This window comes from Zingiber officinale, chromosome 9B (genome assembly GCF_018446385.1).
Source record: "Zingiber officinale cultivar Zhangliang chromosome 9B, Zo_v1.1, whole genome shotgun sequence".
NCBI lineage: Eukaryota > Viridiplantae > Streptophyta > Magnoliopsida > Zingiberales > Zingiberaceae > Zingiber > Zingiber officinale.
The window spans coordinates 116,680,120-116,752,208 of record NC_056003.1 but is presented as its reverse complement, the minus strand read 5'-3'; the positions used below and the strand labels follow the sequence as shown (position 1 = coordinate 116,752,208).

The window sequence follows — 72,089 nt, the reverse complement described above, 5'->3', positions numbered from 1 at the left end:
CGACGCGCAGGTCGCGAATATAATACAACACTCGCAAACACATAACGGCACGCAGGCCGTATTATGAATTACAACACAACCAATCATATTGGGCTTTGGGCCATGACTATCACAAATTAATATATAATTCAAAATTATATATTTTTTTTCATAATTTTCTATAATTTTAAAATAATTTTTACAATTTTTATGAATAAAATTTCCCGGCGGTCCCGTTTAGTGGTTTCGGGCGCAATCGCGGAACGGATCCCCTTGCGGGGCCCAGGGGCAGCGCCCCTACCCGCGATCTAACCATCGTGAGGGTTCCATTGCGATCCAACAGCGCCTAAACCCGCTGTCCCAAAACGATTTGGGTCGAGACATTGCCGTTTCGGAAAAATCTTCCCGGCGGGTTCATTTTTAGCGATTTCGGGTGCAATCGCGAAGCAAATTCCCTTGCGGGGTTAGGGGCTATGCCCCTACCCACGATCTAACCATCGTGAGTTGCTCCTTTGCGATCTAATGGCACCCGATCCCGCTGTCCCAAACGGATTTGGGGCAAAACGAAGCCGTTTAAAAGAAAACTTTCCGGTAGCCGAAGCCTACAACTTGTGCTTCGCTTCTACGGAAAAATTACTCATAAAAACTCTAAAAACTCAATTTTTACAGAAAATTACAGAAGGTTTATTTTTCATAAAAATATAAATGAACTCGTACAAGTCTTTGCATGTGGCTCTGATACTACTGTTGGGTTCGTCGGGCCGCGAAAACCGCTTTTTCGCGATCCGTGCAAAGATTCGTAAACAAAACTTTTCGAAAACCCTTTTCTTGTACGAGTTTGTAAAACTTTAGATCTACACTAAAGTTAAGATTATACCTTTGATGCGCGCCCCACGCGAATCCCGCTCGTCCAAATGATGCCGGATCTCAAGACCGTCAAGTGTCGGTCCTCTAGAAGTATCCACACGGACACACTAGATGGAGGTGACCAAAAACCAAGGTGTGCTAGCACCTATGTGGTTCGGCCAAGGAAGGAGGAGAGGGAGAGGGAGAGCTTGAGAGGAAGAAGGAGGAAGAAAAACCACACTTGAATGAAAATGAATTCACACCCATTCACAAAGTGGCCGGCCACTTTCATCTAGAGTAACTCCCCATTAATTGCAATTAATGTGAAGTTAATAAGAAAATGGCTTTGTAACTTCCATGAGGTGGCATCCATGATGATGTAGAATATCATCATTGGTCCACCTAATGCCAACTCACCAATGAGGTGGCAAAAGGTCAAGTCAAAATTGACCTTTGGTCTTCCATCTCTAGTCAAGTCAAACTTGACCCAATCTCTACCATGGTTGATCTAATCCAACCATTTGATTCGAGCCAACTTAATATAATGTATCTAATTCATTAAATTAAATTGATTTAATAAGTCATAATCTAAATTAGACTCATTAAATACATGAATCAACTTGAGTCGAACTCAAGTTAGCCCAATTAGGATTACTCTTAATCCAATTTGATTCATCAAATGAATCTAATCCTCTTGGTTCATCATATGAACCTAATCTCCATCTAATTGTCCTAAGTGTGTGACCCTATAGGTTCTTGTAACGTTGACAATGCCCTAAACACATTTAGGAGCATAAGTAATGAGCGGTATCTAGCAACACATCATTACTACCCAAGTTACAAGAATGTCGAGATCCGACATCACCTTGTGACTACCAATTGTGACTACTCACAAAATAATGACAAGTGTCCTTCTATCCTAGACATCTAGATTGATCAATATGAGGCATAGACCGTGTCATCCTCTAATCAATCTAAATCTTGAACTCCAAGTAGACTCACTCGATCAAATGAGCTCAACATCTAATGTTGACTCATTTGGGCATGGCCATGCACTTAGTGGTCTAACTCTATCAAGAATACCGATGTCGCTCCCGTCATATGGAAGGAATAGATCCCATCTACATCACTCACATCCCTCTACATAATTCGTTATATACCCAGTAATCGCCTTTATAGTCCACCCAGTTACGGGTGACGTTTGACGAAATTAAAGTACATAACTCCTTATGTAGGGATCCATGGTGACTTCAGGTCTAAGGACTAATAGTCATACTAATAGCCACATGAGAAAGTATATGACACTCATATAACGATCCATGATACTTTCTCATGGCGGGTCATTCAGTATGCATTCTCCAATATATACCCATGTGTCAGCTTGATATCTCTATATCCATGACTTGTGAGATCAAGTCATCGAGCTGACCTACATGCTAGTCTTATTATATTAACATTGTCCCTGAATGCTAATACTCGACTAGGAATGATTTAGAGTAGTGTTCCCTATATCATCTCACTATCGATTCAACTAATCGATTGATATAGGTATGAACCTTCTACTCAAGGATGCTATTATACTTAGTCTATTTGGCACTAATATAAATAAGTATAATAACCAAACAAATGCCTTTATTAATATACAAGAATATGATATACATGAGTCCATACAATCATCAAATGATTGGCTCTAGGGCTCTAACTAACAGTCGGGTTGTTTGTATTACCATGCTGATTGTGCATATGACGTGCCTTGCACGTAGGTTGGTATATGTTATAGGAGTCATCATGTTGACCGTACATTTGCATGCTGTATGTACACACGTGTTGGTTGTGTACTTTTGGAGGAGTTGTGTTGATTATATTTTTGTTGTATATACACGTGACTGATGTGTTTTTACTGGAGGATACACGTTGATTGTACCGATGTTCTGTGTACCTGTGTCTAGAGGGATTATTGGAGATTTTTGGATGATTATACATGTATAGTGGTGTACATGTGATTGGTTGGATATGTGGATGTATCATTACGATTATATTCATGTTGTGGGGTACTTATGTGGATTTGGGGGTTGCATGGATGATGACGTTGTCTGTATCATGATTATATATATCATGTTCATCATTTATTGCATTGCTGACGACTATTGTCTCCCTTGTGGTTGAGAGAGTTGTCAGTCGTTTATAGCTGTCCTTTCGACCACTGATGGAGAGTGGTAGCTAGGAGTGGAGCTAGTCCTGTCGCGCTTACTCAGCCGCTCAGTGTTCTGTCAGTCTCGACCACTTTGGAGTAGTGAGTTTTGAGGGTACAGTAGTCAGAGGGCTAGAGATGTGAGTGGTCAGGGACCCTTAGCTATGTAGTTAGATAACTACTTAGATAACCGTCCGCTTCGGCCGCCTATAGCGGTGCATGTACTGCTAGTACGGTTTGTCACAGACCCAAGCCTCTCGGCCATACAGGGGTCGTGGTGTCTAGAGAGGTGGCAGGGGTGACCATGGAGCATGCATATGCATATGATACGCGGTGCATCTTTGGAGATATATTTGCATACATGCCTAGTAGATACTAGATTCATGTGATTATGGTTGTTGCACTTGTTTGAGATATGCTTGTTGCATATGGTTGTCATGCTGCATACATGTCATTTATTTTATATGTATATGTAATTGTATTTATATTGCACAGGTGTCATGAGTGGGTTTGTTGCAGATCCGGTGAGTCTACTGATCCTTGTACCATGTGTCGTTTCCAGATTGGGTATGTGTTTATCATTTTGTCGGTTGTAGTATGTGCAGTTTTTATATGTCAGATATGATCGTTATACCATGTGAGATAGACTGGTACTGGTAGTTGTGTTTATTGGATATGTTAGTATGATCATGTTCTTTATTCTCTACTGAGACTGTATACTTTGATCTCCATGTTTATTTATAGACCATGCACTATCCTGTCTATTACTTGCTGAGTTACCTATACTCACCACCACATATATATTTTATGTTTTCAGGTAGCAGATAGGTGGTTGGTGTGTCTCTTGGAGTATCCTGCCTGTCGGGTCCTTCGTCACATCCGAAGACCGTTTCGGGTTCTGTATATGTTTATTTGTATTTGGTATTTGCTGTATTTGGTGTGTTGTTGTATTTATTGTTGTGGTTGTTGTATAAAGCCTAGCCGGCTAGCAGTGTGTTGTTTTGTTTTGTATTGGGCTTTTTGTTATCGTTTTTCCGCTGCGTTGGTTTTTAATACAACCGAGTGGGTTGTTTATTATATATATATATATAACTGCATGGTTATGTTTTATTATGTACAACCGAGTGGGCTGAATATAAACTGCGTGGTTGTGTATATATTCCAACCGTATGTGGCTGATGTATTTTTGTGTGTATGTATGCTTCAGATTATCACCGGTACAGGGGAGATGTTGTCGAAATTTTTCGGTATGGACTCCTTTGGGGCGTGACAACTATTCTGAGGGACCTCAATGGAAAGAGGCAATTATATATGAAATTATCTCTATCTTACAAAACCACACATGGGAACTTGTGGCTCTTCCTATGGAAAATAAACCCACTTAGTTGAAAGTAGATTTTCAAGAAGAAATGGAAATTAGATGACACGATTGATAAATACAAGGCTAAATTGGCAATTAAAGGTTATCGACAATAAGAAGACCTTGATCACTTTGATACGTGTTCTTCGGTATCAAGAATAACCTCCATTAAAGTATTGTTGGCTATCACCGTTCTATGAAATTTAGATATACATCAAATGGATGTAAAAATCACTTTTTTAAATGGAGATTTAGAAAAGAAAATGTATATGGAGCAACCTGAAGAGTTTTTCATGTCAGGGCAAAAAAATAAGATTTGTAGATTAGTCAAGTCATTATACGGCTTGAAATAAACTCCGAAGCAATGATATGAAAAGTTTGATAATGTTATGAAGGAAGGTGGATTTCAAATCAATGAATGTGATAAATGTATCTACATAAAAATTATAGAAAATAACTATGTCGTGTTATGTCTATACACTACAAGAAAAAAGCTAATAGACAACGCTTTTAAAGCGTTGTCTTTGTGCCTGAAAAAGCGTTGTTAAATTCACTGTTGTTAAAAGTCTGCTCAATGACAACGCTTTTAAAGCGTTGTCGTTTGTAGCAAAGACAACGTTTTTACAACTCTTTAAAAGCGTTGTGTATTTTTTGCAAAAACATCATTATTACAACGCTTTAAAAGCGTTGTTGTTTTTGGCAAAGACAATACTTGTGCAACGCTTTAAAAGCGTTGTCTTTTAAAAAAAATTTTAAAAAAATCTATTTACAAAATCATTTTTTTATATTTACAAAACTATTAATTTTCTTTTACCATGTCCAAATTCGAATTTGACATATAAAATAACATTAATTAGCTTAGCTAATGATTTCAAACTCATACCAAACAATAGAATTCAACTACAAAGTATTAGTATTTATAGGAGAATTCAACTATACACAAAGAATGAATATTTCTGTTTCAAAGTAGTTAGTGACATTCAAATTTAAAACAAAAAAAAGCACAAATCCACCAGACTCAGCATCCCTTGTTTGGTTCCTGTTTTTGGTGATCCTGGTTGCCGTCTCAAACTCAATAGCCACCAACCTCATCTTTCCCATTGAATATGTATTCCTAATGGAACTGAGAAGCTTGAAACCTCCTGATGCAGCTATATACTGCTGGAGGATGTACTGTGCTGAAGAAGTCTCCTGCCACAACAAGTTAAAGAACAAATGCTAGAAAGCATGGTCTGTGTTGAAGCTGCTGCGCTCATTGTATCCTGTCTGAATACATCGGGAGGAGCACAATTTCGGCAATTTCATTCAGCAGAACTTCTTCTGTGATGTTATCTTTAATGTTGCGCATGACCTGTCGCATTGACAGAAATGGAAATCACATCAGATGAACAAACAAAGGTAGGAACAGAAAAGGCACTAGGATTCACTAGATATACAAAGTATTTTTCAACCCAATAGTTTTGTTACTTCTACTTTGAGGACTAGCCAAGCTTTCCTTTCTGTATGTGTTAATATCATTTGGTGTAGATTTATCTGTTCTTATGCGCATGCATGACCAACAGCCTTCTTCTGAATCCCTAGAGCACTCAATAATCTTGCCTGACAGGCTGGGGATATCCTCCACACCTGTGTACAAGTTTTAGGAATGGTTCTCAACAAAGATGATATTTACAGGTATAAAATAAGCATACTGATATGATGTTATTCAATGAAAAACAAGACGAGTAAGGATCATTCTACAACGAGCAATAAATTGTGGGACTTCTTCCCTTTTCTGCAATAATAAATAGCACAAGAAATAATTTACTTTCTATCCAAAATTCCAACTTACTATTTGATCCTGCAAAATTGAAATGACAGAGATCAAGACACATGACAAATTGGGAATATCTTCAATTCACAAAGTAACTCCTGTTCCTTGATAACGAAAGCAAAGTTTAAAACATAAAGAAAATTGTAGACATTCACATCAGAATCCTTCTCTTTGTTGTGAATGAATTAAGCTAGAGTATAAGCCCTTATGTCATTTGTAGAGAAACTATAGAATCTGATCTTGAGTGTGTGCATATGCACAATTATGTGACAATATCAATAGGAGATAAAAAAGAATAAATGCAGTTAAATCCATGTACGATGGGAATATTGAACTTATGTCATATTTTCCAATGTATGAATAAATTGAATACAAAAAACTACGGTAAATTGATTAATAATCACCAGTATATCTAAAAATTCTCTAGTATATTAGTTTGTGTTAAAACATATTTGAAATGGAGACGACCAAGTAAATAATATCCTTTATGAATATGACATGCTCTTACATTGCCACAAAATGCTGAGAATGAATAAATATAGTTGCTACAAGAAACATAAACCAAAAGAATGTTGAATTATATTGGGAAGTTATGAAAATTAATACAGGCATATAATGGCCAGATGCATGCATATGCATTTTCACTGTCAATTTAATAATCTTCAATAGAGGAGGAAATATAATTAGCAGGCAGAAGATAATCGGCTGCATAAAAATGAATAAGCATTTCCCTGCTAACCTGATTATCTTAACAGTGATCATGCAATTCAATAATGAAGGCACATTATATTTTACTCCCCCGATCTTCTTGTTTGGTCAAAACCAATACCATGTTGTGTTAGCTTTCAACATGTAGATAGTCTAATTCACAACTATTTTAGGTCAGCGCATGGATCTTTCCCATAAATTGAGCTCTATGCAAGACAACTTGTAACATTCAAATCAATTAGACGTTTTTATTATATTAACTTGAATTTTCATTGGTCTGACTCTACCTCTTCCACCTTTAATTCTAATTGATTCAACTTGTCCAATTCCATGATTCTTGGTGGTAATTGAATATGTCCATACCATGTCAATCTTTTTATCCCAAAATTGTGAATTGAAGAACTATCAAAGATATTCAAACAGACACATGTTTCAACATCTTTCTTTTTTGTTTTAGCAGCATTCATGCACATGGTAACATTTCAAGAATTTTTTTCCTTTTTATTTCAACCATGCTTAAGAAGACAGCCGAGATGTTACCTGAAGAAGATCATTGAATTCCAAGTATTCCTGATCATGAGCGTCAACAACATCATCATCATCCTCAGCATCGGGTTTGTACAGTCCTAAATTGTGTTGGCTCTCTGTTTTTTTTTTCATTTCTAAATACAGTAAAATTGCTTACCTGAATCATCATCAAGGTATTGGCAGGACTGGTCTCGAGTTCGGTGTAGGGTAGGATGTCGTTCTGCTCGAGCATCATGGGGCCAGCGCCTCGCAGATGACCTCGGCGGGGTTCTGGCCATGCTTGTAAATGTGGAGGGAGTCGACGAGGCCGCGGTGGGTCGGGTATCGTCCGATCCAGTCGAGCGTCAGCGATCCCGGAGGCGTCGGCTCCGCCGGCCGGACATAGCCCTCGGAAGTCTTTGTGATGGTGAAGGTCATGTGCTCTGCCGCGGGCTCTCCGACCTCGGCCTTCCTCGCGACCGTGATGGAGAAAGCCCCCTCGCAACCTCCTCCCTTAGCACCGAGAAGAATCCTTGCTTCTTCTCCCCACGACCGTGATTAGGGCATTTGCGTGAAGGAATTCAGAGGAGAGGAGGTTCGTGGAGAGGAGTTCGCCGGAGAGGGGTTTGCTGGAGAGGATGTGAGAGGAGGAGTTGGAAGGAGAGGGCGTTCGCGGAGAGGAGTTTGCCGGAGAGGAGTTGGATGGAGAAGGTCGCGTGAGATGAGGAGTTGGGAGAAGGGTTCGGGATAAAAACGATCGGAAGATAGAAGTTGGGAGAAGGGTTCGGGTTTTCTACTTCTTACCTAGATCCAACGATTTGTATTAATCAAGATTTAGATCCAACGGTTTGTATTAATCAAAATTTAGATGAGATTTTAAACATAGACAACACTTTTTATAAAACGTTGTCGTAGACACTAAAAATCAGTCTAATAGACAACGCTTTTTACGAAGCGTTGTCTTTGACCCGTAAAAATCACTAATACACAATGGTTTTTAGAAAAGTGATGTCTATTAATAAGAAAATAATGAAATAGACAATGCTTTTCACTAAAAGCGTTGTTAAAAAAAAATAGACAACGCTTTTTATAAAAAGCGTTGTCGTTTAAGTGTTGTAGAATCCCAATTTTCTTGTAGTGATATGTAGATGACATCCTTATTATTTGGAGTAATGATAAGATAATCAACTCCATTAAAATTATATTAAACTCAAGATTTGATATAAAAGATATGGATCTAACTGATGTAATTCTAGGAATTTAAATTCTTAGAACAGTAGAAGGACTTGTTCTCAGTCAGTTCCATTATGTGGACAAGTTTCTTGAGAAATTCAACTGGAGTGATACTGCGTTGGGATTGACTTCGATAGATATGAGTCAACATCTATAAAAAAATCACGATTAGAGTATCTCTTAGCTAGAGTACTCTAGAGTGATTAGAAGTCTAATGTATTTAATGAGTTGTACATGACTAGATTTAGCTTATGCCGTAAGCAAGCTAAGTAGATATACGAGTCATCTTGGTGTTGAACTCTGGAAACGGATAACAAGAGTGCTTAAGTACTTACAGTATACTCATGATTATAAACTGCACTACACAAGATATCCTACTGTGATTGAAGGATACAGTGATGCAAATTGGATATTGGAAATGAAAAACTCTAAGTCTACAAGTGGATATGTATTCACTTTGGGAAGTGTAACCATTCCATGAAAATCTTTTAAGCAAACAATAATAACTAGATCCACAATGGAGTCTGAGTTTGTAGCCCTTGATAAATGTGGTGAAGAGGTTGAATGGTTGCAACAATTTTTAGAAGATGTTCCGAGATGGTTGAAACCTGTGCCGACAATTTGTATACATTGCGATAGTTAATCGACAATTTGTCGGACATTTAGTCATCTATATAATGATAAGTTTTGACATATACGTCATAGATACAATACTATCAGGCGACTACTCTCATAGGAAATTATCATTATTGATTATGTATAGTCAAAGGATAATTTAACGGATCTGCTAACTAAAGGGTTAGATAGAGAGTTAGTTGCTAGTCCATCACGAGAAATGAACTTGATGTAAGTGCGAAAACTCAACATATGCTAGCTGGAGATCACAAGAACTAGGTTCAAAGGGACAACCTAATTGTACTAAAAGACAATCACTTTGAGAGAATAACCCAATGAATCAGTGATCAAATGAAGGGTAAGCATTCTTACTTTAATGATCGCAGTGGTAAGGGAAAACTACTCTCGAGATCAACTATGTGAGAAAGAAGTGATACCGCTTCGAAAAAAATTGGAGCCACAATTCTTAGCGCTTCTCACAGAACCAGGTATATTCATGGTCAATAACAAACACACTCATGATACCTGAGCTATATCAATGAGAGTCCTGGGTGAGATCTGTTCATGCTTATACAAACGGAAGAACAGTTCAAAGACATTACATCTACTGATTAACCAGTGAGTAAACATATTGTCACAAGGGAAAGTTCAATAGGTAACATTTACCTATTTTATATATGACTCAATTGCTGAAGACTATCACATATCTTGTTTCCATTCATATGAGAGATTATGGAAAAATATGTATGGAATCATGACTTGTGGATATTAATCTTACATCGATTAATTAACATTACGACAGATCGATAGTATATAAGAGGGTGTGAGCCTAGGATTTAAGATTACACTAACCTAAGAATTCTGATGTGAACATTACTGCACCTGGCTTGAATGCCATGTGTTGGCCATGCAAAGCATGCATGCCACCACTCAAGCTGCTCGTTTCAATGCATGCATGTGGCTTGTTGTTGCTTTGCATGTTATTTTATATGCTTTCAAACACGTAGCTGGCCATATGTCTTTGTCTCAAGTTGAGAACGCTAAGGGATGTCTTCAGCAAAGGAGAAGAATCGGAGAAGCAATTGGTACACCAAAGAAGCTCCTCTTCGTGAGGAGAAAGTAAGAGCATACACTGAGTCAAAGAAAGAAAATAAAAAAGCGTGATTCCCTCGTTACTTTTTCTGTTCTCCCGTATAATTCTTTACTCCGGTGTAATTCTTTACTCGGTAGATATTTATGAGAGTATTTAGGTATATATTCAGTTTGTCATGTCAATCTGTGCTAAGTTGTGTTGTGATTTTATCATTTTAGCTTAGAAAAAAGACGTTGATGCATGACCTCTTAATACCGTCGGAGGGGACGAATTTATTTTAAGAAAACTACCTCACCGCAGGACTCGATGTCTTTATTCTTCTAGAGCGACACTCCTCACGTAACTCGGACACAGGTTCCATATTTGTTCGATGTCTATCTCGATCGACAGCATAATTTAAGATTATCAGCTTAAGCTATCTGATATATCAGTAAGTACGGGTCATCTGATAACTTGTGGATAAATATCCAGTATATCTGACTAAGAATAAACAATTATGTATGGTTCTGCAAAGAGATTTCATGATACGTGCAATATGACATTTAAATAGAGTTGTATAAAATATTCAAACGAAACTTAAAGAAAGATTCAAGCAATGACTTACCGGCAAACTGTAGAGAAGCGACTCCAAAAGCCAATACAATAAACGATTCAGTAGAGCTTGGCCTCCAAAGTTTCCTGCCACAAACATGGTGGGTTAACAAGAAGGATTGAACTCTTGGCTTACACTAATAAAATGATAAAAAAAATTCAGAATAATAAGACTTGAAACTATTAATCAGCTGTTTTTTAACCCTGAATTAGGTTGATTGGCATACTTGAGATACTAACCAAAGCACCTTTCTGAAACTCTAACTAACTTAAAGAGTATCGAACAACAAATACCTTGACCAACTTCATAGCAAACAAGATAACCCTTAAAAGAACAGAACTTATACCAGTGATGGCCGCTGCGTCGCTGAGCCACCACCCGGCTTCCCTCCCACTTTAACGATCGGTTCTTTAGAGTGCTCGACCGTCAATAGATCGTGACTCCAACTTGGCCACCCCTTTAGAGTTGATCTCTGCATCGGCAAACTTACACTTGCCACTTAACAACGCTCTGTTCATGATTTGATCTGACAAAAAGATAGAGAAATCAATTAGATTCAAACATGACATGAAGAAAAATGACGTACCGAGAGGGATAGGCAGTCGTGTTCGGATAGGGCTTACCCCGAATACATACAAGACTCCTTCCAAAAGCAGCCTGTGTATGTGATATTTCTGATCGGCTAGACTCGCAGTTGCTTGGAGATAAGTCGACTGGCCTCGGTATCTCCCGAGAGGAGAAGGTTCTGACAATTCTATCTGCTAGCCCGTCAGAAAGGTAGGTCAGGTGGGAAGGCGAGTAAAAAAATAGTGCTATTTCTAGTGCTTATTTGAGGAGGACGTTTTATTAAAATAAACGGCTCCCACTCGGGCTTGAAAAATGAAAGTACTCGGCTCGGATAGTTTCAGATAGTAAAAGTAATGAAACACCCTGGGTACCAAGGGAATCCCGTAGAGATGGAATAGTACAACAACTCTGCACAGCAGTCTAAAGGAATTAAGCACTAATTGATGCAGTTGAATGTGAAAATATCTACAAACTTCCAAGAAAAAGGGATGGATGGGAAAGCGTAGGCCGACAAAGAACTGGTCTTTGAAGAAGGAAAGAAAACCGTTGGGAGACGTATAAGGGCAAGCATAGGCAGAAGGAATGATGATTTGGTAATCGTCGGAAAAATGATAGGTTAGTTTCATTTGATTGACCTCATCACCATTAAACTTGGATTCGGTGGAAGTATACCACAGCTTGGGGACAACCGGGGATGGGGAAGGAGAGACTGCCATGGAACGAAGATCGAAAATCGATGATCAAAAGGGGAAAAGAAGAATGAGCTTACTTGAGAAGGATCGCCGTCGACGAGCAAATTAAAAGTAGAAAGTGAGAAGACGAAGGCGGCACAATGAATCAAAAGGAGAACGAAGGGTTTACAAACCTCGGGGATGACTACCCTAAGCCATTCGATTCAAGGCTTTGGAAATCCAAATAGTTGCCTGTCACATCACTCATGCAGTGGTAGGGAGAAGCGACACGTGATATTCGATTACAGACGACATTAATGAGGGAGGAGAACGTATGATTAAAGGGCATGACTAATCGTGCTTTGCATTAACAGGTAAGGATTTGAACAGTTTTCGAGAAATTATGGTGACGTCAATAGTAATTAAAAGACACTACGTGAGGGTGTGCCGTCGGAGCTGTAGAGATCATAAGGAAGTTAAAAAATGACTAAGTGTTGGCCATGATAGATCCAAATGACATCAGTCCTGGCGAATGAATAGTCGATCGGGATATTGATCAAAAGAAGTTCAAAGATAGTTAAAGCACATGACATAGCCGAGCGGCGGCTCTAAACCCTAACATCTCTGGTCGGGGAAAAGTTAGCTTCTTATCAAACGGAATGAGTAGTAAACGTCATAACCGAGCGGTGACTCTAAACCCTTGAGCACCTAGTCGGGAAGAAGAGTTCCAAAATATACTATTTGTTGAGTCAGTCAGACTTGCAGCCTCGTTCGACTAAATTTTAGAGGAAGGCTTATGATACGGTGATAAAAAAGGGGCCCAACCAAATATGGGTCAAAGTAGGGAAGAGCGGCTGGCGTGGAGGTCAAAGTCAAAGAGACATGGTCCATAGATTAGGCATGTTAGTACCTCCAAGGTAGTTTTAATGTGATCAACCCAGTCAGGTTAGGTCCTATTAGTTTTTAACCCCTATGTCTAAGTGCGCAGGAACTTAGGAGCATAGGAAATCGAGCGAAAGACACAGCTAGCAAGAAGGACTACATGGGAGAGAGCAGACGAGCTCGGTGCATCCGAGGGACGAGATGCTGTAAAAGAGTACGCTAGCGGACGAGAAGGAGGCATGCAGCATTTTTCGAGGAACAAAAAGCCGGAGCAGAAGACTACTCGAAGGTCGAAAAATGGGTTCAAGTGAGCCCTATTCCGGATGGTCAAAATCACCTAAACAAGCAGAGCCGAAGCCGGAGCGGAAGACCCAGACCCAAGCGAGCAGAGCCGGAGCAAGAACCAACCTTAACTTTGGTCAGGGTGCCTGGACTGAGTCTAGGCGCTCGAACTGAGTCCAGGCGCCTGGACTGAGTCCTAGCGCTCAGAACGAGACCAGGCGTCCGGACCGAGTCCAGGCGTCCGGACCGAGTCCAGGCGCCTGAACCGAGTCTAGGCCCAGGCACCCAGACCCGGTCCGTTCACTTAGACCGAGTCCAAGCGCCCGGACCAAGTCCAGACACCCGGACCGAGTCCAGGTGTCCGGACAATGAAAATTATCCGGATCATGTTTGACGCGATCCGTTGTGATGGAGATAAAATTTTATCTCTCTCCAGGCGCTTGTAACCCTTCCAGGCGCCTCGACCAGGGCTATAAATACAGCCCTGGTCCTAGAAGCTTAGACAGAACACTAGTAAGCAATTTTCTTTGTCTAGCTTTGTATTTTGAGTACTGTAACTGCTATAAGAGGCTTCTCCGCCTAAAAGAGACTTTGATAGTAAGCTTCAACTTTCTTGGATTAACAACCTCCCTGGTTGTAACCAAGTAAACCTTGTTGTGCCTCTTCTTTCTAGTTTCTTATTTAATTTATGTAAGTGTTAGTTTAATTAAGCTATAATGTTCGAGGAAGGTTTGTGTTATTTTTATAGGGCTATTCACCCCCCCTCTAGCCGACCGAGGGTACTACAATTGGTATCAGAGCGAGGTTCACTTCAAGAGGACCTCCTTCCGTTCCATCGCTTAACGAAGCACATGAGATGGTCGGACCGAGTATCAACCCACCGAAGTTCGAGGGGGAATTCATGAACTGGAAGAAAAAGATGGAGGTATTTTTTAAAATAGATTTTGAATTATTAATAATTATGAAATATGATTTTGTAGCCCCAAAAGACAAAGAAGAATATTAGTTGACAAAGAAGGAGCAACCCGACTTCGTGGCAAACGACAAAGTAGAGTTTCATCTGCTTAGCATTTTATCACCTCAAGAAGTCAACCGTATCGGAGCCTATGAGTCAGCCAAGGGGCTCTGGGAGAAATTCCTGGAACTACACGAAGGGACCTCGGAGGCAAAACTAGCGAGACGGGACCTGCTCTGGAACCAGATCAACAACCTCCGGTTAGAAGAAGGCGAAGTCGTCGCACACCTCCACTCAAGAATCAAGGAACTCATCACCAGACTTACGAATTTCAGAGAAAAGGTAAGCAACCGAGATTCGCTAAGGTACATGCTTAACGCATTTCCTAGAACTACTGAATGTGCATCATTAGTAGATGCTTATTATATATCTAAGGATCTATAATCAAGTACTTTAAAAGAAATGTTTTCAACTTTTGAAATCCATTAAACGAGATGTACAGATCTATAGAAGGAGCCAAATCAAAATATTACCTTAAAGGCAAAGATGAATGAACGAGATTCTGAATCTTCTCTTGAGGATGATGAAATGACATTCATGGTAAGTAGATTTAAAAAATTATTTAAATCTAAAAGATTTAATCAAGTGTGGAATACAAAAAGGGAAAAAAAAGGTAAAGTGCTACCACTGCAATTAAGAAGGGCATGTGAAAGATAACTGGTTAAAATTAAAAAATAAGAACAAGGACAAGGAAAAGAACAAGAAGGCAGCCCAGAACAAGTATAAGGTGACATGGGACGAAATCAGAGATCGAAGCAATCGCCGGACTTGCGCTAGTGGCAAGTCACCAAGAAGACGAAGATGAAACAAGCTCGTCCGAAATGAGCATTGAGAGCATCGATGAAGGGGGAGCGACATTAGAAGAAAGCAACACTTCAAGGGAGCTTCAGATTGCGGGATCGACAAGAGTTAAAATCAACCTTAGCTATATCTTGTCGATTAGAAGATATTGACAAGATTAAAACTGAAATGAAAAATTAAAAAATTGAGAATACAAATTTAAAGGACCAAATAGAAAACTTAAAAAATTCTACATGTTTAAATTTGTTTACTTCAACTTTCAGGAACTATAAAGGATTAAATTGGTAATTTAGATATTACAAAGAGAAAATTATAAAATTTTCTAGAAAATATATTCCTCGAAAATTTTTAATTAACCTAGTAGCAAGAAACCTATATTGGGTTCCAAAAATATGTTTAAGCTAATTATTTTTTTAGCTTTCAGAGAGAAAGTTACATATTTAATTTCTTTAAAAAGTTTTGTCTAGAAAGTTGTTGTTGTTCCAATATCTAAGAAGGCCTAGTGCCTCGCCACAGCCTGTAAGTTAATTACTAAAATAAAATATTTAATTGACTAACTGTGAAGCATTTAATCAATTTAACTTATACTTTAAATAGTTTGTCAAAATTTCTGTTAAAAAATTTTGATCGTTACAATTTATTTAACACAAATCATATTTGTTAGACTTATTTTAGTAAATTTATTTATTTTTACTTTATCCAAAATAGTCCGTTAGAAAATTTTCGATGAATTAGTTATCCAAATACAAAACTTTTTGTGATTTTTTTTTCGATTTTTTCCTTAAACTTTAGTTTAGATCTTCCAAAGTCATTTTAAAAGTACCCTATTTAATGTGATTAAATGGAGAGAAGGAAAGATTAAGTCTAGGGGGGTAAATTTAATTTTTTGCACATTATTGAGTTATAAATTTATTACATTGTTATTATTTCTTTATATTTGTTGACCCTAACTTAATTGGGTTGTTCGCATCAAAAGGGGGAGATTGTTAGTACCCAAGATAGTTTTAATGTGATCAACCAAGTTAGGTTAGGTCGTGTTGGTTTTAACCCATATGTCTAAGTATACAGGAACTTAGGAGCACAAGTAGTCGAGCGAAAGACGCAGCTAGTGAGAAGGACAACACGGGAGAGAGCTGACGGGCTTGGTGCGTCCGAGAGACGAGATGCTGTCGAAGAGTATGCTAGCAGACGAGAAGAAGATGAACGACATTTTCTGAGGAACGAGAAGCCGGAGCGGAAGACTGCTCGAAAGTCAAAAAATGGATTCGAGTGAGCCCTATTTCGGATGGCCGAAATCACCCAAGCAAGCTGAGCCGGAGCTGGAGAGGAAGACCCAGACCCAAGCGAGCAGAGCCAGAGCAAGAACCCGGACCAAACAAGTTAACATAAGGTTAACTTTGGTCCGGGGCGCTTGGTCAGAGTCCAGGCGCTCGGACCATGAAAATTATCCAAATTGTATTTGACACGATTTGTTGCAACGAGGATAAAATTTTATCCCCCTCCAAACGCTTGGATCCCTTCTAGGCGTCCCGACCAAGGCTATAAATACAGCCCTGATCCTAGAAGCTTAGACAAAACACTTATAAATAATTTCCTTTAGCTTTACATTTTGAGTATTGTAACTGCTATATCTGCCTAAAGGAGACTTTGATAGTGAGCTTTAGCTTCCTTGGATTAACAACCTCGCCGGTAGTAACCAAGTAAACCTCGTCGTGCCTCTTCTTTCTAGTTTCTTATTTAATTTATGTAAGTATTAGTTTAATTAATCTATAACGTTCGGGAAAGGTTTGTGTTATTTTTGCAGGGCTATTCACCCCCTCTAGCCGGCCGCCAAGGGTACTACAAGGCGAAGTCAGCCAAGCGGGGCAGCAAGGTCGGTCGGACGATATGTCCTGCCCGATTGGAGTAGTAAGGCAGGACGGATGAGCTTGCCCGATCAATAAGATCCCCGGACCATGGGCCCAACCGACCGGATGTCACAACCGGCCAGATGAAAGCCAACCCTCCAACAATGGGAGTAAAGGGAGATTGCTCTCTTCAACATGATCGAACGGGGATGTCCTGGTTGAGCGTTCGTCAGTCGACCCACAACGTGACCCATCTATGTATCTCATCGTACCCTTTTAGAGGTTTGCGCCATTGACAAAGCATGTCCAACAGACAAACTGTACTTTAGAAGCTTCCAGCTTGTGACATCAGAGATTTGTGTGCTCACTTAAGGAAAGGTGTTAGAGATACTTTTTTACTTATTTTTTCCTTGGACATTTGGGAAAGCGTGTGCATTCTTTGAGATGCATGCACATACATTACAATGATGCTATAAAAGGGGGTTCCCATCCACAGGCGGAGGTATGCATAACTTCACTATTCAACACGCTCTTTGCTACAACATTCTTACTATTCTCCATTGTGTCGGAAACTGACTTGAGCGTAGGAGGACTAACTCCGGGAACCCCTTCTCGGCTCGGCTCTAACGTTTCTTGTCTCGTAGGAGCGCACAAAATTTTCGTCTCGTCAACCTTCGAGCTATATCTTCAGTTTACCATCTTCTCCACTTTCAGACAGGATCAGTGGGTTAACAAGAAAGATGAACTCTTGGCTTACACTAATAAAATGATAAAAAAACTTCAGAATAATAAGACTAAAAACTATTAATCAGCTGTTCTTTAACCCTGAATTAGGTTGATTGGCATGCTTAAGATACTAACTAAAGCACTCCTCAAACTCTAACTAACTTAAAAAGTATTGAACAACAAAATACCTTGACCAACTGCATAGCAAACAAGATAACCCTTAAAAGAACATAACTTATACCAGATGAAGACAAGGTAAACTAAGAAAAGCAACCTTAGAAACAAGGCCAACTAGACACTGCTAAGATGCAATGCTATCTTTCCAGCCTTCAGAAAGCTAACGATTTCGATGGAGTCCATTATACTTTTGTATCACTTTCCCTCCTCCTTGCCCTCCCCTTTCTATCTTTCTATCCAAGTAAACCCACCTGAAAGCTTCTAAATTGTGGAGCTAGTAAAAAAAAAGGTAAACTACTACATGATAAAAAGATGAATTAATTCCCCAACAAGGAAATATGATTATACACTAGATCATAAACCCTAAAATATGCAGCATTAGGAAGTTTAACTATATAGCCTCTTCAGCGACAATGAGATGTATATAAACCTCTAATAGCCAAAAATATGGCATAGCTTGGTTAAGCAACCATGTTAGATGATCAGTCAAGAATCCTAGGCCAGGACCGACATGAGTAGCTGAGAGGTCAACTTGGATTGGTAGAACAGATCAGAGTTATGCATTGAGACAAAGGAGACGAGTGGATAACCACTACACAATTGTCTCAGTTACCTGACAAATTACTAGCAAAATGATCATGGGGCCTTCTATGTCATAGCCCATGACTAGTTCAGTAGGGTAGATGCAAGAAAAGTGCTATAAATAGGATTCTTGTTTATATCAGGATTTCCCTTGAGCATTGGTGGGAGGATTCGCTAACCTAATTGTTCCACTTCTTTGCAATTTCCCTTTGGATAGATAGTTGAGATAATCAATGTTTGGCTAGTTCTTTGTGATTTGAGACGCATAAACCTTTGGGTATGATTCTTTGAAATCAGCTCCCAATAAGAATCTATTCATAATTAAGGAAGCGCAATCAGAATCCAAATGTGTAAATCCTTATGATGTCAACATAAACCTAAACCAATTTGCCAAGAGTGTGGTGAACAAAGAACTTTTATGGTTTTTCATATTTTGTTCACTTGCGAGCTTATATTGTTACTTTTTAATTTTTAGCATTATTATTTGTTTCTACTATTTGATGAATAGATAAATAGATCATCTAAAAAATACATACAATTCAAAGGTACGAACAATCCCAAATACATCACTTCAAGACAACTATTGGATCGATTATGGGAACTCAAGTACCGTATAGGGCTGGTGTATGTGCAAATATACCAACCTGCATCATTGTCAACACTATCATAAACCCAACACTATCCCACATACAATCACATGCGCACATTTCTTACACCGACCTCACACATCTATGCACTCTGTCACTGTCTATGCAATCATGTCAGTTGTGGCATCTCATCTTAACTGTCCAACTATCTCCCGCTAAACTCGGGCCAGACAATCGGAGCTCCGACCCACTAAGTGCGGGTCAAAGGACGGAGATAACAGCCGACGTGGAGGTCAAAGTCAAGGAGATCAACGCCAGAAAACCAACGGACTCACCAAAGGGGGGGCCGAGCGGAGCTCTCCTGTAGTGGCCGATCGGGCATGAACTGCTCGACCGACAAAGGCTGGTCCAAACAGAATGACCGTATAGCCAAGATCATCAAACGCTCATCACGGAGCAGAAGGAACATTGGGACGATCAGAGCGTTAGTCTTGTCGGGCGAAAACAAGCTATCGAGTTGAGTCACCGCAGGGAAGAGCAACTGAGTTCGTTCGAGCGGAGGAGTTCCCAGCCAAGTAGTTATCCCACTCGGCCGAGCAGAGGGATCATTGATGTATCTCTTAATATTCTTCTGGGAAATAGTGTCGTTGACAGAGGATGTGATACTTCAGACCGGCCAAACTGGCGGCTGCTTGGAGATAGTCCGATCGGCTTCGGTATCTACTCAGCGATGAAGGCTTATCACTTCCATTTGCCATCTGGTTGGGAAGTCTGGCCGAACGGGAAAGCAAACGAAAAAATAGTGCTATCTTTAGTGCTTATTGGAGGAAGACATCTTATCAAAAAAGACGAAGCCCACTCGGGCTTGAAACAAAAAGGTCCCCTGCTCGGACAATTTAGGATAATAAAAATAATGAAATACCCGAGGCATTAAGGGAATATCGTACAGATGAAACAACACGACTATCCCGCATAATAACCTAAAGGAGTTCAACACCAGTTGGTGTAGAGAAATATAAAAGTATTTACACACAGCTGAGAAAAAAGGATGAACGGGGAATCGGAGGTTGACACAAAACTGGTTCTTAAAGAAGGGCAGGAAGCCGGCTAGAGTCTCATGGGACTGGTCATAGGCGAAGGGATAACTATTTGATAGTCAGAGGGGAAATGGTATGTAGATTTCATCTGGTTTATCTCGTCCCCATTAAATTTGAACTCGGTGGAAGTGTACTAAAGCCCGGGACGGACACAGGAGGTTGCGGAGAATCGGCCATCGAAAATAAAGAAATCAAGAAGAAGCGACGTACGGATTCAATGAAGGGAAGAAAGAAGAACCTTACTGAGAAAGGTAGCTGACGAAGATGAGGAGGAGAAGCGTCACAAAGCGTGCTTGAAAACGAAAATGAAAGAGCAAGGTAATGTGAAGGAGACGACAAGCAAATGAGGGTTTATAAACCTCATGACCGATCACTCCGAGCCATCCGATCAAGGGTTACGCAAAATTAGGATAAGATCTGGCCGTAAAATTTGAAAAGGCATCTGTCATATCATTAGTGGATATCCGCCTATCATGTCGAGTGTGTCACGGCAGTGAGTGGGGGCATGTGGCAGCCGGCTACGAGAAAGCATGAATGGGACTTAATTAGTAGGCATGTGCGGCGTGATCAGTCATAATAATCAAAGATTTGTACGGTCTTCTAGAAATTGAGATGACGTCGGTCACTATCATTAGGTGCTCATCCAAGAAAGCATAGAAAAATTTGCTAAGTGTTGTCGTCAACCATCTCGATCGGCATAGATATCTGACTATGATATAGTCGAGCAGCCGATCCACTACCAACCTTATGAGGTATCATCCGAGTGGTAGCTACACACCCAGGTCAGTAAAATGAGTCGAACGGTGAAGATTATGTGATCCGATCAACGCCGGTCGGACGAGTGTAGAGAAGAAGACAAACTAGCAAACAAAAACAACGCCATCGTTGGCCCCAAAGAAGAAATAACATAAGTCTCGTCCAAGCCTCTGCTAAGCGGATTAGGCCATCGACTCGAGAGGAGGAGAACCGAAACAATGCCGCTTGGGGTGAAATTGGAATGATCACCGATGGGCCAATCGGCGGTGATTCCAATTGAGCAAGAAAGTCGCATGCTCGGTGATTGGAGATACATGTTGTTGGATGCAACAAAGAGAATGCTGAGGGACTTGAGATCAGCTTCAGCCTCCAAGACTTAGAGGGAGTGGAGATCCCTCACAACGACGCTTTGATCATCTGGGCGGTAATCGCCAACTATACCATTCACCAAACTTTTGTTGATATAGGCAATTTAGTGAATATAATCTTCAAGAAGACATTCAACCAGCTACAAATCGACCAGAGCAAACTACAACCAATGATGACCTCACTCTACGGGTTCATAGACAATGAAGTATTGCCGATCGGTCAGGCTAGGCTGGCCATATCGCTCGGAGAAGAACCTCTCAAGAGGACCAGAACTACAAACTTCATTATGATGGACGCGTCGTCCACCTACAATGTCATATTAGGCCGATCAAACCTGAATAATTTCTAGCGTTGGTGTCCACCTTCTGCCAGAAGATGAAGTTTCCATTGGACAATGAGATGAGAGAAGTTAAAGGCGACCAGTTGACCGCTCAGCGTTGCTACGTCGAGATGGTCAAATCCGAAGCAAGAGTTGCGCAGAAGATCCCACACTTGGAAGTGAAAACCATCATGGAAGAACCTCCCACGTTGGTCCATGAAGAAAAGGATGAGGTTCAGATCCATCCCAACACTGGATAAGGCCGATGTCTTCATGGCGTACAGACAGCACATGAAGTAGAACTACAATCGAAGGGTGATCCCCATATTATTAAGCTCCATGGGGAGGACCCTATAGAGTCATTCAGAAGCTATGATCGGGAGCCTACTAACTGTAGGATGAGGATGGGACAAGGCCTGAACGACCTGGGAGCGCAAACCATCTCCAACCCTATAGGGTCGGATGAGAGGTACGTAGTTAAATCTAGATAAAATTATTTCATTGTATGTCCTATAAATGTAGGTGAACAATGAATAAAATTCACAAGTGTCCCAGACTCTTACATCGATCGACCAAGTTAAAAGTCGAGCAATGACTATAATCTTGCCTATGTCAACAGTTGAGTGATGACTATAAATCTTTGTCTACATCAACAGTCGAGCGATGACTATAAACCCCATGTCTACGTCAACAGTCGAGCGGTGACTATAAACCCTTATCTACGTCAATAGTTGAGCGGCGACTATAAACCCTTGTCTACGTCAACAGTGGAGCGACGACTATAAAACCTTGTCTACGTCAATAGTCAAGCGACGACTTTAAACTCTTGTCTATGTCAACAGTCGAGCGGTGACTATAAACCCTTGTCTACGTCAACAGTCGAGCGGTGACTATAAACCCTAGTCTACACCAACAACAGTCGAGCGACGGCTATAAACCTGAGTTTTTTCCAACAACAACCGAGCGACGGCTATAAACCCGAGTCTACGCCAACAACAGCCGAGCAGAGGCTATAAACCCGAGCCTACAATAAATAAAGCCGATTGACGGCTATACAAGCCAAGAATAAAGCTGATAAGAAGCCAAGATGTGGCTCAGGGCAGTAATTTTTTGCTAAAATATGGTCGTTCGACCACGCTGAGGTGATCACTTGGACATCTCAGCATCCAGTTACATCTACGATCGGGATGGCGAGGAATTATACATAGAAAACTTTTACAAGACGCTAAAACGGTATGCAACTCCATGGGGGCCGAACAGTGATACATGAAGGACCACTTGTAAAATATAACAGAAGAAAGATGCACCGGACGGACGATCATGCATTGACATTTAGAAAAATTTTATAAAGTATTAGGAGACAGTACAAATAGAGGCCTGCAAAGTAGAGATGGGGGGTCACTCGAGATAATCCAGCACGTCATCTAGCAGTAACTCGGTCAACTTCTCCCGATTGATGATCATGTTGGTCATTGCTGTAGGGAGATAGTCGTCGTCCTTCAGCTGGTCGAGGGTGTTCATATATGCTCGATGCGGTGTGTGATAAAACATGTTTCGTAAACAAGTGCAGTAGAAAATAAAAATAATAATAATTCCTAAATTATTGCATCACACGCATTGCACGCATACAAGGATCAACTTGCCAAACATGATCACATAATTAAATTTTTACGGAAAGTAAATTTACGCTAGGTATACATTACGGATGACCTGTAATGAGAAGGACATCAACCTTAATGACATTGTCGAACCTCACCTTTATTTGTATCCATGCCTAGCTCTTCAAGACAACTCCTTGAGTACAAGCCTCTCCTTCAGAAGTTACTGGCCACGAGTGAAGAAGAGGGATCAAGAGGTAGAAGAGAAGCACACAAGGGAGAGTTTTCTCCCTTGTGGTGGTCACAGCAATAAAGAGGGGGTTCCTCTTGTTGTTGGCGTTGGGAAGAGAGAAGGGAGAGGAGAGAAAAGTTGGGTTAAGGTTTCCAAAACCCTATCAAGCCAACTAATGAAAATTATGTCTAATTCTCTTCCAATTACATCTATATATAATTCTCATTAATGAGTTAGATTAGAAAGTCCAAATATAACTCATTATCCCTTAACTAAAAAATTCATCAAGTGGGCCTTAACTTGTCAATCACAAATCTATGTGACTTTCGGTATGTTCTTGTTGAGCCTTATATTCCCAGCCTGGTTAATTATTTTTTTTTGTTGAGCCTTGTATTCTCAACACTTGCCCCTCAAATCAGTTAACCTTAGCTGAGCTAAACAAGTCAACGAATTTGAGTTAAGTCGACCCACTAATAATTATGATAAATTATAGATGTTTTGACACAAGCCCACAGCTGAGTTGTACCAACTTATGTAAAAACTCTAACTATCATCATAGTAGTAGTGGAGGGTTTTTAACAGATCTTGACTTTAATATATTTAAGGGATTTTATAATTATTAAAATGTCTCACCATAATTAACTTCTTGTGTATTTGCACAATCTCATTACGAGATTTATCTCCATTAATCCTCTTAGTCTTTTAAGACAAATAGGTCTCGGAGATTTTAATATGTTAATCTACTTATGTCATAAGGAATTTATATCCAAATTACAACATGTATTACTTTACAGGTTTTAGACAAAATTCATTTCTATCATGAAATGTTAAGGCATATAACTTGAAATAAGGAAATCAAGATTTCTTTGAAATCTCTCGAAACACTGATTCCTCAAATAAATTTTTGAAAAATCGACTTCGTATTATATGATCCAACCACGAATTAGCTCTGATACCACTGTTGGGATCGGAGCGCAGCGAAAGACATATAATGAATCATGGATCTTTTTGTGGTACATATAGTTTTACACAAAAATAATATAAAAACATATCTCGAGTCATTGATAGGCTTGAATGATATTATAGACAGATAAGAGCCCCACGTGTGACTCCTCTAGCGGTATCCACACGCACTAGATCATGAACTTGACACGATCCGTTAGGTGCTAGCATCTTGGATCGACAAAGCCTTGGAAGCACTACGATCTCTTCCGGTGGAAGCAAATGAAGAAGAAGTTGACGAGAGAGGAATGGAGAGAACAAATTCTACTCTTGAATCTTTCCGAGGATGGCTACTTATAACCTCCAAGGAATACGAAGAGTTAAGTTCTCAATAAATTCATCATTTATGATCTTCATTAATTAGGAAGATGAAGAGTTATAGCAACCATAAATTCTTCATTTATGAGCTTCATTATGATGACTCTTCAACTTCTTCATTAATTATCATTATGATGACTCTTCAAATTCTCCATTAATCATCATGATTATTCGAATTCTCTATTCTTTGTATCAAATAAATACATATTTGATCTTGATCTCGACTAGCTTCCGATACCATTGTTCATGTCTACGTGTTATGCGTGCAACCCTCTAGGTTTTATACACGAAGGCAGTGTAAATTCATACACAGACTAAGGTAAACCGTCTAGCAATAGTTTTTAGCCACCCAACGTGATAAAATTAATATCAGTCATAAATTGTAAACCACCATGAACCGATTACTGTGTAATTCAATCTCTTCATCTAAGCCTACATCCCAATTAATTTGATACATTATGCATCATTATCAAATTAATTGTTTTACTTGATTTTTAAGATATAATAGACTCCTCTTAAATGATAAATCATTCCTCCCATGACTATGGATTTCGAGTCACTAATATCTCTATCAAATGGCCAGGATGTTAACTCATAATCCAAGAGAGCGATGAATCCTCTATTGACTAACACTATTCTCTCTACGCTTTACCATACACCCAACTATCGTATTAATCACAATCCGATTAAAGACTGCTTATAACGGTGGCAAAGCACATAACTCCACGCATAGAATAAATAAAGGTCTCAAGTCAAAAGATTAGTTACACTCGTTCATAAGAGAAATAACCAATGATGCTTAATATGTGGTCTCCTCTTGAGCAGGTCATGTACAGTGTACCTCTAAACTCAAGGCACCCCCAAGTATAACTTGGATATCCATCCCTCGATCTATCTCGACCTAGTCATATTCAGCGTTGATCTAAATATCTATGTCCCCTCTAGATATCTATCCAATCAAGGACTGTTTTCAGATTAATATATCAATTAATCTGTGGGACTTTATCATTAATCATATACGTACAAAAAAAATAAATAATTAATGATAAATTCTTACCTTTATTAAATAATTATCCACAAAATATAGAAAAAGAGTCTTGGCACATAAGTGCACACATTAACATCTCTCTCTAAGTTGGAAGGGAGAAAAGCAACCACAGTAGCTACTACAATTGAGTTGTCACACACTTGTAAAAGCTACAGTTTCATCGAGATGCACAATATATCAAATAGAAACTCGTTTAGAAGTCTACATTTGTTATCGGATGTAACCTGTAAAGGCCCAATCTTATACCTAAAAAATATTGTTTAAAGCCTTTTTAGCGGATCTGAAAAATTTTAGTCCTCTTTATTTAAATTATTTTCCATGTTGTAGCAAATATAAAATCGTAACTACTACAACTATAAGATACAATTATTGTAATTGTAGCAGTTACGAAATTATAATTGCTATAATTATTATAGTAGCTAGGAAATCCTCCAGAAATCCTAGGTCGAACCGACTCCTACTGTTCTCTCAACAGGGAATGCGTCCTCACCTACTCATCTCAGGAGAAGTTACTTGTTGCAAGACCGGTCCTCCAGACCGACTGGACTTTTGCTCAACGCCCGAGACTTTAGATTTTCATGTTGGACGTCCGTTTTACGACTCATCCAGACTTTCACCTGGTACGCGATCACCAAAATTTTTACCTAGAGTCCCAGGAATTATCACATAAGGTTACCTCCCATTAAAAATTTTACTTACCTAATATCCATTAAAAAATTTACTTACCTAATATCCATTAAAAATTTTACCTAAGAAATCTTAAAATTTTCCGGTGAATTCAATCACACAACTTAACTTTAAACACTTTATTATTATTAAAATCTAGATTTAATCGTTTAATACTTTTGTTTACCAATAATTATATTATTTTATAAAGCGGTGGGATGCCATTTGATATAAAAATTAAAGTGCGACGTTCCTTGAAAAAATATGGGCATTGACTTTTGCCCAATTAACTTCCCTTTAATTTTTACCCCATTTAGTTTCATCACCGTAGCAAAATGATAAATACGTTCATCCCAGCATCTTTATCAATTTATCTCAAAATTAATATAGAAAAGATAAATCACGAATGACTACTAATCTTTGAAATAATGACTAATATATAAGGAAAATATTTACCTTAATTTTATCGAAATTCGAACTCTTGATCTCATGATGATAATATTTCATGTGCTAGTCACTAGATTCATCCGAGAAGATCTAATTTAATTTTATCATGAAACTTTATTAGTTGTCAAATTGATCATGACACATTGATCTGTGTAATTTATAAAAAATAACAATTTTAGAAAATGATAGGAAGTGATATCAATCTTATGATTTTAAAATGCCAACTAATTCATAGAAATTTAGAACTTTCTTGTGAATTTAATCACACTTATTAAATAACAACACAATTTAATTTTAAATTATTTTTCATTATCAAAATCCAAATTTAATTGTCTGGTGCTTTTTTTTTACCAATAATTATATTATTTTATAAAATGATGGGATGTCATTTGATATAAAAATTAAAGTGCGATGTTCCTGAAAAAACTAGGGGCATTTTTTTTCTTTGACTTTTGTTCAAAAAGTTTCATTTTAATTTTTATCCAATTCATCCCAGATCAACACGAAAAAGATAAATCATGGACGACTATTAATCTTTAGAACAATGACTAAAATCTCAAGCTTTATGATGATAACACTTCATGTATTAGACCTAGCTATGATAATTTAATTTTATCACGAAACAAAACTTTATTAGTTGTCAAATTGATCACGACACATTGATCTGTGTAATTTATAAAAAATAACAATTTCAGAAAATGATAGGAAGCGATATCAATCTTATGATTTTAAAATGCCAGCTAATTCATAAATTAATTGGCACCTTAATAACTAATAATATTAAGCATATTTATTATGCGAGTTATTTTTGGTAAAGAATTATGAAGAAGTAAATCAAAGTGTTTTGGTCTTGTGGGTCGAGTTGGGCACTAAGTCTCATTTTTCTTTATTTTATATTAATTTTTATAAAAAAAAGATTTTGATACCAACATAGGTCATGTCAGACTCCCACGAGCTTGAATTTGCCCCCGACACTTAGCTCAAAGTAATGAGTCATGACTAATGCAATTCTTAATCGAGTGAGACCCGACCTAACATATAAAAAATTGAAGTGATAATTAACTGATCATTTTATTTCTAAGGACGCCATTCTTAACGCCATTAAATAGCCTTCATTTTCAGAGTGAACCATTCAGCTATCAAGTGTCCACACCTTTTAAGTTTCAGTTACTCTCCAACCCCCAACTCCCTCCTACCTTCACTTCCATATCCACACTCTTCCACACGAAACGATTATCATCATCATCATCTCCACCTAGTCGGCAAATCTCATACGAAAAAGCTGGGGGCAAAAGTTTCCTGTTATTTAGTCATATATCTTTATCGTTCTACGCTTTAATACTATTATTATTATTATTTCTTACTTAAATTTTTCATCTAAATTTTAAACGGATTGAATATGTTGTAATAATTATAAAATCGTAGCAACTATACAACATGTGCTAGTGATGCAGGGGATCCCAGTTTTGACACGGGAGGCAAGTTCACTTTGTGCGATCGCAGCTGCAGCCGCCAACTGACGATATTAATGAAGCGATGGCAATGGGCAACCGTGTCTGTACTGGATGTTCGTCGCCTTTGTTGATGGTCCTCCTCATTTATCGCGCTCTTCTTCCCATCTACCTCCATTAATGTGGATAGTTGTCGCTGGTTGCGGCTCTTTAAATCTTCTCTCTCTCGCTCATCATTTGGATCAAAATCTGTGATCGGAGATCGAGATCATGTCGAGCAGAGCGCCGTTGCCACAGTTCTCGAGCTCGGTGAAGCTCAAGTATGTGAAACTCGGGTATCAGTATTTGGTCAACAACTTGCTCACGTTTCTGCTGGTGCCGGTGATGTTCGCCGTGACTCTGGAGGTCGTCCGGCGGGGGCCGGAGGAGTTGCTGGCCCTGTGGCAGGCGCTGCACTTCGATCTCATCCAGATTCTGTGCTCGCTCTTCGTGATCGTGTTCGCCGGCACCGTCTACTTCATGTCGCGGCCGCGGCCGGTGTACTTGGTGGACTATGCCTGTTTCAAGCCGCCGGCGTCGTGCCGCGTGCCGTACTCGACCTTCATGGAGCACACGCGGCTGATCAACTCCGACGAGAAGAGCGTGCAGTTCCAGATGCGGATCCTGGAGCGGTCGGGGCTCGGCGAGGAGACCTGCCTGCCGCCGGCCAACCACTACATCCCTCCGAGACCCACCATGGAGGCTTCCCGGGCCGAGGCGCAGCTCGTCATCTTCTCCGCCATCGACGACCTGCTACGGAAAACAGGGCTGAAGCCCAAGGACATCGACATACTCGTCGTCAACTGTAGCCTCTTCTCGCCGACGCCGTCGCTGTCGGCGATGATCATCAACAAGTACAAGCTCCGTAGCAACGTGCGCAGCTTCAACCTCTCCGGCATGGGCTGCAGCGCTGGGCTGATCTCCGTCGACCTGGCGCGCGACCTGCTGCAGGCGCACGCCAGCTCCAATGCGCTGGTGATCTCCACCGAGATCATCACCCCCAATTTCTACTCCGGCCACCAGCGCTCGATGCTGCTGCCCAACTGTCTCTTCCGGATGGGCGCGGCGGCGATCCTGCTGTCGAACCGCCGGCGGGACGCCCGGCGAGCCAAGTACCGTCTGGTCCACGTGGTGCGCACGCACAAGGGAGCCGACGACAGGGCATACCGGTGCGTGTACGAGGAAGAGGACGGCGAGGGCCACTCGGGGATCTCGCTGTCGAAGGACCTGATGGCGATCGCCGGCGACGCGCTGAAGGCGAACATCACCACCATCGGCCCGCTGGTGCTGCCGATGTCGGAGCAGGTCCTCTTCTTCCTGACGCTGGTGGGGAGGAAGGTCTTGAACACCAAGTGGAAGCCGTACATCCCGGACTTCAAGCAGGCGTTCGAGCACTTCTGCATCCACGCCGGCGGGCGGGCGGTGATCGACGAGCTGCAGAAGAACCTGGAGCTGTCGGAGGAGCACGTGGAGGCGTCGCGAATGACGCTGCACCGGTTCGGGAACACGTCGAGCAGCTCGCTCTGGTACGAGCTCAACTACATCGAGTCGAAGGGGAGGATGCGGCGGGGAGATCGCGTGTGGCAGATCGGCTTCGGCAGCGGCTTCAAGTGCAACAGCGCCGTGTGGAAGTGCCTGCGGACGGTGAATCCGCCGGTGGACGGGCCGTGGGCCGACTGCATCCACCGCTACCCCGTCAACATCCCGGAGATCGTCAAGCTCTGATCATAATTCGATCGTAGCCTTCGCCGCCGCCTCCATTGCTTGTTTTTTCAGATATCAATCGTGCATGTGGTTATATTAATTAATAGTTACAAATCAAGTTGCAAACGAATACAAATCAGAGTAATAACTCAAAGTCATCAACAGACGTGGTGGTAAAGTCAACACTCAGAGTCGTCTAAGCAGTCCAGTCAATTGGACCTTTGGGCCGATCCGAGCCCAAGTCCTCGTAGCTCGGTCGGGAAAATCCTGAACCGAGCTGTTTTAGTTTGATTCAGAAGTATACGGTCACATGGAGCAATCTAACCATCAGGCCTTTCGATTGATCGGATCTTGAGTCCTCCAAAACGCCGAGCCAAGTCTTTAAAGAGGCCATGAGCCCTCAAGGTGGTTTACATCATTTAGTCGAATTGATCCCCTTTGAGATGTTAGAAGGGACTCAATCGGCATAACATGATGACGTATTAATGATGTATCAGCTCAACATTTTCTTTTAACATTTTGTTTAACCGTTGTCAGGGAACTAAGAAAATATTCCTTATATAAATTGTACATCGAAAGTTTCTACCTGACAAAGCGTAGGAATTACAAGTCTATTCTAGGAAAGGTGTCAGAGTAGATTCATGTAAAGAGAAAAAGTAAGGGTCTCCATCTATAGATGCAAGTGCACGACTTCGCTATTAAAGTTTATTATTTAGTGTTATTGTTCTTCAACTTCTCCACCACCGCTTGCTTTATTTGAGCGTCGAAATGTCTGAGTTAGGACCCCTCTCTAGTCCGATGACTGATATTTTTTTGTTTCTAGTTCTTCTCCTTAATACGCTGATTCACTTACAGAACTAGGTTCCTCACGTCCAAAGTCTCCTTGTGGTCAACAACGAAGCCAATTGTCCAGCACGCCATCATCCCTGATTTCAAACATGATCACAAAGGATCATGGATCATCTAACAATGACAAAAGCCGCTGTAGGGCATGATTCCAACTACTACTCACTGTAGGGTATTTTTCTCGCGATGAAAATTTTGAAAAGTTAACTGTTGGGTGTGGATCTACTTGTGCTTTCAGATTTGCTCGTGGTTAGTTTGCTGCTGGACGTGGATCTACTTGTGCTTTTAAATTTACTCGATGAATGAACTCGGAGAAAGCCAAGATTAATAAATTGATAAAATAATAATAATAATAACACCAACAATAACAACAAGTGTGTATAAATTACACTTCGGCGAACTAGAGGAAAAGCCGTCTACCTACCTTCAGAACAGAAGTTGATCAAAATCGAATCATTAGTGTTGTAGCAACTAAGGACAATAACTACTATAATTGTAGCAACAATCATAAGCTATTATAACTATTTTAAAATAATTTTAACTAATTTGATTTTGTTAGATAGTTTGAGTAATTTTAATTGAATTCATAAATAATATTGGTCACACCATAAATGCTATAATAACATTAGAATCTTAGTTTTTTTTGGAATGAAACGTATGCAAGAGGGCATCCTTCTGAATTTTGCACAAATATATCAAGTGTTCAAACACGCATAGTCAAAATAAATTGATTTCGACAAGGAACAAAAGAACCCAAAAAAAAACCTCCTCAAACGCTATACCAAAGATTATTGACATCTTCATCTCAGTTTTCGATATGTGCAGTGCTTATTCAGGAACAAGATGCTATTCACATGTGGTCAGTCAATACTGCAGTAGTGCCGCGAAGTTTTGATCGATCGTGCACTCGTCTCACCGAAGGGGCTTTTCCGATTCACCTGAATGCAGAGAGAAGATGTCGACTGGCACTTTCGTGCAGTTGTGCACACTTGTGCCACTGAACTTGGAACGGCCTGCTCGATGGAGCTGGTCGAGATAGATCACTATGACAGTTATGTCATCGTGGAAATGGCGCCGTATTCCCTTCTCGATCTGTCTGATATCGTTGTATCGCATCTCTCGTTTTCTTGCGGCCTCACAAAGAGCAGCTTTCACCAACCTCTTTGCTATTCCCTGCATTGGAAGAACATCTTTAGAGACCGATAGAGAAGAATTCTAGAGATAAGGATCTAAACTATCTACCGTTCTTGGGTTCTTGAAAACTATTTCGGCTGCGGCTTCATCACTTAACTGCTCCCAGAGTCCGTCCGATGCAAATATCAAAAATTTGTCGTGCGGCTTGAGCTTATGAACTTTTATCGATGGCTCTGCGGTGATGACAGGCCTTTTCAGTCGAAGAGGAGACACGATTTGCTGGAACATTGGATCTTCACCGAAATCAGGTTTCTTTAGGTAGATATCTCCGATAGACCTGGACACCTTATCGAGCAAGAAGAAAAATTTACTTTTAACATTCAAAAATGACAACTTTGCAACTTATACATTTGAGTCGCCAATGGTAGATCAAATTTCATATGGAAGAACATGCTTGAAGTTGAAAGAGTATACGGTTTGCAACTTATTGAAATTGGATTTCTTTAGCTAGATATCTCCAATAGAACTAGACACCTTACCGACGAGCAAGAAGAAGGATTTACTTTTAACATCCAAAAAATGACAACTTTGTAACTTTTGCCCATTACATTCGATCCCAAAATGGTACATCAATTTTCATACGGAAGAACACGCTTGAACTCAAAAGAGTATACAGCTTATTGAAATTGGGTTTCATTAGGTCCAATCGACCTAGACACCTAAAGAGCAAGAAGGATTTACTTAACATTCAAAAACAAAAAAACATTTACTTTGCAAACTTAAGGCCAATACATTTGAACTCCAAATGGTGGACCACAATTCATACTAAAGAACATTTGCAACATATTGGAATCAGGTTTCATTAGGTAGATATCTCCGAACGAACTAGACACATCTAATGGGCACAAAGAAGGATTAACTTAACATTCAGAAATGACAACTTCGCAACTTATGTCAGATACATTTGCATCACAAACGGTAGACCAAATTTCAAATGGAAGAACATGCTTGACTTTGAAAGAGTATATCTCCGATCAACCTAGACATCTAACGAACAAGACGATGGATCAACTTAGCATTCAGAAATGATGATTTCGCAACTTATGCCCGATACATTTGCGTCCCAAATGGTAGACCAAATTTCGTATAGAAGAACATGTTTGACTTTGAAAGAGCATACAGTTTACAATGAACATAAAGGGGACAATTAGTACTAGTATTTCGGTTAGTATTGAGTTCTAAAAGACAAAGTTTATATGCGAATTTGTCGAATTAAGTTATGATAATTCAGGCATTACAGTCGTTTAACAGAAGATATATCATCTGAATAATTCAATTGTATCATAAGATTGTTAATAATCACCAGAAAAAGAAGCTGAAAATGACTGAAAGGTAGCAACTGAACTTGGCAAAAGGAAGAAGAAGGCCATGGTTTTGTTACCTGAATTATCCCTTTTATTCGCCAGGCGCCGCGAGTGTGGACGATGATCTGGTCATCGTCGGGATGCAGCTCCAGCACCTCCCTCCTCACTTCCTCCACCGCCACGTTGTGGTCTGTCGACAGCCGCTCGGCGACCACGGACTTGTTGTTGCCCAATCTTCGGCGGCCGAGGACGGCCCTGGAGTCCCCTAGGTTGGCCACGTAGACAACGTCGCCGGCGATGGCGCTGACGAGGCAGCAGGAGCCCACCGCAGCCATCTGCGGCAGGGTCGGCAGGGACCTCCTCACCAGTTGCATGAAGTCCTCCTCCGTCGCGCGGAAGGCCTTCTTGATCACCTCCGCCGATACGCCGCCGTGCTCCGAAGCGAACCCTAGAAAGATCAGACATTGATGAGATTGACGCGTCAAGATTCGATTTTGGCGACGGAATCGACGAGGGGAGGAGGAGGGCAGTACGGTCGAGGTAGGGGAGAAGGCGATCGCTGACGAAGCGAGCCGCCTCGGGGCCACCGTGGCCGTCGAAGACGCCGACGAAGGTGCCGGAGGGGGAGGCGAGCACCTGGCCCTGGTCCTCGAGGGATTTGTTGGCCTGAACGACGGCCACGGAGAACTCACCGGCGCTATGGGGCTCGAGGCCCACATCCCACATCAAAACATCCCCGCTGCCGCGCCGCCCGAAGCACGAATCCAGCATCGCCGCCCAGTTTCAAGAACCAAAAAGCCAGGACCTTTCTCCGCCGCCGCCGTCACCTCCAACGCAGAGAGCTTTCCTCGAAAAGGAAACCGCCCAAAGGCCCGCCTTTGTAGCCGGCGCCGAAGGCGACGGAAAGCGAGAGGTGTGAAAACAGAGGCGGTCGACGCTGAAAGGGAGGAACGTTGAACGCGTGGAGGAAGCAAAGTGGAAGAACGATTTGGACTCCTCGCGACGCCTTTCGTTTGACTCGCTGAGCCGGGAGACGCCCATTGCGAGCTAGCTGGTTGGTGCGGTTGGTGAGCGCTAGCACATTGTTTAGCATCAGTTGCAGTGGTAATTCTGAGGGCGGTAAACAAGTCTTCGAAATTTAGGGTGTTTAAATTTATTTGATGAGATAGTTGAGCTAGAGCTTAAAATGAATCAAGCTTTTGAAATGAGCGTTCAAGCTTGGCTTGGTTTATTTTTTATGAGCTTGGACTTGTTTGAAGCTTGGCTTGAGCTTGGTTCGTTTAGATGTTATCAAACTCTTAATTCAAGCTTGGTTTGAGCTTGGTTCGAATTTGACTTAAGCTTGGTTCGTTTAGATATTATCAAACTTTCAATTCAAGTTTGTTTGATTGTTTGAATTTTTTTAATTTTTTGATTGGTTATTAAGATTGATAATTTAAATTTATTTATTTATTTTATTTTATTTTATTATTTATTTAGCATATTGAAAAGAATTTTATTAATAAATATGGTTCGTGAACATTATTCATGAACGTTGTTCATGAATATTATTCACGAACATTAACGAGCTGAACATATATGTGTTCAAACTTGTTTGTTTATCTTAACGAATTGTTTAAGCTTATTTGTTTAATTAATCTAATGTATATTGAACGAACATAAACAAGCTCTTAACAAACTGAACATCAAATTTATTTATGAACGTTTGGTTCATTTATAATCCTAGTAATTCTGAGGAGAGATGAGAAAAAAACAAGACAATTTACTTTAAAAGATAATTATTTTTTTAAAAAATTATTTATCTTAGTATTTAATTTATAAAAGAAGTACCAACACTCTGATGATAAGACATCTTAAATATTTGTTTTTTCAGATGGGTAGAGATGGGATATTAACGGATAATTTATTTTAATAGATAATTGATTTAAAAATATTGTATATATTTTTGATTTATATTAATAGTCAATAGATCAGTTATCCTAAAATTAATCACACTATCAATTAATAATAATAATAATAATAAATTATACTAGAAGGAAAATAAACAAAAAGCTGGAGTAATTATGGATCTTGTTATAGACAGCTCAAATCCTGTCTGCAAAATGTAAATGAAAGGATGAACCATTTTTCGTTATTGATGGAGAGATGGTCTCATGTATAAAATAAATAAGGATCATCAACTCTCTATTAATGATGGAGAGTGGCTCATTTTTTTGTCCGCGTTTTGTAGACCACGTACAGGATCCGCGTTATGTTGTAGAATGATTTGATTTTAAGGATAAAAAGAAGAAATGGTTTGATCCTTGGGCGTTCGATGCAAAAAGGATTTGAGGCTCTTGAATAAAAGAACTCGAGTGTACATAAATGAAGGTTTGATCGAGAGGGGAGATCATATAAGAGGAGAAGGTATTAATAACCGTTGCAGAAGGAACACCATAATGAGAGTCTTTATTTCACAGTAAGGATTTTTTGATCCGTAAATTATAGATCAGGGAATGATCCACTGATGTGAACCCTTGATTTAGATGGACCTCATTTTTAAATAGATGGGGTCTATCTAAATCAAGGATCCTCATATAATGGATCATTCCTGATCCGTAAATTACGGATCAGATGATCTGCTCTTATTATTTCAGTAGAGGAGATAAAAGATACGATGATTTTTTTCTAATAATCTTTTTCACTCCATCACGTATTTATTCTGTCTCTCTCAATAAGTTTTAGGGCAATTAAAAAATCTTTCTATAAATCTCAAATCTAATCTTAAATGCTCTTATAGACGCATTGGATGATGTTCTTATTTAAGCATTAGAGGAATTATGCTGGTAAAAGCCGACTCCCTCTTACTGGGTGCTAACTTTGAGAAGGAAGAGGAGCCATTTGTTGGGTTAGGAAAGAAAAGGTGCACTCGATTTTTTATTTTTTTATTTTTTTTGCAAAAGATGAATATGCCCCCAGATTTTTTGATGGCGAACATCTCATATGTTAGCCATTAGATCATCCCGAAAGGATTCAATTTCTTGATCTATAAACAAGTGGATTAGGAGATAAGGACTATTTATAATTATAGTTGAATCGTATCAGTGATCCGGGTATAATTGATTATGATTTTTTCTTAGATTTATTATTCCCTTTAAATTATAGTTTGGGACGGGACGGGTGGTCAGAAGCCTCCGGCAGTTCTCCGGCCACCCGTCTTTACTCAAATTATAACCTGGGGAGGACAATGAATTCAAGAAAGAATTTCAATTAATTACAGTCGGATCACGATCACGATTACGATCAAACCGTAATTACAAGTGGTTCATCGCCTGGTACACAAGGGCGGAGCCAAGTTCAACGCCACCCCGGCTACAGCCCGAGGGCTGATAGCATATTTACTATAGATTTAATGTGATTTAATGTCGGAGATTCCAAAAAAAAACAAGAGAGCAAAAGGAAGTAACCCGGGGGATGACATCGACATTATCGCTTGTCGCCCACCACCCACGATCAGCCTGGGTAGATCACTCGGGCTGACTCCGCCATTGTTGGTACATAATAATTTTTGTGGACAAGAGTGTCTCCCACTCATCATAGATATCTAAATTTTACTATAATATCATTATACTACATTAGAATTATTATTATTTTTTAAATGTCTATTTGTACCCGTGTTATATGTACAATATAAATATATAAATATATGTAAATTAATATTAACAGATTTTTTTCATAAAAAATTAATAATTTTTTTAAAATTTACTATTCTCAATTTATCTGAAACGGGATGATTGATCTAGTAAAATCTCTAATCACTTCTCATTAAAGTCAATTCATAAAAGTCTTTTAACATGATTCGAATTAAAGTCAATTCATAAAAATCTTTTAACTATATCTATACACTCAAATAATAGTAAATTGAGAGTAAGAATTTTTAAACTTACAAAGCTTGTTATAAGATTAAGATGCTGATACCCACTAATAAGGCCAAAGGGATGGTTAAGAATTCCGTGGTTAGAAAATATCAAATGGATAATATTGAAATTATACCGTTAGATAAATATAACGGGAATATAATAAGTGTTTTTAAAATTATGAAAATTAGGTAGTCAAATATTGAAATTTTCTCAGAAAAATACAGGATATTATAAAATTTACACCCGTAATCATTCCCTCTAGAAGCTTCTAGATGGTTCTTCCCCAGCAAGTATACCAAAAAAATTTCTTTTCTCGTCCAGTCAACGCTATGCGGAACCAAGTCGGCGGCCTTCCAGATGGTCAACGCCGGCGAGAACACGGCATTCCTCCTCCACCCCCGGGAATCATGGAGGAGCATTAATTCGAGCAGATCGGCCACTCCTCCCTCCCCAAAGCAAAGGCAAAAGGCGAAGGATCAAGCAGGTAGCCATGGCGATGACCTTCGAGCTCTCCGGCGACTACGGCTACGTCGTCCTCGTCCTCGCCGCCTACATCTTCTTCAACTTCTGGATGTCCATCCAGGTCCTGCTCGCCCGCGAGAGGTACAACGTCGACTTTCCGACGATGTACGCGCTGGAGTCGGAGAACAAGGACGCCAAGCTCTTCAACTGCATCCAGGTGAGTGGCCTCTTCCCGCTCTAATTATCCCGGAAGAACTCGCGCCGTCTCAATCTCATGCCATTTCGCCGGAACCGGAATCGCAGAGAGGCCACCAGAACTCGCTGGAGATGATGCCGGCGTTCGTGGTGACGCTGCTCCTCTCCGGCCTCTACTGCCCCGTCGGAGCAGCTGCGCTGGGCGTCGTGTACACCGTCGGCCGCTACTACTACTTCAAAGGCTACGCCACCGGCGTGCCGGACAACCGCCTCACCGTCGGGTACTCATCCTCTGTCTTTTCCCTCTGTTCCCCGTCCCCCCATGTTTACTAGGACGGATTGTGATGCTTCTTGTTTACTGCAGGCGGTTCGCCTTCATGGCTCTATTGGGGCTCATGATTCTGACTACGGTGGTCGGAGTTAGACTCGTCCTCAGCCGATGAATCCGATCCAAATTCGATAACACACGATAGTTCTATTGAACTAAATAATGATATCATCTTTCTTTCTGTTTCTAAGTATGAATTTATATGCACGGATGTTTTAGATTGTACTATCATTCTTGAGAAGTTAAACTCATAGTATTTAGAAAGTAATTTTTAGTCCTTGATTTGTAATTTTAAGATTTATGTTGTGCTTGATTAAATTTTTAATTGTATTCATAGAATTACATTTGGAAGTTCCTCTGTTCAATCCTTTTTATTCTTCCAATTACTAAATATTTCATTCGCATACATTCCTCGCGCCTCCGGTGAGTTAGAGACAAAATATCAAATAATTTTGAGTTGGAACAGCATAAAATTTTGAAATTTCATTGGTCAAATGTGAAGAACATTGGCTACTAGTCTAGATCATCAATATTATCTAAAGTCAATTTGTCAAAAGTCAACATTGACTCTTTTTTAAAGGTTTTGTGGATTCGGAAATCTCACAAATGGGTTTTTTTTTAGAGGCTTAGAAGATTTTTCTCTGTTAAGTTTTTTTTTCTTCCAATTTTAGCATCTTAGGATTTTAGATTTATTCAAATAATTATTTAATTGATGTGAGAGATTATTATTTATTTTGCATCAAATTTATTTCGGTTAAATTTGGAGAATGATTTTTCTTCGTTTGTCCATTTCTTATGTCTTATTTTCTTTGAAATCGACATTACATCAAATGAAACTATAATGTTCCCAAATTTGAATGTGGATTACATTTATAGGTCTTTTGGCGATGTTGTTTTTTATTTGATTTGTCCAAGTTGAGAGCAATATGATTGTCCCTTCTATAGGAATTTCCAAACTTCAACAGTCCAAAATTTTGAAAAACTAAAAAAATAAAAATTGTTTGGTGAAACGTGAAGAACGCTACCAAATACCAACCTAATTGTCAAGATTATCTAAACTCGATTTGTCAAATGTTAAGTTGGAAAAGCAATTGAATTCGGTCCTACTCAAAAACATCGAATTTGCACTTGGTTACTAGAGGTTTTCCCATAACCTTCTAATGTGATTGCTAGTGGGACTACAGCTCGATTGAGCTCAATATAATACTCATGGTGGCAACATTATGAGATTAACTGAAATTATCATTTTTACAATAACAATACTCAAAGTCCATGAGAATCATATTGTAGGAACACCTCAAATTCTAAAAACCTATTAACCTTAGCAATTTACATTAGCATAGTATGATATTAAAATTATGATATATCAATAATAAATTAAAGGATGTATCTATAACAAGATCTAAGTAATATTGAAAATTGAAACAGTAACTATTGGAGAATCTGAATCCATCATGAGGACTATTGCTTCTTTATTTATTATCGAAGATTCTACTAATACAGCGGAAGCCTTTCATATGATTGAGCCGACAACCTTAGGACCTTCTCAATGGGAGGGAAGAATCAAGAGTAAGAGAGCACAATTTAGCATGTTATAAATGAATCATATCTCTTTCTTTATATACCTTGTCCAATTTATGTGGACTATCCATAATAAAACTCATTGCTCGTTAATAAGCTATTAATGTTAATTAACTGAGTTACTGGATCTACCTATTGAGTCTACATCCATTTGATCCAAATCTTTTTATATGAAATCAAATATTAGATCATTTAATTAAAGTTAAATTTGTTAATAATAATTAATTATATATATTAATTAAGTGTAAGTCTATTTTATGGAGATTAAGTATTATCTAATTTATTTATTTTTTAAGATTGTACCAGACTACTTATGATCTGGCCTACATCAATCAGGTTGTAGCTCGACTGGACTGTGTTTGACATGACTCAATAATTCGACATTAGGCTTGGTATAATTCATGGGTTTATTGTATGTGCTAAAAATTTAAAAATATTTTACAAATTTTAATAAAAAAATTTAAATATATATTTTAAATTATAAATTTTTTTATAATTTTTATTTTTTTCAAATGTCAACTTTAAATGTCAGCAATCCGTTATCAATGCTTCGGATAATATATCCATTAAGCTCCCAAATCCATGACTTCGAAATCTCACCCCATTGTTTACGCACGAACTACATGAGTTGAACGGTTGCGCCGACGACTCACCATCCAATAACGACGCGGGTACAGAATGCAACACAAACAGTCCCTTTCACAAAGCACCGTCAAGCCGGTCCCCCAGCAACCGCCTCCTCGAATCAACGTCTTCGAGGCTTCGCCACCAGTTGAATCTCCAAGTTTTCGCCCTTCCCTCTGCTCGATTCCGATCTCTCCGTGCGAAATGCTCGCCTCGCATCTGTAGACGACGGTGCTTTGCTTGCTTTGGATCGAGTTCCTCTTGCTGTTCTTATTGGGGAAGGCAATGGGGAAGGATGTGATAAGGTTGGAGCGGGAGTCCGTCATTCCGGTGTTGAAGCCCAAGCTCATCATGAAGCTGACCAGTCTCATCGGTAATGAATGCTTCCCATTTTTCTATGGTTTTTTTTGATGAACTTGCAGAGTTTTTTTTCCCCATTTCATTTTTGTGTTTAGGGTTGTTGTTTCTGCGTTCTCTGTTGTCCAGTTGTACAGAATAATGTATTTAGCCAGTTTTTATAAGAAAGCTTCTTTATTTCTTCTGTATGTTGGCTATTTGAAGATGAGAAACCGGATTTGAAATCAGGGTAAATTGGTGTTTCCTCTAAATTCAAATTCACTAAAAATGGATGCGTAAGGATGAGACCAAAGTGGATCTGTTTTCACTTTGTATCATTGTATGTTACTTCATGGAGAAAAATTCAGGTTGTATTTTCTTTGCTTTTACTATTCTACTTCTGGATTGAGCTTATCTGCATCAGGGCTAGCTGACACATCAGTTGATGCACTAAGTTTTAGGGTTAAGCTATCTAGAGAGTTCAGTGAAAGAGAACACTCTTCCTTACTTGTGGTTTGGGGACAATGCCCTCAAACTGATATGAAATTCTTCGGCAGAAATGAAATTGTGTCATGTTGACCCTATCAGGTGTCCACTCGATCCAACATGGTATTGTGCTGCTCCTAACTGGCGTTTTCTTTATGTGACCTAGGTTTCTTGATCTTGTCTCTGGAACTTACTAATTATTGATTTTAACTTTCGTTTGACTCTGCAATTATTTTAAAATTATCTGATGTTTATGGAATCCTGCGTGTTATTTTTGAACTCCTATCTTATAACTGTGTAATAGCAGTTTGGTGTGATGTGCATTTATTGGAGACAATAAGAGCTTTTGTGATGCAGCCAGGATTTAAGCAAACTTGTTTAACCATATAAAATATTATTTATTTATTTATTTATTTATTTATTTTTTGTGTGTGTGTGTCTTTGTCTTCTTTGTTTTCTATGTTTATTACGTTTGAGGCATCTATATGGTGGTTGTGTTTTTGGTGACAAAGGAGTATCACCTAATTATGTTACTCAATTATGGTCATATAGTGTCCATAGAACACAGTAAAAATAGGTTTAAATTATCATTGAGATAGTTCATAGTGAAAATATTGCTACTGCGCTACAAAAGGTTTAACGAAAGAAATCATAGAAAGAAAGATGTTAGTTTATTTATGGCACATGATAATTTATTATAACCCAACTATCATAATTGATGTATCAAGTGGAATAGTATTTTCCAAATCTAATGCTTAAATAGCCCATTTAAGTTAAAAAAACTGTGTTATGTTTTTTCTATATTTGACTAATAGTTTGTTGAATTGAATGTGCCTTGTCCCTTTCTTCATCTGTCTGAGTCTACTTTGCAGATGTTGGAATCTGTAGTAATATGTGCTTCAGCTTTTACTGATTTCTTGATGGCTTTGAAACTTTTGCCTTTATTACTTTCTAGAGCATTCTACCGACCAAACCGAGTTTGTCAAGCTATGCAAGAGAGTTGAGTACACTATTCGTGCATGGTATCTTCTACAGTTTGAAGATTTGATGGTACCTTCTCATGTCCTTATGACATTTATGCAAGAAATATACATCAATGAATATTTAAATCATTAATATTTTTTATTAAAAGTTTGCCTAATTATGTCTCCGCAATGAATTTTGAATTTTCATAACAATGCAAAATCTATACTAATATAGTAACTTTCGTGTACTAATTTTAATTTGTCTTTTCTGTGTATGCAAATGAAAATTTGGATATTTTCATTAACATACAAATTTCAATTGTGTCTGCAGCAACTTTACTCATTGTTTGACCCTATTCATGGTGGTCAGAGATTGAAACAGCAGAACCTACCTTCACAAGAGATAGATGGTCTGGAACTGAATTTCCTGAAATGTTTTTTTCAGGTTTGTCAATTGACATCTAACATTTGTGTCATATTATTATATTTTTGCTAACAAAATAAAAATCAATCAACTTGGAGAAAAACTATGAAAGTTAACTTGTTACTGAAAGAATATAGTACGGTTTAATAACTTGTTGGAGTTTGGTACATGAATCCATTCTAAAGGATATTTACAAGTCATATACATGCATGTGAGCACCTCTTTGTTTGATTATTTGACTCTTAAATAACCTACTTTCTCAATCACAATGTTCATCATCCAAGATCTGATTTTTCTCTACACGAATCCAAGATGTCAGGGCTATTAGCTCAAAAACGTAAGAATGTTCAGGAAGTATGAATGTGTCTTTGCTAGAGATCTAGAACTGATATGACTAAGCTATTATTATGCAAGTCAGTTATTTTGTTTAATCCGCAACTCTGCTGTTTGGTCAGATTTTACAACATTTGAGACCTAAATGTACATGATTATCTAGTCCATCCATACTGAGGCAGATCCTAAGAAAAGATTTGGAGTAGTTACAATCTGATTTAATTAATCCATTTTACTTTGTTGCAAAGGCCCACAATGAGGGTCGTGCCAGGACAAGGCCAAAATTGAAAAATAACTATGTACTTTGGTATGAATTCGCTTCAATTTGTTTCCTTTTATTCTGTCTGTTCATCTCATTTCCAGTGTTTTTTTTTGTTTATTCCTCTTCTCCCTCTCTATTTCCTTGTATATCTCTAATTCTCTACTCCATTTTCTATTAACACAGTTTTCCTTTTCTTTCACATCTGTCTTCATTGTAGTTCATATTGTGTTGGTTTATGAGTTGGCAATTCCTACTTGCTGATCTTCACCAACATGTGCTAGCTTGTGAAACGTAAACTAGCACAACATTTATCTGTGTGCTTTGGATTTGTAATAACATGCCAAATTTATTCACGATGACTCTGATTGATATATATAATGTAAAGAAAAAACACAATTAACAGAGACATCTTCTAATTTACCACTTTTTTTTTCACCCTTTTTAATGTTATGACCCATTTTTATGGTATGAATGCCTTTTAAAATCCCATAATACCACAAAAATGACTGGAAAAACAAAGGCCTGTGTCAAGCTGTTACCTTCTGTTTCATTTTTGCTTCATCATTAGTTTGAGTATTAGCTTTGATGCTAAGTTAATATCCTTTTTGCCTTTTAAACCTACATACCACTACCGATTGGCACTGATTGCTGCAGGTAATGAAAAAGAGCAATTTCAAACTAGTTACTGATGAAGAAATGAAAGTTGCACAATCTGGGCAGTATCTCTTAAACCTTCCGATCAAAGTTGATGAATCAAAGGTTCAAACAATAATTCATTGCCTTTTATTCGCTTGCTTTTCATTTTAGCTTAATTTGACACATTGTTAAAATGTAGCTGGACAACAAACTTTCGCCGATGTATTTTAAGGATCATCCTCATGAGAACCTCCCTAGTTTTTCTGATAAGGTATTATTCAAAACTTTTATCTACAATCTTTTGCTTCTGTTACAAAGTTGAGAAATTTTTTAAATTTCCAACTTTTCAGATAAGGTAGTTTTTAAATTTTGATTTTTTTTTCCTTATCTTTTCAATTGAAAATCTTTAATTCTTACAACAACAAATGTTTCTTATTTTTTCTTTCTTTTAATAAACCAGGAACGAGCCTCTAATAATTTATTTCTACTAAAAAAAAGAATTACAAAAACTCAAAAAGAAGAAATATATTAAAAACATTTCGACAGGTTAGGCACCAAAACCCAAGGGGTCAAAGGAATTACCGAATGGGAAAAACAGTGATTTGCATCATCATTCTCATTTCACTGTCTATGTATAAAAGCTAAGCTGGAGATAATTTCATAAATTTTATCTTTTGAGGTGTCCTTTCTTCCACACAATGAACATTTCCCTTTTTTTTCTGTTAGAGCACATCTTTCATGATTCGATTGGAGGTATTCTTCTCTGCTGCTGATATTGTCTTAGACTAATTTTTGAAGATAAGATCCTTCATATTATTCCAAAATCTATCATCAACGACTTGAGAGTTCCATTTCGATTTCTTTCTTGTAATAGAGGGTTGATATTCTGTCTTCAATTTTAATAGTTTTCTCATCTTGACCTTTTTGCTCTTAAAAGTACATTATTTTTCGTCGTGGAATGGGAATCGACAAGACAACAGATTACTTTTTCATGGAGAAATTGGATGTGCTGGTCGCTCATATTTGGATGGGCTTTCTTAGACTTACAAGGTAAGCAATTTAAGCAAAAAATGTGTCTTCATTCTGGATACTAAAACTTCTCACACATCATGATGTGTTGAATGACTTCAGACTTCAACAATTACTCTTGAAACAACCAAAATTGGAAGACAAGAAAGAAACCAAGAAAACTGATGACCCTATCGACGACCAGCGCCGCCTCCACACCCTTGTTTTTCTCCAGACCGCAGCCTCCTCATCGCTTATCCTCTCCGGCCCGACGACCGCCGCCCACACAAAGCCCTAGTCTCTCTCGACATCCAGCCTCCCTCCCCGCCGATTCCCCGTCGCCGCGGCCCACCTCGTCGCTTTCTCCAAGATCGCCGATCCAACTGTCGGGGACCTTCCAGACCTCCTTCCACCATCCTTCCGTAGCATACATTTTTTTCAACTCACTCGCAGTTTTCCACCCATCCGTGATCATTTCATCCACGATCGCACTGGTCAAGATCTTTATCGCTTTTTCGCCGCATCACGGTCTCCGCCACCATCCATAGCTCACTTAATGCACCGTCCCACTTTCCTTTCATTTCATTTCAGATGTTCATTGATTTCTGCCAGACGACACTCGACAGTCAGTGATTCATCGCCTTGATTACACACGGCACCTCCGCCGACCGATTTCCAACGCCCATCCTTCGTAGCAATCGCGGTCAACGCTCAGCCGGTCTTCGCACGATCGTTGTTTCAGCGATCGAGGCGATCAACATCGCGTCCGATCCCATCGATCGAATTAAGAACCATATTTAGCCGCGCGACAACATCGTTACGGGCGTCATTTTTGTCATCAACGCCACACCCACTCCTTTACGCCAGCGCGATTACATTATTCATTCATCGATGCCCCGTAGCACGCCCGATTAAAATCACCTTCATTCACGAGCACGAACGACACCAGCATCGCCAGACCGCCCAGCCGGCCAAAGCACGTCACGAGGGCGAACCAAGAACGCCGACTGACAATTAACGGCACAAAATTCACACAGAACGACGATCATATCCACTCATCGAAAAACCATCTTCTCATTTGCCTGATTTCAACATCGAAACAGACATTCACAACGGGTCCCGACAGACGCATCATTTCATGCGCACGCAGCGAGCAAACCACAACGATAACCGGCAATCACTTGACAGCGCAGAGAAAGACAAACCATGTCAGCAGTCGCGATGAATCAGATTGCCGAGGCCAACGAAGCAGCCATCGCGCGCACCAGCACAAGTCCAACAAACCACCTTGGTCAGAACATATCTTTCACAACGACGAGATCGCAGCGATGGAATCCACGATCCACGGTGAGAGCAGACGGGAGGATTACAAACCGCATCCGAACAACACGAGTCGAGGTATCGAGATGATGATCCCAATTTTACGCCATCCGTCGACGAAGATGACTGATTACCAATATTTGTCTCGATGTTAAGACGACGATTGAGATATTGTTGCTGACAACCGAAACATCGCGCGTCACGAAATCATCACAATCGATACGCGTCGCCATCATCAGCCACGGGTGAAATCAACCACTATTTACAGACGCAAGACGACAGCGCATTAGCTTCAACGGCCCGAACAACATCGCACATCAGCCGCCATTTCGCCCAGAGACCTCACAGATTTGCAGCAGCATGATTTGACGAAGAGGAAGATTTCAGCACGAACACGACGCATGACTGAAGACAACGATCGTCGAGGCACGATACAGCGAAAGTTTTGACGGCAACGCAGCAGATTACAACCCAGAGAGCACGAATACGAAATATGTCACTTATAAACACTATTGGTTAGTTCTAGAAACACGAACAACCTATTGTGTTCTTTTAAATTAGGTATCGCTTCTTGAAGTTAAATTATGGTTCAAATTTAACTTAACATCATTGATTCCAAATTTAACTTAAGTGACATATTTTAACTTAAATTAGGAATCGCAGACGGAACCGCTTGCGATTCAAATCTAAACCATTAAGAACAGATAAGTTAAATTTGGAATCAATGATGTTAAGTTCCGTCTGCGATTCCTAATTTAACTTCTAAAGAACACAATAGGTTATTTAAGGAAAAGTTCGATACTTGTACAAATTTTTGTACAGTGGAACTGGTACGATTTTCCTAGGACTAACCAACAATGTTTATAAGTGATATATTTTTTCACAATACTATTCATGCTCTCACTTCTTTGGGTTGTAGTCATATCTGCACAAAACATTTGCCGTCCATATACTAAAGCCCACTTTTCCTTTATGTTATACATGCGGCTCAACCAATCATTGTCTTCAAGTGCATAATTGGCCAACATCATGTTCCATGCTGAAATAAAATCTTCCTCTTCATCAAAATCATATACACACGAAGCAAAGTCTCTAAACTGAGAAAAAACCCCACTCAAATGTATGGCGGCATTTTGATAAATGTGCCAAATGCACAAACGATGATGTGTTTCAAGCTATCTAGAAGCTAATGCCTTTGCCATTGCTGCATCTTGATCTGTAAGAATAGTAGTTGGTTTTTTCTCACCCATAGCTTTAGTTAATGTATTAAACAACCACTCAAAAGTTAAACTAGTTTCATCATATAATAAAGCAACACCAAAAAGTATCGATTGTTTGTGATGATTAACACCCACAAACAACACAATTGGCCGACCTTCATTGTTTTTTCTGTAGGTTGTGTCAAAGCAAACAACATCTCCAAAATTAGCATAATCAGCTCTCATCTTAGCATCAGACTAAAAAAATCATCAACTTGAATAGCATAAAAAAAAATTAGGATCATCAAACTGCATTTTCTGCAAATACTCCAATACACCCTTGTATCCCCAACTCTCATATTTATTATTCTTTTAGATCGCAAGTAGTTTTTGTAATCCTCAGGAATAAATCCTAGATTCTCCCTCCCACCTACTTGTCTCACCATAAGATCATGAGATGCTTTTGGGGGGATTCCCACATCACTTGCAATCTTAATCTGTTTCGCTGCAGAAAAAGATATATTTCTATGACTTCTATAAATGTGAGTTTTGTTTGGACTTGAGAAATAATGATTATGCTCTTTAACAAATTGCACCACAGTAAACTTGCTTTTTCTCCGATTGCTAATCTTCATTTTAGCCTCAGAACCAAATCTAGTTTCATCACGACTTGCTTTGACATAAAGATCTCGTTTGTCTTTTCCTCTTTTGCCTTGGGCACAACAATAAAAAACTCTATCAAGTAATTTACCCGATTTATCATTGTGGATTTTACCTCTCCTTACGCCAAATCCAACTTTTTTAGCATATGCCAAATAAAATTGATATGCATCTTCTTCTGTATCAAATTCCAACCCCATTTGTGATATATCCAAATCTGTTTCAATGTTTAAGCCTATAAAATCAAACAAACAGAGAAAAATGAATTTTTTCAATAAAATTCGATATATTGAAACTCCATACATTCCTAATATGAATCTTATTACCTTCATTAATAACATCAAAGTCACATTCCTGACTAGCTTCATTTTCTTCAAAATTCAAATGACGACAACTCGTAGATTCACCCTCCGTGATAATTACTTTTAGCCGGCTGAAAAAACCAACGAATTTTGGTCTAAAAAAAGCGACAACTCATATAGTTTCATAGTGTAAATTTCATACTCTACATGAATGAAGGTGATTTTATTGTTCAGCTAAAAAAGTATAATAGTCCAGAGGCATGCACTCTAGGGCATCAATGAATATAGATAATATAATCACGCTAGCAACTAGCACATGAAAAGGAAAGTCGTGTAACAACGTTTGATGTAACTAAAAGAATGACACGCCCACATGCAAAAACAATGCTGTCATTCTGCCAGAAGCCTAGAAGTAAGGTTCTTAATTCCAATCAGTGGGATCAGACACAATGTTAAAGATTTAATCACTGGAAAACCTCAATCACCCTGAGCCAAAACTAAGAAACAACAATCTCATGCAGAGACCATAGCTCAAGGCACATTTTCTATATAGTTCAACCAAAAAAATATGTAAACGATTACCTTTCTGAGAATGATGGAGGCCGCTGGAATCCTTCTAGGTCGCGGGAGCGAGGGAATTCGAGGCCGCTGGAGGTGCCAAATGTTTAATCAAAACCAGTGAATCACAAGACTAGTGAAATATGACATCAGGATTGTCATACACAAACTGTAGAGAATCCAAAAGTAGATCAAACACATTCTGGAAATGGAAAAGGAAAAGTGGGGACAGAATTGGCAGAAGACCATGATGCAAAAAACGAAAAAAAAAAACTGATAAAGATCTTGACCTTCAAGTTCTGCAATGAATCCGTGGATGAAATGATCACGAGGATTAAGATTTAAGAGAAAACTACTTGAGAATGAATTTTCTATATAGTTCAACCAAAAAAATATGTAAACGATTACTTTTCTGAGAAGGATGGAGGTGGAGGACGGGAGGTTGCTGGAGGTCCCCGACGCTGGGTGGAGGCCGCTGGATCGGCGATGCTGGAGGGAGGCGGCAAGGGGCCAAGGGAGGCGCTGGAGGTCGGCGATGCTGGAGGGAGACTGCAGGCGACGAGGTAGGCCGCAAGTGACGGGGGAATCAGCGGGAGGGAGGAGGCGCTGGATGTCGAGAGAGAGGCTAGGGCTTTTGTGTGGAGGCGGCGCTGGTCGTTGAGAGGACCGGCTTCGGAGGGATGTCACAGGCGATGAGGGAGACGGTTGCGGAAGCAGTGCTGGAGAAGGAAACACGAGGCTAGGGTTTTTTGTGTGGAGGCGGCGCTGGTCGTCGAGAGGGACAGCTTCGGAGGGATGTCGCAGGCGATGAGGGAGACGGAAGCGGTGCTGGAGAAGGAAACACGAGGCTAGGGTTTTTTTCGGCTTGAGCGACGTTGGAGATCGAGAAAGGTTTTTGGGGCTGGGGCGCGTGCATGCGCTTTGCACGTGAGGGAGTTTTATACCAGTGGTGTGGTCCAGGGGGGGACCAGGGATTTCGGGTCCAGAAGATCCGTCCCCATCTAAATCAACAGTAACTTCATCAGTTTTCTTGGTTTCTTTCTTGTCTTCCGATTTTGGTTGTTTCAAGAGTAATTGTTGAAGTCTGAAGTCATTCAACACATCATGATGTGTGAGAAGCTTTAGTATCCAGAATGAAGACACATTTTTTGCTTAAATTGCTTACCTTGTAAGTCTAAGAAAGCCCATCCAAATATGAGCGACCAGCACATCCAATTTCTCCATGAAAAAGTGATATGTTGTCTTGTCGATTCCCATTCCATGACGAAAAATAATGTACTTTTAAGAGCAAAAAGGTCAAGATGAGAAAACTATTAAAATTGAAGGCAGAATATCAACCCTCTATTACAAGAAAGAAATCGAAATTGAACTCTCTAGTCGTTGATGATAGATTTTGGAATAATATGAAGGATCTCATCTTCAAAAATTAGTCTAAGACAATATCAGCAGCAGAGAAGAATACCTCCAAAGCAGCAGAGAAGAATACCTCCAATCGAATCATGAAAGATGTGCTCTAATAGAAAAAAGGGAAATGTTCATTGTATGGAAGAAAGGACACCTCAAAAGATAAAATCTATGAAATTATCTCCAGCTTAGCTTTTGTACATAGACAGTGAAATGAGAATGATGATGCAAATCACTGTTTTTCCCATTCGGTAATTCCTTTGACCCCTTGGGTTTTGGTGCCTAACCTATTGAAATGTTTTTAATATATTTCTTCTTTTTGAGTTTTTGTAATTCTTTTTTTTAGTAGAAATAAATTACTAGAGGCTCGTTCCTGGTTTATTAAAAGAAAGAAAAAATAAGAAACATTTGTTGTTGTAAGAATTAAAGATTTTCAATTGAAAAGATAAGGAAAAAAAAATCAAAATTTAAAAACTACCTTATCTGAAAAGTTGGAAATTTAAAAAATTTCTCAACTTTGTAATAGAAGCAAAAAATTGTAGATAAAAGTTTTGAATAATACTTTATCAGAAAAACTAGGGAGGTTCTCATGAGGATGATCCTTAAAATACATCGGCGAAAGTTTGTTGTCCAGCTACATTTTAACAATGTGTCAAATTAAGCTAAAATGAAAGGCAAGCGAATAAAAGACAATGAATTATTGTTTGAACCTTTGATTCATCAACTTTGATCGGAAGGTTTAAGAGATACTGCCCCGATTGTGAAACTTTCATTTCTTCATCAGTAACTAGTTTGAAATTGCTCTTTTTCATTACCTGCCGCAATCAGTGCCAATCGGTAGTGGTATGTTGGTTTAAAAGGCAAAAAGGATATTAACTCAGCATCAAAGCTAATACTCAAACTAATGATGAAGCCAAAATGAAACAGAAGGTAACAGCTTGACACGGGCCTTTGTTTTTCCAGTCATTTTTGTGGTATTATGGGAACTTTAAAGGCATTCTTAGCATAAAAATGGGACATAACATTAAAAAGGGTGAAAAAAAAGTGGTAAATTAGAAGATGTCTCTGTTAATTGTGTTTTTTCTTTACATTATATATCAATCAGAGTCATCATGAATAAATTTGCCATGTTATAGCAAATCCAAAGCACACATATAAATGTTGTGCTAGTTTACGTTTCACAAGCTAGCACATATTGGTGAAGATCAGCAATTAGGAATTGCCAACTCATAAACCAACACAATATGAACTACAAAGAAGACAGATGTGAAAGAAAAGGAAAACTGTGTTAATAGAAAATGGAGTAGAGAATTAGAGATATACAAGGAAATAGAGAGGGAGAAGAGGAATAAACAAAAAAAACACTAGAAATGAGATGGACAGACGGAATAAAAGGAAACAAATTGGAGCGAATTCATACCAAAGTACACAGTTATTTTTCAATTTTGGCCATGTCCTGGCACGACCCACATTGTGGGCCTTTGCAACAAAGTAAAATGGATTAAGTAAATCAGATTGTAACTACTCCAAATCTTTTCCTAGGATCTGCCTCAGTATGGATGGACTAGATAATTGTGTACATTTAGGTCTCAAATGTTGTAAAATCTGACCAAACAGCAGAGTTGCGGATTAAACAAAATAACTGACTTGCATAATAATAGCTTAGTCATATCAGTTCTAGATCTCTAGCAAAGACACATTCATACTTCCTGAACATTCTTACGTGCACGCGCTTTGCACGTGAGGGAGTTTTATACTAGTGGTGTGGTCCGGGGGGGACCAGGGATTTCGAGTCCAGAAGATCCGGCCCCGATTTAGATGAGAAAGACATATTTGTTGAACGTGTTCGAATTGAGAATCTGAAAATGAGGTTCTGACTATGAACCTAAATTGTTCATCTATAGTACTTGATCTACTTAAATTATCATCTGTTCCCTACTTTGAGTTTATTGCAGCATGAAAAACCTGACGAACAAAATTACACTCCAAGAACCAGCTTTTGACAGGATGATCCTTGTGTACAGGTAGACATACCAGACTCCATACATTTTTCTCTTAGTTAAGAAGTCAATAGTTTGGACACTCATGTCCATAGTTGAGCTCAGTGTTTGATCTCATCTCAAGCCTGATAGACTTTTTAATAAGCAATCTCGATAAGAAAAACAAACAAGCTTGGCTCAGCTATGCTCATCCCGTTTACAACTCTATTTCTGTTTTTTTATAAACTTCTTATCAAGTTAGTAATTTAAGAGGAATGAGTGGGAATGCATAGACACTTGTTCTTTTTTTTTATTTCTCTGATGTTCTCTGAAGTCAGTTGCATTTTTCATACTCTTGCTGTTTAATTGTACAGATAGGACAGCACGGGAAACAATCCTGACCGAGGAATCTATATTAAGCATTTCATAAACATTCCTATGACTGATATGGAACTCGTTCTGGTGAGATATCTGAGTTAAAGTTGAAGGAAATGGGTAAATTTCAAAATAACTCTCAAATTCGACTAATATATATCAATTAGAACTATTTGTAGCCTGAAAAGAAGAACCCAAGTTTTACTCCAATGGACTGGGTTAAGTTCCTCATTTCTGTTGTGCTTGGTCTTGTAAGTTCCTCGACACCTTCATTCAATAGGTTTCACATTTCCTTTCTAATCTCTTTATCTAAGATAAAAAAGTTATTTTTTCAGGTTACTCTTGTTGGCTCTCTTGAAATGCTGAAGGCGGATATCAGGGTTGCCATAGCTATCCTCTCTGGTCTCATTGGCTTGCGCTAAGATCTACTTCACGTGAGTATTCTCGATAAACAGACTTCATTTTGGAAAACCTGCTTGAGGTTTGCAGTTTTCTGTTTTTAGCTCTCTTTTACGACTGGAAGGTTTCATGTGTTCAATCTTTTCGTGGTTATTAACTTACAAGAATTTCTTTCAAAACTACGAAAACTTCAATGCATATGTCATAACCTAATCAGTACTCATCTCTTAAGTGCACATGTCTATTTTTCTTTATACTTGATGAGTTATGTTTGATAAGAACATCAAAAGGTTATCTATTAAAAGATGCTTTTTGACAGTTGGTTTATGAAACGACATATGGAACAATGCAGGTTTCAGCAGAACTTGACGACTTACCAAAACTTAATCACCAAATCGATGTACGACAAACAACTTGACAGTGGAAAAGGCACACTTCTACACTTGTGTGATGATGTGATTCAACAAGAAGTAGGTTGCAGGACAACAAACACAAAACTATAAAGTTCATCTGCGCTTTAGAAAGATCTCCACCGTTTCATAATCTGAGTGTGCAGGTCAAAGAGGTCATAATTTCTTTCTTCATTTTGATGGAGCAAGGGAAAATGCCAATAGATGTATGATCCTTATCATCCTTCACTTTCCGTGATTCTTCACGACGAGTAAATCATTGCTTATGTGGTCTATATATCAGGTTCTTGATAATCAACGCGAACGACTTATTAAAGAGGAGTTCGATGAAGAATGCAATTACGAAGTTGAGGATGCGGTTCAAAAGCCGGAGAAACTCGGCATAGCTGCAAGAGTAAGCTCTTAAAGTTCTTTTTTAGACGAGTTGGGCAAGTAGCTAAGCTGTTGTTTGTTTACGATTGAATTGTATGCAGGATTCCGTTGGAAGAATCTACTGTGTTCCCCTGAAACAGGCAAACAAGACTATCGAAGTTTCGGAGTCGAAAAGGTTAGGCTTCAAGCACTGTAAGTCATTGTGATATACATGAATTCTGAGTTCATCATCTGTGTATTTAAAATTCTATCTACTATCTTTGTTCATTTGAGAAAAATTCATTTGTCTGTAATTATTAATTCTCTTTTATTATTTTTAATTTTGTCTAAAATAATATGATATACCAATCTTGTTCCTTTAACTTGTCGGGCGTTAAGGTTTCATGCCTCTCCCTTTTTGCTTCCTTAAGTCCTTCACGAATGATTCCTGGTATCCAGTGCCTTTCTTTTGCCTTCTTTTTTGGTTATTTTTTTCTTTGCGATCTCACTCAATCAAATTGTTTTTCCTCTCTCGGATAAAGATTTAGTTGTTGTTGTCAAATAAAGACTTGGTTGTTGTTGTCGTCGTCTCATGATAGTTCAATTTTTCCTATAAATATCCATTGAGAAGAAGCTCCTCTTCCCACCATCTCTGTTCTTGGTTAAATTCTTCAGGCAATTCCTTCCTCTTGCAGTAATGGCGAACCAGCCCGCTCCAGGCCGGCCGTGGCTGCTCCGGCTCGCCTCACAGGCGCGGTTTGAAGCACCTGTGCAGCCTCCGCAACCTCAGCCACCGGCGCCACAGCCGACGACTCAGGCTCTTGCTCGTCCTCCTATAGCCCCACCGGCCGGGCCGACTGCGCCTCCACCTCCACCGGCTGCAACACCCGCGGCACCGGTCACCGGCGCTCGTCCTCCAGTGGGGAATAACAGAGACGCTACGGATGTTATCCAAAGCCCGGTGATCTCCTCACCTACGGAGGGGGCGCCGCCACCTCCACTGGTGGAAAGAGCATCGCGGCCCGCAGTGGCAATCGATGGTGTGCTTCCTCGAAGGACTAACGGCGATGAGACCACAGAGATTGTCCGAAGCCCTTTGGTGGCCTCGCCGGTGGCGTCGGCACGAGAGCGCTCGCGTCCCCGAGGCTGAGGGGAGAGGCAACGCCGCAAACGCGTGCGGGCTCGCCGCCCCCTGCAAGGTCGGTGGTAGAGGCACCGGCATCGATTCGCCCCCGTTCACCATCGCCGACGAGGCGTTCTCCCTCGTCATCGACCCCGACACCGATGGAGGCGGTGAAGACGGAGATAGATGCAGCTCCAACGCGCCTCCAATCGCCATCCCCCAAGACGGCGGAGACGGCGGAGCGCAATCGCCGTCGCTCGCTGTCTCCGCAACCGCAACCATATCTTCCGCCGCCTCCCGCGGCGACGACGAACGGCATCCCAACTCCTCCCCCGTCGCTGGAGGTCAACACGACTTCTTCCCCGACGCCACCGGCGTCGCCCAAACTCACTCCGGCGCCCGAGCCAAAACCTGCACAAGCAACCGGCGACAAGCTCCAAAAGGCAACGGTGGCGGAGAAGAAGGAAGAGAGCGAGAGCAGGACGAGGGCGATCATCCTCGCAGGGAACAACGTGGGAGCGGCCATGGACTTGCTGGGGCCACCCTCCCCCTCCTACGGCCTTCGCCGGGCCACAAAGCTCGACGACGATCAGCAGAGCAAGGAAGTTCATCAGGAGAAGGCCATGGCGACGCTGGTGAACAGCAACGTGCAGAGCGTCAACAATTCGCTGCTCCTCGGCGGCTCCTGCAGCGCCGGCAGCCCAGGGGTGCACGTCACCCTCTCCATCCATTGCCGCCGCCCATCCAAGACCCGCGGCAGCGGCGCCACCTCCACGCATAAGCCTCACCATCCATCTCTGCCCTGAACAATCTGAAAAGCTTTACATGATCTAGTATTAAGGATATTATAGCATGCCTTCAATTTTAATTTCAGCTGCATTTGCATTTACATTTACATTTACATTTACAAGTTCTTTAATGATAATTGATATGGGGGTGCTAAATGCGGAGCTCAAGTTCACTTTTGAACCGGGCCTAGCCTTTCACCCAACACTTAGGCCCCTCAATTTAAGGACGACCGGCCCAATGATCGGTATGTATGAGGGACAAAGGCACTGAAACACCTTGCGCATTTGACAACTCACCAGGACAAAGAGGAGACAGTTAGTCTAAAGGAGGATCGGGAACATATTTGGTCAGGTCCCAATCATCCAGCCTTTTACTCGAAATGTAACTGCATATACGGTCGAACGAATATATGGATCTTCCTATTCATTCTCCCACACTCCTATGTACAATCGATCGGGTTAAAAGGGTGACTAATTACAAGCCTCGGTACCCTTAGTCCCATAAAGCAGGCTGGGTAGCTTTCAAAAGAAACCCGACCGGATTTATATGACTCAAAATATTACTTCAAGTGACCAGAGACTCGTCTCTATATGTAAGGATGACCTGCCTAAAGAACTGGTCAGGATCTTTTGGAGGCTCAGTTGCCCACTCTCCAGAAGCAAGCATCTTTGTATATGGCAAGACGATCATAGAAGCATCCATACTATTTCACTCAAGTCTCTAGCACCACACAATATATACTCGAGCGACCTTAAAAACAAAGCGTTCTTGCATAAAGTAGTGACGCCATTATACATTGATCTACCGTCAGATTAAGTGGTTGGTCGGCCAAACTTCCCGCCAGGACATATCCAAGGGTCAATACTGTTAGAGAATCTTAACAACTTGTCAGAGAATAATAGTCGTTTGTTAGAGAATATTCTTTTATGATGACACAAGCCTTTAATGAAACTTTCCTCGAAGATGATTATGCTTTCCTTCAGTCGGCACCTTGTAATAGCATATTCCTTCAACCGCCTCATTGATGACTTTAGTTTCAAAAAGGGTGCACATGGATAACAGAAGATTTCTCGGACCATGGCTATACACTTTCCAAGATGTACATATTATGTTGCTCAACAACTTCTGACATATGACATTCTCTGTCATCTCATAATTGCGGAGGTTATAGAGGTGGCATATAAAGGGGGTCCTCTCCGATGACAAGGTAGGCATACTTTATACGTCTTACTACACGTGCATCCTGCTACCCATTTACTGTTCTTCTTTCCATTCAGGCAATACACTGACTTGAGCGTTGGAGGGCTTTCATCAAGGACCCCTTTCTTGATTTTTGACGCTGAAGTTTTGTTGGCTCATTTAAATGTATGCAGGGAGCTTAGCACACTAGCCCATAGTCCTCGATTCAATCAAAAGATCTTCGTCCAATCAACATTGCAGTCACCTGTCTAGCTCGTCATCTTCAACTTCCAGATATGATCAATAATATTTTTTAGTTGATGATTGATTTCTGTTCAAGATATGGAGCTCATGCGAGGCCATGTCTTATCAGTGTCGCCCAAAAAGGCCATCCAAATCCTGTCTCAATCCATTTGGTGTTGCCATGTATAACCCTATAGGGGTTGAGTCATATCGAACTTGACCATAAAAGGTGGCCAACCCTCCTACAAACTCCCTCTATTATTGGAGTAAAAAAAAAAATGAAATCGTCACCTTAGTGGCTCCTCCAGAGTAATCTCATACTCTTTAGAAAGGGATAAATTACTGGAAGGATTTGCTCAAGTGTCGCACCTTTTTATATGAGAAGGTCGGACATCTAACGAGATATTTTATATCCGCTATTATGTGTTAATCTATGTAGGTTTATTCGTGTTCTCGGAGGAAGTTTAGCACCTAAGCCTCCCTCCTTTGAATCAACATGGTCAGGAAGGAGTTGTTACCTAATCAAAATTACTAATCGATGTCTAATGCCCCTAATTAGGTAGGTAACTGCAAGTAAATCCAACCTTTGGGAAGAAGCTCCGGCCTAATCAAACATATCAATCAATGGTTCAATGCCTGATGGCCCTAAGCTACAAGTAAAGTCAAACTTTGGCTGACGAAATTTATTGGATTTTAAAAAATAATAATTTCAGTTATCCTTATTGACTATCTCTGGTAGCCGGCCGAAATCTATTAAATTTTGAAAACACTAATTAGAGGAGTTATTCCCTAATCAAATTTACTAATCAATGAATCAATGCCCAATGACCCTAATTAGGTGGATAGCTACAAGTAAAGCAAACTTTTATTGACCAAATCGGTCGACTTACCTATATATTCAATCTTAAACATACTAGCGAGGAAGGAGTTGTTTCCTAATCGAACTTACTAATTACTATAATGGATCGATACATATGACTCTCCATAATTGGGTGGGTAGCTATACAAGTGAAACCAAAATCTAACTAATGTGTGGCTCGACTACTTTTCCAATTAAAGGTCGTACCATCGCGCTATTGTGCCATTGCATCTATTTGCTTACTTTGTGCCTTCATCTCTGACAAATTAATAAATCTGTCCATGGAGTGTCAAGTTAAGGATGATAAATTTATTAAAATAAAATAGAGATTAATTATCAACGGAAGCATATTTTTAGTGGAAAATTTCTTCTATTATTTAGCATTTGATGATCGATTATAAGTTAACCTCGTAATTTACCTCATTTCATATGATCTAAGGATGAACTGTAAAGGACGTGAGCATAGTTACCTTTATTATATTTTGACAAATTAATAAACATCAGTCTGACAATGAGATTACCCCATTAAGGATGGAAGCATTCTTGTTCTCGTCGTTTGAATTTATATTGATTACGCGGGTTGATATATTCCTAGTTTGAATCTATACCTATTCGATATGACTCGGTTGAAATATACTAAATTTGAATAGGTAAAACATACGTATCACCAATATCAACATTAACGATCGATTCATTTGAACTCTATGTCCTGATTTTGTTGGAAAATTAGTTTTGAACTAATTAGTGTGTGAATGAGAATTTACATGAATTGGTGACATGACTTAATTTGAATCGTCGAATTAAGATAGACAAATCAGATTCATCCAAATGAGAAGGCATAAGTGCCACTTCAGATGACTCATCTTTATCATTGATTTCAAATGGAAGACATCCAAATGAAGAGACATTATGTTTCTTGAGAAGCGATGCGATTTAGATCATCCAATTCAAGTTGGATGGATGAGATCTAATTCAACCAATTCTTTTACCTTTTTATTTGGTATAAATAATGTCCCTCATATTCTCATTTCATTCATTCCATTTCAAAACAAAGCAAACATTGCATTTTATACTTTGTTTAGATGTCTTGCGATTTGTAGTGTTATCACAAGATAAAGTCATTGTATTTAGGAAGAAGATTGTCGTGTTCAATGAGTATCATGTGCAGGATAAATTCATCTTAAAAAGATAGAGTCTAATTCTAACCTTGACATCACCAAAACAGTGTTATACCATTATTCTACCTGTGAAGATATTGCACCACCACTATCTCTAACAAATTTTAGGATACCCATCACGTTCTCCTATTCATCAAGGGATTGTTACATATTCTTTAATGGATTGTTTCCATACTAACACTCTTTATGGTAATAGGAAAAGTATACGTGTAGGTCATTTTAAAAGTCAGCGTTCTCAGATCCGATATTCATTAAGAAAAAAAATATTCCATAAGTATATCATAACTAATCTCAAACTTCATGTTATATCAAAGGATATTCACATATATCTATAATGATATGATATTATCCATTTTGGGCCTAGGTCCTCATGACTTTACTCTTGGGCTCTACCCAAAAGGCCTCATGCCAATGGAGATATCTCCGGGCCCACCCTCAACTTCGTTCAAGGCCGCCCCACATAGCATCTGGTTCGTACCATGACTCTGATACCATTTGTTGAGCCCAAAGGATGTCTACATATCTCTACAATGATATGATATTGTCCACTTTGGGCTTAAGTCCTTATGGCTTTGCTCTTGGGCTCTACCCAAAAGATCTTATGCCAATAAAGATATCTTGTATCCTTTTAATCCTATGATCTTTATTAAATTTTTCTAATGTAGGACTTTGATTGAACTTCAACATTTCATATATCTGATCTGTTATTGAACGATCTAACCATTATTTTTCGTGGGGGTTAGAGATTTTGATTGTTAAACTTGGACATTGCACTTTCTATCATTTCAATTAGTGTCTTTTTTGAAAAAAAAAATTATATCATCATTATCATGAATTGTAATAGTCCTAAAATTTCTATTATAATATTCTAAAACAAAAATTGGGCAAAAGACAAACATAATAAATATAAAGATATTTGTGAGTTATTAGCGACAATAAGTGTGTTGGAGATGATCTCGGTTTGAGTCCGAGTCAATTTGGATTCGGTTTGATTGTGTTAAAGATGAACCACACAAACTTGAGTCCCGCATAAAATATAATTACAGTGTCGGTGAGCTTATCGTTAGGATTGAGTCAGTTTAAATCAAGCTTGATTCGTACTCAAATCGGTATATTTAAAAGTAATCCGCACAATTTGCAGTAGTGATGGCTCACTGACATTGATGAATGATAAAAAGAGGAATTTTTAAAAAGTAAATCCGTTATTTGGATACGAAGGGATATATATATAAATACTATAGATTTATAGTGGAGTAAATTTTAGGTTGTCAATTCTGAAGAATCGACTCCATCATTATGTCAAAAATATTATGTGTTCACCATCTGCATTACATCTTGGGGATAAAAAAATAAAAAAAAACTCTTGAAAAATAAATGTGGAATCGTCACATCGACGACCCTTAGAGCCGGACCCACGTATACGGAGGGAGATAAATATAAATACACAGCTGAAAATGTATGATCGGGATGTTAACCCCAGATAACGATACTCCGAAGATCGAATACTGGACCTTTCGATCATAAAACCATGCGACCTCAATTGTACTATGACCTGAGGACAAATTTTATATTGATGCTTCTATGAGTTAGGGGTAGACCATTGTGTTAGGATTACCATCAGAGTCCATATATAAGATTATAAGATAAGAAGTATTTTTGTTGGTACCAGACTTTTTGAGTATACCTCAAAAATAAATTCATATGGCTTAGATAAATCATTTTTTTTTCTGGTTATTTGTTCCCTCGTCGAATGTACGATAAACGGATCTTTTCTCTTCTTTCACATGGTTATTTGTTCCAAAATAAAAAATTAAATTTTTTTTTTTTAAAAAAAAAGGAAAAACAACGAGCATCATCGTTCTTAATTATTCACATGGTTGCCTGAAAGCTACATGGCCTGCTCGTCGGCATGACTGTCGCCACTCAAGCTCCCTTTCCAAAATTGTCGTGTAGAATCAACTTACCGATCGCAATCAACGCAGAGGTTTCTACCCATTTCCCACCTTTTTATCCTCACGAGATGCGTCTGAGGCCATGCGGGTGAATCGAGCTCGGTCCACAGCCACGGACATGCCAGATCTCTATGTATATATGGCAACAGGGTCCGCGTGCTCCATATCCTCTGTCTTCCGCCATTAATCGCGCAAGAACAGAGCTGCGATCGAGAGGTTTAATGGCGGTCGAAAGGTTGGGAGAGATTCGCGCGTTTAGGAGCACTCTAATTGCGGATGGACACGCTGCCGTGGACGAGGAGCTGCAGCTGCTGCAGCGCCAGATCGTTGGTCTGCAACAGCGACGAGGAGGGGCGTCGAGCGACTTTGAGAGGAAGCGGCCGCCGGGGGCTGCTGTCTCCGGTAGCGGGAGAATGATGGCGGTTCCTCGCAGGCGGGGTTCGGAGATTGACCGCGTTGTTGGATTTTATGTGGGTGCATGATGGATTCTTTGTTGTTGGATTTTTTGTTTTTTAGATTTATTTGTGTGTGTGTGTTTTTTTTTGGATTTGTAGGTGGAGCGGCTGCGGGATGAGGTGCGGGAGGTGTGGAAGAGGCATTGCCGGGGGCTTCTGGCGGCGGCGGAGGGGGAGGCGGCGCGGCGGTTGAGGGGGAAGGAGGCGGAGCTGGAGGCGGCGAGGCTGAGGAGCGCGGCGCTGGAGGAGAAGGTGCGGCAGCTGAGCGCGGAGGGCCAGATGTGGGTGGCTGCGGCCAGGCACCACGAGGCGGCCGTCGGCGTGCTCAGGGCGAGCTTGGAGCGGACGCTGCGGACAAGAGACGGCGAGGGATACGGTGATAGCGAGGCGGCCTCCGCCGATTCGTCGTGCCGCTTCGCGACTGAGGAGATGGGGCGTTGTGGTCGTCTGACTCGTCTCCCGCGGCGGAGCGGGTGGTGCACGGCGTGCGGCCGCCGGGAGGCGCGCGCTGTGCTGCTGCCCTGCAAGCACCTGTGCCTCTGCGAGGACTGCGAGCCTGCCGCCGGCGAGTGCCCCGTCTGCGGCGCCGTCAAGACTGACGGCTTCCAGGTCTTCACGTGCTGATCAGCTTACTTCGCCGGCGATCGACATGCACGGCCTTCGATCGAACTCATCAAATTTTGTTTTTTTTTCTTCCCATTTTTGTTAAAAGGTACTTTCTCTTCAATTTCGATCAAATATCGATCCATAGAATTAAAATTTCACGAAAACAGTTCGATGTATTTTATTAAGGAGTTGTGTTACCTCCTTTTTCAAATATCCTAATTAAAATTTAATTAGAAGATGATAAATTTATTATAGTAAAATAGAAATTAATTTTTTATAGATAAATAATATTTTTTGAAAAAAAGAATCTATCAAAATTATAAATTGATCTCATAATTTATTTCTCTTTACATAACAGGAACTATAAAGACGTTTAAGTTGTGTAATGATCATCTTTTACTATAATTGTGAGTTTGTGACGGACAATGGGATCAAATTTCAAAGGACATATATTCTCATGATAAAATTTCTTATATTCCTTAATTATTTAAGGATCAACTATAAATCAACATTATAATTTTTCTTTCATTAAATAACTCAGCAACGGACGAGATAATAACCTGAACGATCAGCTTTTTGCATCACATATATGTCAGATATTTCACGTCTCAATTGTTCATATCATAAAAAAATAAAACGGAACTTGTCTATATTTAATATTTATAATATTCTTTTAAGTTTCACCTTAATCATTTTAATTAAAATTGCACCGTTTTGAAATAGTATTGACTAAAATTCTAACATTTTAAAGAAGCTTTAATTAAAACACCACGATTAACTTTATCAAAATTTCACGTCTTATATTATTCTTGACGCAAGCTTTACAAAGGTGAAACAAATTTAATCAACACTAAATCTATCTAGCAAGACTCTGAACGATTAAAATTAAATTATAATATATACATGAAATTAATATATAGAAATGATATTATTAAAATATTCTTAATAATAAGACTCAATTTAGCATTATTATCCTAGGCTATGGTGCGACTTTTAGGTGGTGTTTGATTTAGGACTTTGGAAATGAGAGAATGGATTCATTCTCAAATCTTGTATTTGGTTGATGGGAATAGAATTAAAATTTTGAAATAAAATCCAATAGAGATATCTTTTTAATCTCATGATCTTTACCAAATCTTTCCAATGTGTGAGACTTTAATTGAACCCCAACAATCCTCCCCTCAAACGAAGGACCACCCTGACCTGGTCACCTTGACCTACTTCAGGCCTACCTGCGAGCATCCGACCACCCTGACATGCTTCGGGCCTCCTTACGAGCATCTGGTCACCCTGATCTACTTGCTTCCGCACAAGTATCTGATCACCCTGAGCTGCTCCAGGCCTCGCACGAACATCGGGTCACCCCGACCTACTCCGGGTCCACCCTCAACTTCGTTCAAGGTCGTCCCACTTGGTATCTGGTCTGGACCATGACTCTGATACCAATTGTTGTGTCAAAGGATGTCTACATATCTCCACAATGACATGATATTATCCACTTTGGGCCTAGGCCCTCATGACTTTGATCTTGGGCTCTACCCAAAAGGTCTCATGCCAATGGAGATATCTTGCATCCTTTTAACCCCATGATCTTTACCAAATCTTTCCAATGTGGGACTTTGATTGAACCCCAACATCTCTTATCACACTTTTCCTCTCTTTATTTTTTCCCATCACACATTCTCTCTCATCACATTTTCTCATCATATTTTTTCTCTTCTCAATCTCTCATGTTCTCTCATTAACTTTCTCTTTCTTTATTTTTTTCTCATCACTCTTTCTCTCTCATCATATTTTTTCTCTTCTCAATCTCTTCTATCACGCTCTCTCTCATCATTATCTCTCATCACACTTTCTCTCTCTTCATTTTTCTCATCACACTTTCTCTCTCATCATTATCTCTCTCTCATCATATGTTTATCTCACGTTCAACTTTCTCTCCTATCTAATTTTTTCTCTTATTTTCCTCTAAGGGTAAAAAAGAAATTTTGGTTCATTCTAATTGAAAATATTCAATTAACCAAACATTATTTTTAAAAATGATACCCAAGCTCATACTCATTCTCATTCCACAATACTATGATACTCATTCCGATTTCAATTCCGATTTCGATTCCTACGAGAAAATCAAACGTCATAGATTCAAATTAAATCTCATCGGAGGTATATTATATTTAGAGAATTTTAAAAAATTATGATATTAGCCTATTAGACCGTCCATTAGAATTTATCAATACTTTCCGATTTGGTGGGAGATTTTTTTTGGCATCGACTTCCAGATTAATTACATCGTAAAAACTCAATATCTAAATTATAGAGGATTATTATTATTATTATTTACTTCGGAGCACGGTGCTAACTCCCATGAAAAAAGGGTTTGAGTCTATAGCAAAGCATGTCATGTCCACGAAGTATAAATTATTTGTGATGCAAGGCAACTATCAGGATTTATCTATGCTTCTTAAATTTATCCTAATAGTTGTTAAAAAAATTTTATAGAGTTTACCAATTACTTTTTTGTTTAACCAGTTAAAAAGTTGGATAGCTTAATTATAAAAAAGAAAAAGTGATATTTATACTTACCATAATAAAACACTTACAAAATCAAATAAGAGGATTATAATTTAAATTTTAATAGAGACTAATATTAATTGATATATTATGCTTCCATTATTTCCTCCATAGATGTTCTAAGATTTATTTCATCCTATAGAGTATGGACGACATTGGATGACTCTCAATAAATCCGGATGTCTAAATAAGTCCCGGACACCTCAAGTGGCAGATGGAGAGTGATCCGAGCATCCGGATTCACTGAGACTCACCCGTGCATCACCCACGAAACGATCGTGCATGATTTTATTTTGTACGATCGTTCGATAGACGATATTGGAGGACTCTTAGTGAATCTGGGCAACCGAATTCACTGAGACACCAATAAGCCAAAGCACAGAAACGAACAATAGAAAATGGCCGCAGAGATCCAAGGATAAATTTGGTCCTAATTGCTCTCAAATTAATATATACCTTGGATCTCTGCGGCCATTTTCTATTGTTGGTTTCCGTGCTTTGGCTTATTGGTGTTTGCTGACTGCTGCTTTTGTTGGTTTGTTGCAATCTTAGGATGGAATGATGGCTAGGAGTTTAGATAATTGGTTTGTTCATTCCTAAGGGAGACCAAGTTCCTGCTTCCTAATAGGAAAGAAAAATGCCTTTTTGTTATCTATATGCCATCTAGATTTGATCTGATTCGAATTACTGTTTAAAGTTTCCTGGAAATTAAAATGCCCTTTTGTTATCCGTATGTCATCTAGATTTTGATCGGATTCGAATTTCTGTTTAAAGTTTCCTGGAAAGAAAAATGCCCTTTTGTTATCCGTATGTCATCTAGATTTTGATCGGATTCAAATTCCTGTTTAAAGCTTCCTGGATAGTACGAATCTTTTCCTTTTCCTTTTCCTTTTCCTCTTCCTTAATTCACGTTATTGCCCCTAAAACTGATCCTTTTTTCGAGCCCGAGTATTTCGCTCGCCATTGAAGTAGAATAAATAGTGGATTAGTCTCCCAGGACCAATTTTGCTTAATATGATAGATCGATAGTAAAAAATGAATATGTTAATCCTCAGTATCTCATCAATTCATTGTAAAATTAATACGGAGAAGGTAAATCACGGGCGGTTACTAGCCTTTGGAATAGTGACTAGCACATAATGGAGGTATTTACTTCGGCTTTACCCAGATTCGAACTCCATACCTCATGGTGGCAACACCTCAGACGCTAGCCACTAAATTCATCCGAGGGGACCCAATTTGACGTAATATGCTTTTAGATCAGGTTCAAAATGTGTTGGATCGCGGCGGCCAACGCGATCCAACAAGTAATATCAGAGCGAGGACGCTTCAGGAGAACTAACCGTCAATCGAAGCAAAGACGATGGCCGGACCGAACATATATCCACCGAAGTTCGAAGGGGAATTCGCTACCTGGAAAAGGCGAATGCAGGTATTTTTCAAAACCGACTTTGAATTACTTCTTATAATGGAATTTGGTTTTGTAGCACTGGAAGACAAAGAAAAATATCAATGGACGAAAAAGGAGCAGGCCGACTACGTGACAAACGACAAAACAGAGTACCATCTACTGAGTGTTCTTCCGCCACAAGAAGTCAACCGAATCGGCAACTACGACTCCGCGAAGGAACTTTGGGAGAAGTTCCTTGAGTTGCATGAAGGGGCGTCCGAAGCCAAGCTCGCAAGACGGGATCTACTTCGCAACCAGCTCATCAACCTGCGACTTTGAGAAGACGAAACAACTGCACATTTGCACTTGAGAGTCAAAGAGCTTATCACCGAACTGTCGAATCTCGGAGAAAAAGTAAGTAATCGAGATTCACTCAGGTACACACTAAATTCTTTTCCTAGAAATACGAAATGAGCATCACTAGTAGATGCCTTTTATATTTCTAAAGATTTAGAAAAAATTACTTTAGAAGAATTATTCTCGATATTTGAAGTGCATGAATCAAGATGTGCAGGTACGAAGGAGCCCAAACACAACGTTGCCTTCAAAGCATCGAGAGATGAACCTGAATTAGAGTCATCTCTCGACGACGAGGAAATGGTTATGATGGTAAGACGTTTCAAGAAACTTTATAAATCTAAAAATACTAACTATCCGCAGGGTAGAAAGAAAAGGGCGATCTGCTGCTACCACTGCAACGAAGAAGGGCACGTCAGGGACAACTGCTCCAAGCTGAGGAATAAGGATAAGGACAAAGGTAAGAAGTGTTGGTTGCTACTCGGAAAGCCTATAGGTTCCACTGTACAAAAATTTTATACAAAGATCTGAACCTTTTCCTAGCTACCATGTGTTCTTTTAAATTAAATTTTGGATCTCCTGCGGAACTTAACACGTTTGATCCAAAACTTAATCTATTTGTTCTTTTAGGTTTTGACTTGGATCTCCTGCGGAACTTAACACGTTCGACCCAAGTCTCCTTAAGTTATTAATTCCATTAAATATTAATTTCCATAAAAGGTTCCCAGTACTGACGTGGCGAGGCACATGGCCTTCTTGGATATGGGAGCAACCACCACCGACTAGACAAAACCTTTAATAGAAAGCTAATATTTAATTTCCTAAAATAACTTTAGGTTAACCAAAGAGAACAATCAAATCACAAGGAAAAGAAAGAAACAAAAGAACACAACTTCGAAAAAACATATTCGAAATTCTAGAACGTAAGCCTCTTGTATTTGGTATTATTTCCATAAATAACTATCATGATGCGGAAATAAAATTTACTAGTTATACCTTGTAGAAAAACCTCTTGATCTTCTACCGTATTCCTCTTCTAACCTCGGACGTTGTGTGGGCAACGATCAAGCTCCAAGACGAGAAACCACCAATCACCTTCTTCTCCTCCTAGCTAGGTTCGGCCAACAAAGAGGAAGCTTCACCAAGGAAGAAAAACAAAATACTAACCAAGCTCCAAGAGATGCTAGCTTTCTCTCCTTCTTCTTCTTCTTCTCCGAGTAGTATCCGGCCACCACAAGAGCTCCAATAGAAGGGTAGGGTTCGGCCACCACAAGAGGAAGAGAGGGAGAGGTTGGCCGGCCACACCAAGGAACAAAAGAGGGAGAGGAATAATAGATGTTGTGTCTTGTGAAGGCACCCTCACCCCTTCTTTTATATTCCTTGGCCTAGGCAAATTAGGAAATTTAATTACAATAAATTTTCCTTAATTTCCTTGACATGATTTAATTAAGAGAAATAAAATAAAATTTCCCCAATTAATTTCAAGTGGCCGGCCACATTATTGGAAAATAAAAGAGGACAAGTTTTAATCAACAATTAAAACTTCCTAATTTGTTTCCGGAAATTTTTAAAAAAATAAAATTTCTCTTTAAATCTCTTCATGGTTGATAAAAGGAAATTTCTATAATTTTAATTTTATCAACATGTGAATAATTTTTAAAGAAAAAAATAAAACATCTCTCCAATCTACAAATAGGGAAAGAGATCTAATCTCTTTCTTTAATCTTTTGTAGATCTTTTACAAGAGAGATATTTTAATTTTAATTCTCTTTAAAATATATCTTCCACATAATAATAAAAATTAAAATTAAATTTCTTTTTTAATTTATTTTGGCCGGCCCTACTAGCTTGGGTTCAAGCTAGGGCCGGCCACCCAATTTTATACCTAGGCCGGCCCTAGCTTGTTCCCAAGCTAGCTTGGCCGACCCCTATTGGGTAGGTTTAGAAGGTGGGTATAGGTGGGTATAGAACTCTATAAATAAGAGGCTACGATAGGAACCGAGAGGAGGAATTGGTTTTGGTCTCCCGATAAAATTAAGCATCCCGTGTTCGCCCCGAACACACAACTTAATTTTATCAATGATAATTCATTCCACTAGAGAACTATCATTGAACTACCGCACCAATCCCAAATTACATTTTTGGGCTCCTTCCTATTATGAGTGTGTTAGTCTCCCTGTGTTTAAGATATCGAATGTCCACTAATTAAGTGAGTTACTGACAACTCATTTAATTAATATCTAAGTCCAAGAGTAGTACCACTCAACCTTATTATCATGTCGGACTAAGTCCACCTGCAGGGTTTAACATGACAATCTTTATGAGCTCCTCTTGAGGACATTATCAACCTAGTATCTCTAGGACACAGTTTCCTTCTATAATCAACAACACACACTATAAGTGATACCATTTCCCAACTTATCGGGTTTATTGATTCAACGAACTAAATCTCACCCATTGATAAATTAAAGAAATAAATATCAAATATATGTGCTTGTTATTACATTAGGATTAAGAGCACACACTTCCATAATAACCGAGGTCTTTGTTTCTTTATAAAGTCAGTATAAAAGAAACGACCTCAAATGGTCCTACTCAATACACTCTGAGTGTACTAGTGTAATTATATAGTCAAGATAAACTAATACCTAATTACACTACGACCTTCTAATGGTTTGTTCCTTTCCATTCTGGTCGTGAGCTACTGTTTATAATTTATAAGGTACTAATAACATCATCTTCTGTGTGTGACACCACACACCATGTTATCTACAATATAAATTAATTGAACAACTACATTTATCATAAATGTAGATATTTGACCAATGTGATTCTTATTTCTAGATAAATGTTTATACCAAAAGCTAGGCTTTTAGTATACACTCTAACAAGAAGCTTGTCCAAAAACGTAAGGTCTTAAAGGCGACGTGGGACGATATGTCGTCCGAATCGGAAGTCGAGGCTTTCTCTGGACTTGCACTAATGGCAAGTCATTAAGACGACGACTGCGAGTCAAGCTCTTCCGAAATGAGCATCGAGAGCATCGATGAAGGGGGAGCTACGTCGGAAGATAGCAGCAGTTCAGGGGGAGACACGGACAACGAGATCGATAAGGTAAGTCAGGTACGATCTCTTCCTCCCGATAAACTATTTAAGTTTATTAAACTGTTAACTAAGGATTGCTGTAAATTAGAAAAAGAAATTAAAAATTTTAAAGTAATACTAGCTAAATCTTGCCCTTTAGAAGAGTTAGACAAATTAAAATTAGAAAATTATAATTTAAAAATATAAATAAATAACTTGAAAACCCGTGCATGCTTATCGAATACAAATGTTCGAAAATTTAATAGTCTAAATTGGTGTTTTAGATACCACAAGGGACAAATTCGGAATATCTCAAAAAGGTATGTCCCTAAGAAAATTTTAGTTAATCCTGTAAGTTGGAACCTATATTGGGTTCCAAAGTCCTGTTTAACTTGAACTTGAACTATTAATTAGATTTAGAGCTTTTAGCGAGAAAATTAAATATTAAATTTCTTTATGAGATTTTGTCTAAGAAAGTAGTTGTTGCTCCAATAACCAAGAACACCTAGTGACTCACCACTGTCTGGAAGTCAAAATATTGAAATAAAATGTTTAATTAATTTTCTGATAAAGCATCAAGATTTAAATTTAATGATGCTTTAAAAGTTTTTCAAACATTTTTTTGGAAATGTTTCAAAATATTTTTTTATACTTAGAAAAAATTTTCTTGCGTAAAATTTTTACTTAGAAAAATTCTCAAAAATTATTGCCTAAGTTAAATTTTTTCTGAAATTGTTGCTTAAAACTTAGAATTATTTTAAAGAAACTTAGAAACTTTGTTGGAAATTATTTTCAAATTTTTCTAAGTTTTAACCCTTAGATTTTTTCTCGGAACCCCATTTTTTATGTGATTAAATGGGGAAAAGGAAAAGTATAAGTTTAGGGGGAGGTGGACCAATTTTTTTCTACAATTTCTCTACCTTTTTGCACTTTATTGCAATATTAGTTAATTCTTGTTATGTCTATTTACCCTAGCTTAACTTAGGTTGCTCACATCAAAAAGGGGGAGATTGTTGGAACCCCAAGGTTGTTTTGATGTGATCAACAAGTTAAGTTAGATCCTATTGTATTTTTAACCTTGTGTCTAAGTGTCTAGGAGCTTAGGAGTACAAGAAGTCGAGCAAAAGACCCAGCTAGCGAAAAAGACGACACGGGAGGGAGCCGACGGACTCAGTGTGTCTAAGGTACGAGGTGCTGCGGAAGAGTACGCCAGCGGACGAGAAGGAGGCGGCGGTGTTCCCGAGGGACGAGAAGCCGGAGCGAAATGTTGCTCTAGAAGGCCGAAATTGGGTTCGGGTGAGTCTTATTTCTGTTGGCCGAAATCACCCAAGCGATCGGAGCCGGAGCAGAAGACCCGGACCGAGGCGAGCAGTACCGGAGCAGAGGGACTGGACCAAAAGTCAACCCTGTTGACTTTAGTGGTCCGGGCGCTTGTAGCCAATCCAGGCGCCCGGAGTTGAACTTTGACCAGGATCGCATCAAACGCGATCCGATGCGAAGGGGATAAAAGTTTATCCCCTCCTAGACGCCTAGAACCCTTCCAGGCGCCTCGACCAAGGCTATAAATACAACCTTGGTCCAGAAGCTTCTAATTAATTCCAAGCATTAGTATTCCAACACTTGTATGCTTTCTTTTAGAATTGAGCTTCTATTTCTTGTACGTCAGTGTTGTGAGAGGTTTCTCCGCCTGAATGAGATACTAGTGCGATACTTTCCTTGGATTAACAACCTCCCCGGTTGTAACCAAGTAAACATAGGGCTGTAAATAAGCCGAGCCGAGCCGAGCCGAGCCGAGCTGAGCCGAGCTTAAAATGAACCAAACTTTTGAAATGAGTGTTCAAGCTTGGCTTGGTTTATTTTTTATGAGCTTGAGCTTATTTGAAACTTGGCTTGAGCTTGGTTCGTTAATATGTTATCAAGCTCTCAATTCAAGTTTAGCTTGAGCTTGGTTCGAGCTTGACTTGAGCTTGGTTTGTTTAGATGTTATCAAACTCTCAATTCAAACTTATTTAATTGTTTGAAACTTTTAGTTGTTTGATTGGTTATTGAGTTTGATAATTTAAATTTATCCATTTTATTTTTATGGTTTAGTTAGCATATTGAAAAGAGTTTTATTAATGAATATAGTTCATGAACATTATTCATGAACGTTGTGTTAGATTGATGAGTTTCGCTAGGGGGGTGAATAGCGATTTAAAAATTTAGAAAGAGTACGCAGCAGAAAGAATAAACGAAAAGAAAGAGCAATGCTAACAAGGTCGTTTTTTACTTGGTTCGGAGCCTTCGGTGACTCCTACTCCAAGACCCGCACTCGTTAAGTGCTTTCATTGGGCAATCCACTAG

At 39.3% G+C, this 72,089-nt stretch overlaps 5 protein-coding genes and 1 pseudogene across 5 annotated transcripts; 5 read left to right on the top strand and 1 right to left on the bottom strand.

Moving 5' to 3' along the window:
* The first annotated feature begins 28,605 nt into the window (after positions 1-28,605).
* LOC122024685 (3-ketoacyl-CoA synthase 6-like) lies at positions 28,606-30,252 on the top strand. Its single transcript, XM_042583357.1, has one exon. It carries the CDS (start codon positions 28,648-28,650, stop codon positions 30,139-30,141), a length of 1,494 nt encoding a protein of 497 aa, XP_042439291.1. The 5' UTR covers positions 28,606-28,647; the 3' UTR covers positions 30,142-30,252.
* A 1,370-nt stretch (positions 30,253-31,622) lies between these two features.
* LOC122023640 (probable protein phosphatase 2C 63) lies at positions 31,623-34,439 on the bottom strand. The gene is made up of 4 exons (XM_042581868.1): positions 33,998-34,439; positions 33,542-33,912; positions 32,209-32,445; positions 31,623-32,139 (listed from the first exon to the last, which is right to left on the bottom strand). The coding sequence occupies exons 1-4, from the start codon at positions 34,233-34,235 to the stop codon at positions 31,879-31,881; spliced, it is 1,107 nt and encodes a 368-aa protein (XP_042437802.1). The 5' UTR covers positions 34,236-34,439; the 3' UTR covers positions 31,623-31,878.
* Positions 34,440-37,797: 3,358 nt separating this feature from the next.
* On the top strand, positions 37,798-38,643 carry LOC122023641 (microsomal glutathione S-transferase 3-like). The gene is made up of 3 exons (XM_042581869.1): positions 37,798-38,042; positions 38,129-38,301; positions 38,385-38,643. Exons 1-3 carry the CDS (start codon positions 37,854-37,856, stop codon positions 38,461-38,463), a joined length of 441 nt encoding a protein of 146 aa, XP_042437803.1. The 5' UTR covers positions 37,798-37,853; the 3' UTR covers positions 38,464-38,643.
* Positions 38,644-40,677: 2,034 nt separating this feature from the next.
* On the top strand, positions 40,678-55,110 carry LOC122023325 (annotated as a pseudogene).
* A 134-nt stretch (positions 55,111-55,244) lies between these two features.
* LOC122023324 (CASP-like protein 4A1) lies at positions 55,245-55,889 on the top strand. Its single transcript, XM_042581378.1, has one exon. It carries the CDS (start codon positions 55,245-55,247, stop codon positions 55,887-55,889), a length of 645 nt encoding a protein of 214 aa, XP_042437312.1.
* Positions 55,890-61,381: 5,492 nt separating this feature from the next.
* On the top strand, positions 61,382-62,503 carry LOC122025086 (probable BOI-related E3 ubiquitin-protein ligase 3). Its single transcript, XM_042583847.1, has 2 exons — positions 61,382-61,753; positions 61,838-62,503. The coding sequence occupies exons 1-2, from the start codon at positions 61,415-61,417 to the stop codon at positions 62,360-62,362; spliced, it is 864 nt and encodes a 287-aa protein (XP_042439781.1). The 5' UTR covers positions 61,382-61,414; the 3' UTR covers positions 62,363-62,503.
* The last annotated feature ends 9,586 nt before the right edge of the window (positions 62,504-72,089 follow it).

What these genes read in the sequence shown, in the direction of transcription:
- LOC122024685 (XM_042583357.1), top strand. Translation starts at nt 28,648, where the DNA reads ATGTCGAGCAGAGCGCCGTTGCCACAGTTCTCGAGCTCGGTGAAGCTC.
- LOC122023640 (XM_042581868.1), bottom strand. Translation starts at nt 34,235, where the DNA reads ATGCTGGATTCGTGCTTCGGGCGGCGCGGCAGCGGGGATGTTTTGATG. An exon ending in CCTTCTCCCCTACCTCGACC is followed by an intron (nt 33,913 to 33,997) that starts GTACTGCCCTCC and finishes TGATCTTTCTAG; the next exon opens with GGTTCGCTTCGGAGCACGGC. An exon ending in TTTTCAAGAACCCAAGAACG is followed by an intron (nt 32,140 to 32,208) that starts GTAGATAGTTTA and finishes CTTCCAATGCAG; the next exon opens with GGAATAGCAAAGAGGTTGGT.
- LOC122023641 (XM_042581869.1), top strand. Translation starts at nt 37,854, where the DNA reads ATGGCGATGACCTTCGAGCTCTCCGGCGACTACGGCTACGTCGTCCTC. An exon ending in AGCTCTTCAACTGCATCCAG is followed by an intron (nt 38,043 to 38,128) that starts GTGAGTGGCCTC and finishes CCGGAATCGCAG; the next exon opens with AGAGGCCACCAGAACTCGCT. An exon ending in GACAACCGCCTCACCGTCGG is followed by an intron (nt 38,302 to 38,384) that starts GTACTCATCCTC and finishes TGTTTACTGCAG; the next exon opens with GCGGTTCGCCTTCATGGCTC.
- LOC122023324 (XM_042581378.1), top strand. Translation starts at nt 55,245, where the DNA reads ATGGAGGCGGTGAAGACGGAGATAGATGCAGCTCCAACGCGCCTCCAA.
- LOC122025086 (XM_042583847.1), top strand. Translation starts at nt 61,415, where the DNA reads ATGTATATATGGCAACAGGGTCCGCGTGCTCCATATCCTCTGTCTTCC. An exon ending in ACCGCGTTGTTGGATTTTAT is followed by an intron (nt 61,754 to 61,837) that starts GTGGGTGCATGA and finishes TTGGATTTGTAG; the next exon opens with GTGGAGCGGCTGCGGGATGA.